The sequence below is a fragment of the Hibiscus syriacus genome, unplaced genomic scaffold (assembly GCF_006381635.1).
Source record: "Hibiscus syriacus cultivar Baekdansim isolate YM2019G1 unplaced genomic scaffold, ASM638163v2 tig00111582_pilon, whole genome shotgun sequence".
NCBI lineage: Eukaryota > Viridiplantae > Streptophyta > Magnoliopsida > Malvales > Malvaceae > Hibiscus > Hibiscus syriacus.
The window spans coordinates 1,155,248-1,227,336 of NW_024063126.1; the positions used below are offsets into that span (position 1 = coordinate 1,155,248).

The 72,089-nt window shown below is 34.2% G+C and overlaps 2 protein-coding genes, 1 long non-coding RNA gene and 1 pseudogene across 4 annotated transcripts; 2 read left to right on the forward strand and 2 right to left on the reverse strand.

Annotated features, from left to right (window-relative positions):
• The first annotated feature begins 7,926 nt into the window (after nucleotides 1–7,926).
• Nucleotides 7,927–9,714, forward strand: LOC120165261. Its single transcript, XR_005519788.1, has 3 exons — nucleotides 7,927–8,125; nucleotides 8,289–8,416; nucleotides 9,568–9,714. It is a non-coding gene; the product is annotated as an uncharacterized LOC120165261 (long non-coding RNA).
• A 1,509-nt stretch (nucleotides 9,715–11,223) lies between these two features.
• On the forward strand, nucleotides 11,224–23,775 carry LOC120165384 (DNA ligase 4-like). 2 transcript variants are annotated; one of them, XM_039174918.1, is made up of 26 exons: nucleotides 11,224–11,728; nucleotides 12,244–12,329; nucleotides 12,410–12,546; nucleotides 13,121–13,195; nucleotides 13,441–13,532; nucleotides 14,170–14,241; nucleotides 14,582–14,661; nucleotides 14,776–14,813; nucleotides 14,917–14,923; nucleotides 16,362–16,517; nucleotides 17,055–17,130; nucleotides 17,729–17,853; nucleotides 17,967–18,001; nucleotides 18,085–18,143; nucleotides 19,035–19,118; nucleotides 19,538–19,633; nucleotides 19,735–19,783; nucleotides 19,951–20,038; nucleotides 20,130–20,333; nucleotides 20,543–20,668; nucleotides 20,857–20,956; nucleotides 21,060–21,165; nucleotides 21,340–21,470; nucleotides 21,607–21,768; nucleotides 22,491–22,643; nucleotides 22,863–23,775. In XM_039174918.1, exons 1-26 carry the CDS (start codon nucleotides 11,304–11,306, stop codon nucleotides 23,683–23,685), a joined length of 3,585 nt encoding a protein of 1,194 aa, XP_039030849.1. In that variant the 5' UTR covers nucleotides 11,224–11,303; the 3' UTR covers nucleotides 23,686–23,775. The 2 variants fall into 2 exon arrangements, with proteins under 2 accessions (XP_039030849.1, XP_039030848.1); XM_039174917.1 differs by having other exon boundaries at nucleotides 11,225–11,728; nucleotides 22,488–22,643.
• Nucleotides 23,776–34,593: 10,818 nt separating this feature from the next.
• LOC120165213 lies at nucleotides 34,594–35,249 on the reverse strand (annotated as a pseudogene).
• A 5,198-nt stretch (nucleotides 35,250–40,447) lies between these two features.
• LOC120165385 (transcription factor bHLH35-like) lies at nucleotides 40,448–46,856 on the reverse strand. Its single transcript, XM_039174919.1, has 4 exons — nucleotides 46,734–46,856; nucleotides 41,211–41,370; nucleotides 40,888–41,115; nucleotides 40,448–40,798 (listed from the first exon to the last, which is right to left on the reverse strand). The coding sequence occupies exons 1-4, from the start codon at nucleotides 46,820–46,822 to the stop codon at nucleotides 40,523–40,525; spliced, it is 753 nt and encodes a 250-aa protein (XP_039030850.1). The 5' UTR covers nucleotides 46,823–46,856; the 3' UTR covers nucleotides 40,448–40,522.
• Nucleotides 46,857–72,089: the final 25,233 nt, after the last annotated feature.

The following is a 72,089-nucleotide window of genomic DNA, read 5'->3' on the forward strand; positions in this document are numbered from 1 at the left end:
GATAAGATATCATTTTCATTTTTTAAAATGTTTTTCTTATTCTTTGAAAGCATGATCTCAAATTCTAAGGCCAATTCATCATAGGCCACTTGTAGTTCATCAAAGGAATATTCATTAAAATTGGGTAAACTAAAAGTTACCTTAGTTTCTCCCTCAATGGCCATAAGACACAAGTTGGCTACTTCTTGTTCTTCTTCATCGGAGCATTCTTCATCTCTATATGTAGCTACATGTACCTTTTGTGCCTTATTGGATGACCTTTTAATCTTTAATTGAGGACACTCAAACTTGATATACCCAGTTTCTTGCATTCATAACAAATTATGGGGTCATTCTTCTTAGATTCACTCTTGAATCCATCTTTTCTTTGAAATCTTTTTCCTTTGTGAGACTTCATGAATATTTTAAATATTTTGGCAAACATTATCATTTCCTTATCCTTTTCCTTGCTAGAATCATTCTCTTCCTTGGTAGACTTGAGAACAATTTCAATTTTCTTCTTCTGCACCTTCTTTTTCTCTTATTCTTCCTTTTTCTTTTAGAGTTTCACCTTGTGAGTAAATAATGATATGATGGGCTCATCAAAGGTGTACAACTCCAAGCCTTTGGCCTTTTCGATAGTCGGTTGCTTTTCCTTCCCAAGAGGTAGGCAAAGAGGCAAGTATTTCCTTACCACTTCTTCATTTGAATAGACCTTCCCAAAATTCTTTAAATAATTGATGATGGAGGTAAAGCGAGGTAACATGGTTTTAATGTATTCATCATCCTTCATTTTGAAATTCTCATAATTAAGAGTGAGAATTCCAATATCCAATTTCTTCACTTGAGATGTATCCTCATGTGCGACTTCTAGCTTGTCACATATTTCTTTTGCATTTGAGCATTAAGACACCCTACTATATTCATCAGGGCCTAATGCACAATATCATATGCATGGCCTTGGCATTGAGTTTCATGAGTCTTCGATCTTCATTGGTCCATTTCGACTTGACCTTCAGTATAACAAGCTCTCATTGCATCTTTAAAGGAATATATGCTCCATCAGTAATGACATGTCATACCGAATAATTGGTAGCTTGAATGAATGGTATCATTCTATTATTTAAATAAGAATATTAGCACCATTAAAATATGGAGGCTTTGAAATGGATTACGACTCACCAAAAATTCTGGAAGTGGATAGAGTGGCCATTGATGATGAAATGATTGACTTTATCCAAGGATCTTCTCAAGAGGATGTTAAGTCTTCCAATGAGATTAGCTCTGATAATAATTGTTGAGTCAATCAAGAGGATAAAATAGCCAAGATGGAGTGAATTGGCGATTAAAAGTTTAGGTGAAAGCTTGAAAGAAAAATAAGAAATTTAACACAAGAATTTTTTAGTGGTTCGACTTTCTAAACCAAAGTCTACATCAATACCTTAGTTATCCACACTAAGGATTTTTACAAATTAACTAATTTGTATCAACCTTTGAGTACAAGGTGTAACCTTATAACTCCCTCAAGAATTATACACTAAATTCTTGAGAATTTCTCTCAAAGAGAAAATTACAAATTTGCAAACTTTGAAAAACCTCACAAGGGCATTGCTTGCACAATTTAAGAACAAATAAGAACATTAAACAAGTTAAACAAATGAGTACAATAGTGTTCTTTGGAAGCAAAAAGAATATTGAAGAATATTGACTTGATTTTGGCTCAATGTTATTACTTTGGCTTTCTTTTTTATTTCTTGTCTTCACATATGACTTGAAATCTTGTTTTTATACCTCTTCATTCAATTCTAACCATTTAGGTTGTTGTGGGAGTTAATAGAGTCGTTGGGAAAAAGTTTCTTGCAATAAATATTGTCCAGATGCCTTGAGTATCGATACTAGGGCTTGGATTATTGATATTGTCTGCATTAGTTACAAAAATTTTGATCGTTGGAAGAGGGGAGTATCGAATACTCTAATAAGAGTATCGATACTTGCACAATATTGGTACTAAAAATGGCTGTTGGAATTCGTATTTGTCAAAACAATTAAGGAAGTATTGGTACTCCCATATCGAGTATTGGTACTATTGCCTATTTTTACACAATATTATCGATACTAGTATTGGTACTGTGTGAACAGTATCGGTAGTGTTCTTCTAGTATCGGTACTGCAGGGTTTAAAATCGATTTTTGACTAGATTAAAATTTAAAACCCTTTGTAAAAAAATTTAAATTTATTCCAGTATATAAATTTAATTTTAAAGAAGAGTAAGGGGTAAAATGGAGTTTTAACGATTTAATCAAATATTAACTTGAAAATCGAATGAAAAACAATCTTAAAATTTCTTTAAAATAATATTCATTTTTGGTATATCAAAATAAAAAGCATGATTTAATAATGTTTGATGGATGAGACATTATGTCATGGCAGAGATTCTCTGAAAGAAGGGGGAAAACTTCCATTGGAACAAGCATTTCCTTTTTGTCAGTCAATTATGTTGAAGTTGATTTTGGCAGTCATGAACTATATATATAAATGGAAGCAAGTGGTCCTTACAGAAGGTTTATTTTTCTATCATTTTCAATATCGTATGTATCATTTTCAATAGCTGCTAAATATTCACTATCTTATCTCCTAAGTGATATATTAGGTGAGATTTTATGTTGCGTTGCTTCTAATTCTGTTGAGGATTTCCTCAACCTTCGTTTAACTTGTTGGGACTCTACTTGGCTTCAAATTATAGATTTATATTTTCAAATATTCGACTTCATCAGTATGCCTTGAAACCTTTGGATTGTTCTGAATGGTTTCTCTTACGAAAGACTTATATTTCCAGAAATCCAGTGTATTATAGGGAAGGCATAATTTAGTGTTTTCCAATTATTGTGCCAATGTTGAAGTTGAATGTCATATCTTGAATCAAGCCTCTACCATGGATGTCATCGAAGCAACTTATGTGTTAGGTATACGATTACTTCTTATAAAAGAGAGGTTTCAAGAAGGATATCGAGTGTTATAAACTCTCACCCAATGCATCTAAAGATGAAGCAAAAAGAGCTTACCTATTGTAGAAGCATCACTATCTCTACTATTACTAAAATTTTATCAGTTTCGTACATCAAAAAGATTCCAGAAACATAGTTTAAAGGTTGCCTCTACTATTTATGGAATTTGATAGTAATATTTTTATGGATTTTTCTTTCAATAGGACTAATTAAATTCAATATGACATTGTAATAGATTTTGATTAAAAAACAACGAAATATAAACATTACATTAAACAACGCACCATTTAACATGACATTAAGGATATCAAAACAAGGAAAATAAACATTACATTAAAGAACAAACTATAAACAGAGACATACAACTTTTCTTATTGATGTTTCAATCTCAATTACGTTGGAACCATGCTTTCAGGTCTTCATCATCTATCTCTATTTTCCAAAACTCATTTTTCTTAGTTCGTTGGATATTTTAACTGGAAGCAACATCCTCAACATCATCAAACTCTACAAAAAACATCTACATGAGATACAAAATGAGAATATTATGTCTCAATCATACCAGAAAGGTCGACATCATCGCTTAAGAAAACCTCATGGATAATAGTGGCAGTCTAAAATATAACGAATATATTTTTCTTTTCATTCTGAGTTGAATCTTTCTTTCTATTTTAAACTTCAACTCCTCTAGTAGATTTTTTTAAAAGGCATACTTAAAAATTTGCAATCATAAAAAATAGTTGCAAGAATAGTAAATGTTTTTCCTTTAAAACACTGAAATATTTATAGATTTTTTTGCTTCAGTGAGACTCAAATAGATTGAGTTCACACAAATTTATAGGCCCTCAGGAAGCCTTCTAGAATTATTGAGTTTGTTTTTTTCTTAACGTAAACATTAAATAGAATAAAAACATAAAAACAAACATTACAATTAAAACAATTATATCACCGCAATAACTACAGAACATTAAATAATAAAAACATTACAGAAACAAAATATATAAAAAACATAATTCATTTCATTTGATAAAAACTAAAAAAATTAAATAAAAACATTAAAATTTAAATAATTCTATTGATGTCTCCTTATTGAATATGTTCCACAAGGCGGTGGTTGTCTATTTCGATGAGGGTTTCTTCTTATGGGTCGTTATTCCTCTTCTTCATCATCAGCAGTATCAGCGACACCAGCTACATTTTGTTGATAAGGGACATATGATGATGTAAGACATGTATAAAATAAAAATTATAGAAGTGTATGACTAACCATCCCACCGCTAATAGGGAACTGTGAAAACACTGACATCAATGCCTGATATCCATACTGAGGTAGAGGTGCATGTGGTGGAGCACCACCCACCAGATAAGCAACATATGAAGCCCATGTTAGATCTATATGCATGGCAGTATAATATCCGCCAGGAGGTGTTATAAAACCCTATGAAGTCTATATGTAACAATACGGTGGTGGCATCTAAATTGGCGGTTATGGCATCTGTGGGTAATGTAGTGACATCTTAACCAGCAGTGTAGCCATGTATACTGGCAGGCTGGGAATGTAAACTGGTTGTGATGGTGGATGATGTGATGATTCCAATGTTGTAGCTGAGGATGAGCTGAAAGCACTTGTTCTTCATTCATGAGTCGGGGAACGATGATAATGTGACAGTGGATGCTTTTCTCAGCACTGATGAATTATCCCGTATCGTGCTTCCTCGAAAAGTATGAACAATTCTCGTTCATGTTGAACCATGAAAATTAGTCATCCATAACCGAATGATGAGTTTCAAGCATATACTCCCAAGAGGGAATCCGTTGATGCCTATCCTCCCACACCATTATCCACTCTCTGTGCTTTATCACCCAGTTGACCTCTTTTTTGCCTCGTCTATCAATGTTATGCATATTGTCAAGATTCATAAGTGCTCCAAGAATATATTGTACACAACCAAATTGACGGAGCACATGAACAATTGTATGTCACTTGACAATAGCAAAACATATAAGAGGCACAACTGCCATCCATACATCTAATAGCCCACTCAAGTGAGGTGGGAGGGAAACCCTTATTTCATCCGTCAAATAAGGAGGCCATTGGAACTATAACTAAAATATATACTTCTTATCAAACTATTATTCTAATTATATGACGATAATTAAAGTTAATTATTAAAATTTAAATATTTATGTCTGTACAAACTTTTTGATCAATGAGTAAGCAAATTTCTTCCAATTCATTAGGTATAACGCGATGATTTTTCCTTTTTGATGACCACATGTTCAATATAAATTTTTTATTATATGCTCAAAAAAATTACTTACATACGAATTTAGCATTGAAATTACCTTAACAGTAACAGGAAGACAAACGGTTCATTTATGATTAGACATAAAAAGGGCATGCGATATCACGCCCGTGATTGGAGAAGAAGGAGATAATCTCCAATAGCAGTTTTTCAATAATCCGTTGCTCGACACATTTCTCTAAACTGAAATACTAAAACTGTGGAGCCCCAACTCAATGTGTCGGCTACTCGAAAATCAATGAGGTGACGTAACCACATACAATGAACTTGGTTGCGAGATTTGTCAGACATTAAGATCCCTCATATAACTCGTAATGTGTATGCTCTAGCAAATGCTTTAGCCTTATCCTATGAAAAATTTTCGATAGGAACAATTTTCACTCAACTATTGAAAATTTGATTGTAGCTATGCTAACGGTATTCGACCATTATTGAACTCAAGCGAGATACCTCTAAGATACTCATCGCACAACGAATGTCAATCACCATATGTCACACCACAAATAACTTCTCCATATACCAGAATCCCCAAATGCATGGAAACATCCTCCAGCTAATAGTGCACTCCCCACACGGAAGATGAAATGTGTGTGTCTCTGGTATCTACCTCTCAATTAGTGCAGCAATAAGAGTGGGTTCAAGTTTAAAATCTCCTTCATTTTTGGCTATGTAACCAAATCTAGCATCGGCTAAATATCTCCTGATAGGACGTGATTTGTCCATCTTAGCGTTGCGAATAAACAATTCTAATATATGATCATTCCCCTAATTAATTAATAGTCTACGAATTAAAATGTAAACTAATACTAAAAAAATTAATAAAATATTCACATAATTAAAATAACACAATTTAATATTTTTACTGTATCGACAAAATGACTTGAGATATAATTTGCATCCACTTACAACATCCCACCTTTCATTTTACAACTGCAAAAAGTAATAAAAATAATTAGTATAATAAAATATTATAAAAAATTAAATATTAAATAAAATAAAATAATAATATTTTTACCTTCTAAATACTATGAAAAAACCTACTTAAAGCTAGATTTAATAGGAAGAATAAGAGAGTAATATGATTTTGGGTGTGATTTGAGTATTGGATGATGGAGTATTTATAGGGGACGGAATTTAGGCGGAATTTTGGGTGGGTTAGTTAAAATTAAATAGAAGGCACACCCCTGCAACGTGCCTTCGACGTGGATTCAGAATCCCATGAAGGTGCATCCCCGAGAACGCATCTTCCCACCGTGGCGCCATATCAGCGAAAATCCTGAAAGGCGCACCCCTACAATGCACCTTCCCTCCACATGTACAAAGCGCATTTTTAAAACGCGCCTTATTATTTTTCTGTCAGAAAAGGTGTTAATTCGATAAAAATTATGGAATAAGTACTTGATCTTTAATATTATGAATTAAGGGTGAATTTTAAATAACAAACTTGTATTTTCATCATTAACATTATCTGAGTGTTATTTAAGTAAAAAGAATTAAATATATATATATATATATATATATATTTATTTATAATAAAATTACTTAAAAAGTACTGTCCACATTTTATACTTTGAAATTTTAATATTTTTAAAATTCAATAATTTTAATACACTATTATTTAAAGAAAAAATATGAAAAACCAAGAAGATTGGCCCATCATTAAAAGGCTTGAATCCAACTGAGCTTAAGCCAAGTTTTACTGTTTTAAAACGACAATCTCAGTCTCTTCTAAAGTCATCCCCATTTTTCTTGAAGTTGTTTAGATCTTCGCACGCGACGCAGTGAACCAAAAAAGGGTAACTAGGGTTTGATTGAAACAGGGAAAATGGCAATGAGAAAATTTTATAACGAGATAAAAGGGATGAAATTGAAGGAAGTTCCGAGCTATGTCAAGCCGATGCTCTGTTGGATTCGTGAAGAAAGCTGTTCAGAGGGGTTTGGACAATTACCATGCCAAATACATCGAGGCGGACTCCATCGAACCTCTTTACCATGTCTGCTTCGGTGGGATGGTCTTTTCTTACCTTGTCGCTCTTTCGAACGAGCGACGTCATCTCGAGCACAAGCAGCATGCCGAGCAATATGGCCATCATGGATTTAAATAGCGTCGCGGTAGTATTTTCGGTTCGCGGATATAACGGATATCATTGCGGTCACTACGGGTGTCGTGATCCTGAATTTTTTTTTAATTTCGCACAACTTATTATAAAACATAATAATTATAATTATAATTATAATTAGTTATTTTTAATGATTTTTAGAATATTTTATAAACAGAATGACATATTTAATTACACTAGTTTAACACTATAAAAAATGAATGTTGAAATTTTGAATGGAATTTGAATAAACTTAAAGAGTAAGACTAAATTAAATAGAATTAAAATAAAAGTATAAACTTAAAGAACACAAAATTAAGATTAAATTAAATAAAAACTAAAGTTTATATCTAAAGTAAAGATTAAATTAAAAATTCTAAAATGTAGAAGGATGACAAATTAATATATCTCTTAAAATTATATTTTAAAATTTATTTAAAAAAATGAGAAATGGTATGAACGGCCTAAATATATTTATTTTTTGAATTAAAACCCAAATATAATAATTAAAGAAAACTCCGAAAGCGTCCAGAAACTTTCTATCTCTCTAATTCTCCCTCATTTTTAACCTTTCCTTTCTCATTTCCATCTAGGGTCCACTCACCATATTCATGGTGGTGGAGAGAATTAGATCTAGGGATGAAAACTTTTTCTCTTCTTGATTTCTTGCATTCTCAAATGGAATCTAAAGCCTGTTATGCTCAATTTCTTCTCTGGTTTGATCTTTGCATGAATGGTGAGTCTTACCGGATGTGATCTCTGTTTTCTTTGTTTTTGATTTTTGGTTTTTAAGATTACAAAGCTTTTTTTATTTCTTCCTTCTCTGTTTTCGCTAGATGAGCATTGCTTTTTTTTTATTGAGATATCGGCGCTATTCACCATTACCTGTTAAATTGCAGGCGCGATTGACAGCTGTCGACGTGATTCTGCTACCCACCGCTAAATTCAGTAATATCGTTTTCGGATGGTGGCGTGACCGCGAAATAGCGGCCGCTATAGCACTAGCGGTCCGCTATTTGAAACCCTGGTCATCACTGATCCCATCTAGATACTCCTCATCTCTTTATTATTTGTTTTTTTTTTTGGAGGTTCATTAGTATGGATAGTCTTTTAGAATGAGAATTCATTTATCGTTGTTGACAAGCGGGCAAATTTGGTTTTAGATTCTTTATTTTCATGAATGCTGCTGTAATCGAGATTTTGGTCTGATCTTTTATCAATATAGATATCTACTTGTCCCATGGGCAGAAAAGCCAAGCAAATGTTGTTTAGTAGAGAATTTATATGTTTCATAAACTGTATAAGACTTAGGTGGCATTCATAGCATCCTTATTTCCTGTGCTGAGTCTGACTATATAAGTTTCTTAACAATGATAAAGGGAAACATCATGGCTGAAATGAGAAGATGGCATTTAATACATTTCTTGGAGTTTAAATTGCAGTGGGAAGCTTCTATGTTCGACACACTTGTAGTGTTTGCAATGTAATCACGTTTATTTGACAAAATGGGTCATAAGGGCTGTGTTCAAGTTCAAGTGATAAATATTTGTGTAATAGGTTCTTTTTTCCCTGCTTTTTCCCTTTCAGAGCAGTGGGGAGTTGAGAACGGTGGTGATAGGAACTTATTTGTGTGAAATTGGTCGTGTAGGAGATGAATTCCATCTCTATAACATAATTATTCCCTCGTGCTTATGTCTATGGGAAGTTGGTTTATTAAATGGTGTCAAGTTGTTCTCATACTTGAACGGTTCAACTATGCTTCCGTCCGTGCTTACCCTAAAATTTAATGTTGTTAAAAAAGTAGCAACACTAGCCAATAACAATACTTCTCACATTTGTTTATCCTTGTCATGTATGACATCATTTGCCACTTGCCAGGTCTCATGTTCTTATTGGTTGGCATTGTCAGCTGTTTTTTTTCCATGTTGTTAACCTTTTGAGGTAAACCGGGATGGAATGATAGTTTAATACCAAAGCTAACAAAGAAAAAAGAAAAAAGAAGTTTGGTACTAAAGTGAGAGAATGGCTATAGTTTGGGGGCTAAATTGAGTATTAAGACTAACAAATACCTACTGTTGCCATTGTGAATCATAACCATGCCTAATATCTGAAAACTCGTATTAGATTTATTCTGGTATATGCTACGGGTATCGATGATTTCACAATCTATTTTTGCAGATAAATGATGGTACGGGTTCTGTCGTGTCCATCTTGTGTTGATACGGTGACAATTGGATTTGCTTGATGCTTTTGGTTGTAATTTATGAGTACTGTGAGCAGGAAGATGGTGTCTTGATCGATGCAAAAATAAAGATACATATTGATTTACAGGGAGAATAACTACTACCTTCTAATAAACCGGCCATAAGGATTCAGTTCAAATCGGTTTTAGAAGAAAAAAATAAAATAAAATTGAACTGAATATTAAATTAATCAAAATAAATACAAGTGGTTCGGATCATTGGTCTTTAATTTTTAAATGTTATATACACACATTATATATATCTAATATTTTGAAGTTATTTTTATTAACTCTAAATATAAAATTTTATTTTGTAAGATAATGAAGCGTAAAGTGAAGAAATTATTATTAAATTATATTAAAATGATCTTTTTGATATTAAAATTTTGAAAATTATAGAATGATTATTAAATTCATCAAACTATTACAAAATAATCACTGCAAGCTATAAATAATAAAAAAATTTGATGAATTTGAGGATTGTTTTATAATAATTTCTTAAATGTTATGATCATTTTATAATTATTTGAAAATTTTAATAATTATTTTATTTTTTGAAAAATAAGGATAAACTACGTTTTTTATATTTAAATTATCAGTTTTGGCCCGTTTTAGTATTTAAACTTTTAACTTTTTTAAAAATCATAACTAACGTTTAGTTTTTGTTTCATTTTAGTATCGGCCGTTAACAGTTTCACGAGTTTAATACATAATCTATTAGTTTTTGTCCGTTTAATACCTAAATTTTCATTTTTTTTTCAAAACTTAAGATTAAAATTTGGACGAGGTATTAAAATGAAATAAAAACTATGCTTTATATATGATTTAAAAAAATAAAAGTTCAGGTATTAAAATGTTCTAAAACTAATAGGTTAGGTACTAAACATGTAATTTACCGAGAAATTAATATACTTTACCTTATAAAAAAACTTAGTTTTAAATTAATAAAAATAATATAAAATTCCATTCGATGTTGATAATCAGGGGTGAGCATTCGATCGAGTCGAGTCAAATTTTTTGAGTTATTCGAGTTGACGAGTCTTATTTTACAACTCGAACTTAACTTGAAATTCTTTCGAGTTGAATCGAGTTTAAGAAATTCGAGTTTAGTTAATCGAGTTTCTATGCTAATTTTATTATAATTATTTATAGTATTATGACAATGATTTATTACAATTTTTTGAGTTTATATATATATATATATATATTATTCTTTCATATTATAATATTATTTAATATATCAATTGTAATCTAAAATTATAAAATATATATATTTTAAAGAAAGTATAGTTTGATTTTTAGTAAACTGTCAAAATAGTCAAATTTTAATTTTTTTAGTAAAATTGAAAATTGAAAATTTCAACTCGACTCAAACTTAAAAACTAAATTTATAATTTGATTTGAATTGAATAAGAAATTAATTTTTTTTTGATTTTTCTGAGTCAAATTAAATTTTGAGACCTTAGCCGTAAATCCTCAATTTGAACCGAGTACCAAACTCGTAATTTGTCCTTTATTTTTGAAACGGTGGCGTGGCTCGATGCTTCTTTGTCCTTCCTCGACAAGCTATTGAAGCAAATGCAAGTGTAGCAGTGGTTTCAATGAAATAGCTAGAAGCGTTCTCTATCCCATCATCTAATCTAACAGCAGAAGAAAATCCCAAAAGGAGAAGATGACGGAGGAAGTTAAGTTGACCGTGTTAGCGAGCCTGTTCACATGGATCCAGAGGATCCGGCCATCAGCGAGGAAGCGTTCCAAGTTTCGAAAATTCCTCGACACCTTTTGCAAGCCTTCCGATTATTTCAGCGCCATGAGGCTCATTCTTCCCTCTCTCGACCGTGAGCGTGGCACTTACGGTCTCAAGGAGTCTGTGCTCGCCCTCTGCCTTATCGACGCTCTCGGCATGGCCAGGGACTCTCCCGACGCTCTGCGTCTTATCAATTGGCGCAAGGGTGGCGCCAACACCGGCGCCAATGCCGGAAACTTCGCTCTTGTTGCTTCTGAGGTTCTGCAGCGTAGGCAAGGCACGGCTTCCGGGGGACTTACCATCAAGGAATTGAATGACTTGCTTGATCGATTAGCTTCTGCTGAAAACAGGTATTTCATTTCTCTTTATTTAACCTAAAAATAAAAAGGAAATATTGCCATTCAATTATTTGCCTCTCATTCGCTTCTTATTTATTTTTACTTTCTTCATATGCTACTTGGAAAAGATGAATACTCGGAGAAGTTCACATGTAAACTCATATTCGAGCATGATTGTTTCATATGAATGTAAGAAGAAAAGGAAAGAAATTAAGAAATTTCAAAAATATTATTGACTTCAATAATGGGGTGTTTACCTCTTTTTTATTGAAAAGATTACTTTGGTAATCAAACACAGACTAAAAATTCGAAAGTTATGTTTGTTATTCGTGACATTGGTTCATGTAATATTCAACTATTTCCAATTCCTGGACGGTATTACGTGGCTTAAACTGGTTTCTCTCTGAAATCAAATGAGATTTCGACTTTTTGCTTCTTGAATAAAAAAGCAAGTAGAAGAAGCTAATAACTAAATCGACCCCAAAATGTTGTTGCATTATATTAAAATTCTACGTCTTTGACATCAGGGCCGAGAAGACTGCGATTCTTTCTACTTTGATTAATAAGACAAATGCACAGGAAATGAAGTGGGTTATCATGATTATACTAAAAGGTATAATGTGTAAGCATCTCAACTCATTAAGTTTTTTGTCCATGGTGAAAGCTTTGATCCCTATCTTGCTTTTCCTGCAGATCTCAAGTTGGGAATTAGTGAGAAGAGCATATTTCAAGAATTTCATCCAGATGCCGAAGACTTGTTCAATGTCACCTGTGACCTAAAATTGGTTTGTGAAAAGTTAAGGGACCGTAGCCAACGTCATAAGCGTCAGGTGCATTATATATGCTGATGCTACTTGTAGAATCTCTTTTAACTGCTTCCGTTGGGTTGAGTCTCTAAATACTTTATGGTCTTTTGTGTTCTAAAAAGATTTCATATCAGTTGAGGGACTTGCTGTTCTAGTCTGCTCTGTAATGAGTTTACAACAAATTGAGGGGAATTATATTAACATCTAGCAGCAGCTAATTTTTTGTTTAGGAAGCTCTTATCTTGTGTGTTTGGACCAAAGACAGTGAATGTCTATAGTGAATTAGTGATGGCTGAGCACCCTTTGCATTTATGCTTTTACTTCTCTTTTTGACGATTCCATCTTATTATTTCTTTTTCATATCTTTGTTAAGATTTTGTGTTTTGAAATCTTAAATCTGTAACTGCAAGGTAATTTATATTGAATAGGTCAGTGATAACATTCAATTTTAAGAAAGCCCAAAATTATTCTGAAAATGACAACTAAGCCCGAAGTGTTAGTTATGTATGTTTTAGTTAAACTTTAACATTCTATTAGCATTCATTTTGGTTAAATAATAACAATATGTTTTTTTTAAGTGACATTACTCATTTTGCAGGACATTGAAGTTGGAAAAGCTGTACGCCCACAACTAGCTATGAGAGTTCGTGATCCAGTTGCTGCATGGAAAAAGGTTTGGTTTAGCATAGTTAGCTCAAGGAACTACAGTTGGTCTTATCCCCAAATAGTCAGGAATGGAGGAGTGGCATTCATTTTGATTTTATTCATAAGGACATCATAATACAATCTTTTCCAGTGATTGTTGTTACTGTTAATAGTTCCTATATTCTCTTCACCAATTCTCTTTTGTTACTTTGCTTTATATTTTTTTTATATATTTTCTTATGAATAATCTGCAATTCTTTTCCCATTTCATAGCTTCATGGTAAGGAAGTTGTTGTTGAGTGTAAATTTGATGGTGATCGCATCCAAATCCACAAAAATGGAATAGAAATACGTTACTACTCCAGGTGAGCATATATATTTTATTTTAGGCTTAAGGGTCACCTTTGCCCCTGTAGTAGACCAAATTTATCATTTTCGCCCCTATCATATTTTCGCATCAATTTAGCCTTCAAAGTTGTTAATTGTATCATTCTATACCCTTTCCCTAACTTAAAACCCTAAATTATAAACCCTAAGTTGGTGTTTTGAGGTAATAGGGTTATGGTTTAGGGATTAGGGATTATAATTTAGGGGTAGGGTTATAGAATAATGCAATCGAGCAATTTCGAGGGTTAAATTGATGTGAAAATACGATAGGGGCGAAAGTAATAAATTGGGTCTACTACAGGGGCAAAAGTTACCCTTTGTCTTTTCTTTTATAAAGTTGTATTTGCCCCCTTCTCCTTTTGGTGCATCAAGGTTAGTGCAACTGAAGTAAAGAATAGCTTTTTTGATGGTTAAACCTCCCCACAACAATGGGGATTTGTTATTCAGATATATTCTTCCTTAAACTATCAAAACTTGAACAAAAAGGAGGAAAAGGAAAATCTATTTTCATATGTCACTTCCCTATATAGAAAAAGGATTGTTTTAATGTTTTGTGTAATGCTAAGCACTTGCATGTGGTAAATGTGATGTGTTTTGTTGGCTCTATCTTAACAGGAATTTTCTTGATCATTATGAATATGGCCACGGGATGTCTAATGTTATTGCACAAAATATTTTGGTTGATAGGTGAGATTTTCTAGTTTTAGTTCATCCACACTTGTATTATTTTTGAAAAATTTTAGTCTTTTCACTTGTATTATTTTTTTCCTTTCCTACACTCTCCTAGTCTCCTTTCTGGCTTCCCTCTTCACACTTCTGGGGCTATAGATTTTAACATACTTGTTTTTATTTTTATTTATTTTTCCGTTGTTTCTCTTCTTGAATGTTGGTCTATATCCATTACTGTAAATAGTGGGAAATGGGTCATCTGGACTATGTATATTTTGTTTTTTAAGTATAGTACTTTTCTAGTCAATACATATGTATATCCATTGCTACTTATTTGTTTCCTTTTAATGTTGTGTAGGTGTATACTTGATGGAGAAATGTTAGTTTGGGATTCGACTTCAAATCGGTTTGCTGAGTTCGGGTCAAATCAGGAAATAGGTTCTTATATTTTTATTTTCTTTTACCTGTATTTTTTTCATTTTCTGATCATTACTACTTGTGTATATTGCGTAATAACTATTAATCAATGGTTTATTTTAATTCTGTTTACAGCCAAGGCAGCAAAAGATGGCCTTGATAGTGACAGACAGGTTTTATACTGCACAGAACTTTTTTTTTATCACTAATCACAATTTTGGGGAATCTTTTCTTGAAGTTTGATGTATTTTCGGTTTTCCTTTCTCTTTGGTGCAGTTATGCTGTATCCTTTTATGCCTAACCTGAAGCAAGTTGCAGATCTTGCTTTCAGACATGTTGATATTGTTTTTTTTTATAAGATTTGAAGGCCTCATTAAAAACCTCCTTCATGATTAATGGGGCTTGTATAGAAGCCCCTTAATCAGCGGAAGGAGGAAAAGAGTGCCTTATATTTCATTATAGAAAATAATAATTACAACCATGGAAAATCTATTCCAAAAACCCTTACAACCATGAACAAACCCCATCCTAACAGGAACCAAACCAATCTGAAAATACCAACAACATAAAAATCATCCCATACAAGCCTTTGCTAAAGCATCAGCATCCATATTAGTGTCCTTGCAACCCATCTAACAACCCCCCCCCCCCAAATTCTAAGGCTATCAACTATGTCTCTAACAATAAAACCATATACAACTGGACATGAATCAACCTCATTGATCCAGTCTACTGCAACCCTGCTATCACTCTCAACAATCAGCCTATCTTTAAACCTCCCTTGAAAAGAAGCAAAGAAAGAAATGCCCCTTTGAATTGCTATAAGTTCCTTCAAAGTCGGAGGTCCCAAACCAATAGGCACCTGAAATGAACCTAGGATTACACCAGAATGATCCCTCAAAAGACCTCCAAGACCTGATTTCTTCCAATCACTGCTAATGGCTGCATCCACATTCAATTTAATGAAACCCATAGGGGGAGGTGACCAAGGGATTATAGAAGACTTTAAGAAATTATAGGTCGAATAAGAATCCCCTAATGAAGGATCAGAAATCAACGAGTCCATAGGAATAGAAATATCCTTATGATTTGTTAAGAACCAAGAAGCAAGCCTAACTCTTGTTAAGAAGAATAACTCTGTCTGATCAAGCTTCCCCCCTTCAAAAACAATAGAATTTCTGGTTTTCCAAATGGTCCAAATAACAGCCCCAGGAATGAAAGTCCATATTACAAAATTAGATTTCAACTCGTCCCACGCTAGAAGAAATTTTTTTGCATCTGCAGGTAAAGCAGAACTGAACCTCCAGAATTTTAGGAATTTGTTCCATACAGACCACGACAGCGAACAAGTAAAGAATAAATGTGAGGAAGTTTCTTCAACCTTTCTACAAAGAGGGCATAAAACATCCTCAATGCCTTGAACACCCCTTTTAACCAATTCGGATTTAACAACTAATTTATGAAGCACAATTTGCCACACTAAAGTTTCAACTCTAGGGGGAACCAATCCTCTCCAAACAATATTATTCCTGAAATGAACAACTTCTGAATCTGATGCACATCTCTTGACACAAGAACTGACTGTAAAAACGCCATCCCCACTGCCTTTCCAAATCAAACCATCACTGGAATCTTTATGTTGATATTGTTAATGGCCTGAAATAAATTTACCCACTTCTTGTAACATGTGAGCGTTTCAATTACCCTTGACTATGGGCTAGATGTTGCATTTGATGTTCTTTATGTTGGAGATACTAGTGTTATTCACCAAAGCTTGAAGGAACGGCATGAACTTCTTAAAAAAGTTGTGAAGCCTTTGAAGGGTCGTTTAGAGATTTTAGTGCCTAATGGTGGTCTCAACTCACATTGTCCTCCTGGTAAAGAATTCTAATATTACAATTGTTTTTCCTGGTTATTTTTAATATTTTGTCTTTTATTATTTGAACACAACATTTTCTTGGGAAAAATAATTGAAGATCAGGTCTAAGTATAGTTTATAACTTTATATAATTAGCAAGGATGTCTCCTTGTCATGTTTTAAGTCCATAACCACTATGGTTGGTATTAATTCATATTTTTTATTTGCAAAGGATGGAGTGCAGTCTAGTCACATAGTTAAAAAATGCAAATGGAATTAGAATTTGATGATTAATGATTCACTTGGTTCTGTCGCAATTTCTTTGGAAGAAGCTTCAAACTTCAGTTCCCATCTATTAGTCTTAATCTGATGGCTTGTTCAGTGTCTTATCCTACTGCAATTATTGGCCTCTGTTCGCTCGTAACATTCTCGACATACTATTATCTTCTTTTCAAAAAAAAATGTTGTATAACTTTAGGGATTTTTCCCATGATTATGTGTTGCATATTTTCTACTTATGAGAAGAACAGAAATGATTTCTACACTCATCTTGCAGGGGAACCTTGTTGGTCATCTCTTGCTCATAGTGTGAATGATGTTGAGAGATTTTTCAAGGAAACAATTGAAAATAGGTCTGTGTATATACATAGTATATATATAAAGTTGGATGCCTTTTCCTCAGTATATGCAGTATGTATCAGTTTGAAAATTTTCTTTTGTTTGGTTTTTTTATGGGTTCAAATAAATTGTTATCTCACTACTTATATTGCATTTCTGGAAATGCCCCTTTTAATACATGTTTGCTCTTGCAAATCTCTTGCAGTTTTTAGGTTCCATTCATGAATCTTTATTTGGTTCCATGTGACAATATAACTGTAAAAACAATTTATGTTGTAGTGTGCTGGCTCTTGGTTTCACTTACCAAGGAATCAAATCCCCTGACAACCTTATCTCCCTCGCCCCCTCTCTATGTGTATGTATATATGAAGAAATCAATTTATGATGATATTATAGCTTCTGTGATTGCTTAATGTCCCTTGCCAAAATCTGAACTTATTTTGAACGGTGTGGGCTTATTATGACTTTAAATAAATAGTAGCTTAGTTTTTTTCCTATAGCTATGGATATGCATTTGGTTTATTCTTTGCTTTTACTGACTCCATCGATATCTCCTCCATCTATATTATTATTTTTTTAAAATCTGACATGTTGTATTACTTATCATCTTAGGGATGAAGGAATTGTAATAAAAGACCTTAGTTCCAAGTGGGAACCAAGTGATAGAAGTGGGAAGTGGTTGAAGTTGAAGCCTGATTACATTCGTGCTGGTTCTGACTTGGATGTTCTAGTTATTGGTCTGAAATATTTATTTATGTTTTATTTCCTTTTTCTCCATGTAATGTTTGTTTCTCAATGTAAAATTTGCATTTTCTTGTACAAGTTTCAAGATTGTTATTTTTGTTTTTAGGAGGCTATTATGGCTCAGGACGTCGAGGTGGAGAGGTTAGTTTTGCATTCCTTTTACTTATTTGTTCTCCCTTTTTTCTTTCCTTGTTAACATTCTTATTTATATTTAATTTTTGCAGGTAGCTCAATTCTTAGTAGGCCTAGCTGATCGTCAGGACCCCAATGCTTATCCTAGACGGTAATATTTAGCAACTCTCTTCTCTCTCTCTAAGCTCGAAGTGTTCACCTATACTGATATTATTGAAATATTTCTTTTACTTTCTTGCTATGTTACTTTGAGTTTGGATGTGGGTGGTATGGGTATGTTCATTTTTTCCAAGTTTTTCAATGTATTTGGGAAATCCTTGGAGGTCATAACTGTGTATACTCATGTCTTGGTACGTCGTACGTGTTGGACATAGATACAAAAGCAGTTGTAGCTACATAGCTGTCTTCCACATGGTCATAGAAGCCTTTAGGATTGTATTTTTCTTATATATAATATCAATATGGATGGTCTGCTGAGCCTTGGTCCATACAAAATTTAGCTCTGTAATCTATATGAGCCCATGCCCATTCTAAAGTTTGAGACCTGGAAATCTTGTGCTCAGAGCAGTATAGTCCCTTGGGAGACTACAGATTGTAGTTTTTGTTATTCTCATTGTTTATTCTATTTATGACCTCTCTCTCTCGACTCCTCTGATCCTTTATAGAAAAAACAGTGGGTCTAAAATGCATAGAGGGCCAATATTTAGCCTTTTATCACTTCAGGTATGTACCTTTATGAGGTGGACAGTGCTGCATGGGCATGAGGCACTGGGCTGGCAACTTCTTGAGTTGAATGGACTCTCACCTAATTGGACCAATTCAAATACCTTGATAGTTTTACTCAGAAAACTGAACTTAATTAAGTTTTTTTGATGTTTGAACTCATTTCACTGAGTGGGCTCAAATAGCTGATATTATGCATCAATAGGCTTAGCGCAGTCATAATGTCCCTAAGAAGACACCCTGACAGTTAAAACTTGTCTCAAGTTCTTTAAATAGGCATGATCTGCCAGCTACCTGATCAGAGATCCTTTTCTTGCAGATTTTTATCTTTCTGCAGAGTTGGTACTGGGCTGACTGATGATGAATTGGAAACTGTTGCAAAGAAATTGAAGCCTTATTTTAGGTACATATCTGGTAATAGATGTTAGGAAGTGGTGGTACCTTCAAGGTTTCTGCGGTCTGCTTTGAATAGCCATTGAAATGAACGAAATAGATTTTGTGCAGTGACCGTAGCTTCCAGTTATTATGTCCTAAGAAAATAAAATCAACCTTCTTAATCATGTTTCACCATTTAATTTTATTTTTTAAAGGCTTGGTGTGACTTTGATCATCATTATTGAGTTGGTTAAACTCAAGATTATCAAAATGCAAGCAAATGCACATCAACTACATTGTTCTTGAACCAAACAACCAAAGATGAATTATTTAGCGTGCTGCAGTTAGGGGAAAACCCTTGATTGCTAATTACTTGGATTAGGTGGTTCCTCTTTTAATAGAAGAGACTTTTCTTATATGATCTACTTTGCTGTTATGTTGTGTCAGGAAATATGAATACCCAAAGAAGATGCAACCAAGTTTTTATCAAGTTACAAACCATTCGAAAGAGAGACCTGATGTTTGGATTGAAAGCCCAGAGAAGTTAGCATTTAACTTTTTGCTCTCTTATGATGGGAAAGTTCTAGTTTTTTTGGAGCACAACTTTTTTAATTTTTGTCTTTATGTCCTATTTCTTTTTACAGATCAATCATTCTTTCCATCACCAGTGATATCAGGACTATACAGTCTGAGGTGTGTATTTATAGCCCTTGTTACATAATATATTTTTTGGTCAGACAAAAGTAATAGTGCTACTATAGTATTGGGGTTATCCATTGCCTTTGTTTCGTTTAATTGTTTACTCCCGTTTTTTTCATTTGTGCTTATTTATGTTTCTCTTTGATTTTCCTTTTCTCCAGGTATTTGCTGCACCATACAGCCTGAGATTTCCACGTATTGATAGAGTGAGATATGACAAGCCTTGGCATGAGTGCCTTGACGTGCAGTGTAAGGGAGATATGAACTATTTTGCACCATGTAATCAATATCTACTTTTGGGGCTACTTACTTTTTCTCTTTCAATTATGTGGTTTTTCAGCATTTGTAGAACTGGTGCATTCAAGTAATGGTACCACTCAGAAAGAGACGGAACGGGAAAACCAGCATGATAGTAAAACAAAGCACAAGGAACGCCCAAGGAAGGCAGAGAAAACGAAGGTCTCCATTGTCCCTTCTCATTTTATTCGGACCGACACATCCCGCGTGAAGGGAGAATCCTTAGTATTTTCGAATCATATGTTTTGTATCCTTCAATGAGATTTGCTTAGCTGTTCTATTTTTCTTCTATTTTTTATGTGCGCATCTGCAGGCGTGCCTTCCCTTCTCTCCTTCACTGTATTTACCAGTGGTAGCTTAACTACAATTTCTTCGCTCCTCACTTCCCCGACTTTTCAAGATTCTGCTGCAGAATCTACTTTTGGTTTTAGTTTCGACTTTCCTTGACATGAGTAGACTTTGTTAATGTGCCTCCAACACATTCTCTTGATTCACTTCACAAAATGATTGTGGAGCTTGGGGGAAAGTTCTCAATGAATTTGAATAATTCAGTTACCCATTGTGTTGCAGCTGAAAGCAAAGGTGCTCTCTCCCTCCCTCTCTGTCTCTCTCTCTCACCATGCATACACACATCATCATCCCTTCCAATGCTCAACCATGTCTGCGTGTGTGTTTGGAAACACACTAGCGGCATGAATGTGGGCATTGATGCTCCCTAGCACCAGCACTTATCATGGCTGAATAATAGGGTTAACAAGAAAACCTGTCAGGGATCAAGTATAAGGCAGCAAAGCGGCATGGGGAAATTATTCATTACTCTTGGGTCTTGGATTGTTGCTCTCAGAAGAAACTCATACCTTTGCAGCCAAAGTAAGGCTTGGATTCATCGGATGAGAGTCCCCCTTCTTCCTTTTCTCTCGTGCGTCCCTCTATTCGCCTGATAATACCTTTTACCACATGTTTTCTTTTAAAGGTACTTCCTTTTTCTTTCCGAATCATCAAGGATGAAATTACAGCAAGAAGTTGATGAATACTCTGATCCTTACTATTGGGACCTTGATCTTGCAGATCTCAAACAGGTAAATTTATATTCAAGTAACTATTTCCCATTTAAATGTATTTGGATTGCTACATAAACTACCAATATGCATGGCAATGATGGACACAGAAGAAGTTAAGAAATTAATTTATAATAATAACCACTGATGTTGATTCCAAATTTGGTAAACTTATGATAGCTTTATGTTTTCCAGCTCTTAAACAATATCCAAAGGTCTGAGAACTCCAAGACAATTGACTATTACAGGGGGAAGTACTGTCCAAATGATAAATGGTCTCTGTTTCATAGCTGCTCTGTTTACTTCTACTGTTCACCTCAGTTTTTGTAAGATATATTGCCAATCATGACTCTACATTTATCTGGCTTATATGTCTTTATTGAGTGAATAACTTCTGGTACATTTCTTAGTTTGCTACATAGTTTTCTATTTTCTTTCTCATAGCTTGTAGCTTTTATCTAGGAAAGATGATTGGCAAGTCTTGTTGAAACTAGCAATGAGGAGATTAAAGCATGAAGTTTTAATGGGCGGTGGCAAAATAAGTGAGAATCTCAACCACGCTACCCATGTTGTAGTCCTCTCTATACCAGGACTGGATGTGGACATTGATTCTATTATTAAGAGGTAATATATGGCTAATACAATTTTTTGTTGACGATTAATGTCATTTGTTGTGCTAAGGTTCTTTCGACTAGTCTGTGGATCTAGGTTACCCTCATATCCTTACTCGTGTCAGAGAAAATAAAATATTGCATCTTGTGAAATTGAAGAACAATTAGTTTATTTGGTTGTTTTTCCTCTTTGGTGACATTAGCAAAAGTCCTTTGTCTTATTATGTGGCATTATATCAATGAAAAATGAATTTACATTAAATGATATTCAGGTAAAAACAATATTCTTTGTTACTTGGGATTGTAATTGGACCCAGTTTAATTCTTTTTTGTTGGCTTCTTTTTAGGTTTACGAAATTCATTAAAGCATGGTTTTTGTAAAACATTTGAGATATTTTCGAATATTAAAACTTGCTATTGGGATTTGGCAATTGAAATTTCATATTAATTCTTGGACGATTGTTTTGTTACTTGAAAAGGTATTGTTATTTGAGAAGTTCTTTCTTGATTGTGATTTAAAAGTTGCTTTGTTTCTTTGATTTTTTTATATATATTGTCTATATGGTTCTCACCACGAGGAATGTGTACTTGGATAGGCAAAAATGGCTAATTGAGATCACCCATTTTGGCATAGAATGGCCAAATCTCTTTCTATTTTTTTCTACTTGAAAGAGCTTATCTACAGTTCTCCATCTAAATCCAACGCTGGGTGTTTTGACTCTGTTCTTTCTGTAGTTCTTTTGAAGAGAAAAATCTTCTCTGGAAAAAGGGGCTCCATGTTTTGGGATCTCGGTGGTTGGAAAATTGCTTAGAGCATCGAAAGAAGTTGCAAGAAGACCAATATAGCTTGAAACCCTTTGATTTTGAAGAAACAAACTTCCTTGAACGGTTTGTGCAAATACACTTCCAGTTCTGTTGCCATTATGTACTTAAATACACTACTTCCTCATTATAAGCTAACTTATACGATTGTTGAATTTTTTTTACCGAACTTAGTTAGCACATATCTGTACCTGTATTAATCTTTGTTCGAGGCCATGCTCCCTTTTTTGTCCTCCTACGTGGATGTCGTAAATGATAATTGCTTTATGTTATCATTTCGTGCAGCAAATCGGACCGAGATCCGAGCAAGACCATGCCAGAGGTTACATCTGCTTCTCATGAATGTAAAAAAGAAGAGAGCGCAGCCAAAGATCACTTGGAAAAATCAATTTCATTGGTTACGCCTGATTATGGGAAAAGGAAGAGAAGACCTGCTAGCAAGAACACAAACAAAGGGAAAGCCGTTGTAAGCCGAGCTCCGAGAGTACCAAGACGTCGTGGAAAGATGTCTGTTAAGATTAATGAAGACGGGTCTGAGGAAAGTGATTCTGATGACAAAACAAACGAGGGGATAGAGAAGGATGAAGAGAACACCGAACACAATGGAACGGCCGGTGGGGAAGATTTCGAGTTTCATCAAAATCAAGTAGCAGAAGAAAACGCAGGCATAAAGTGGCCTGATAAAGTTTCTGATACTGTGATGTCTGAAACAAAGGACGATCGAGCAAGCATAAAATGGCCTGATAAAGCTTCTGATACTGTGATGTATGAAACAAATAATGACCAAGGCAGCAAGAGTGATGACAAGTTCGACTACGTTGAACCGGATGAAGGGAATATGCGCCATGAGACTTCAAAGTCGGAAAAGGTAGTACTTATGTCTGATCCAGTTCAGGCCATGTTACTGGACATGATCCCAAGCCTTGGAATAAAGCAAGTTGAAACTACGAATTCCGTTGTCGAGAACGAGAAACCACGTGCAGATAATGATGCTAAGGTTTCCGTTGTGGAGGATGAGAAGGGAGATGCCGACATTATCGCACCGACACCAAAGAAGAAGAAAGTGAGTTACAAGGATGTTGCCGGAGAATTACTCAAGGATTGGTAAAACATTGTATTTTGCGTGGCTTTTGTACATTACCGTCTTATGCATTACATAAATCCCGAGACCATACCTAGCAGTTGTGTTGTTCCAACCTTTTGTACATTAGTTTCTTGGTTAAAATAAACGTAGTATCTAAATTATTATTATTTTTTTTTGTCTATTTTAGTATTTTAACTTTTAATTTTTTTCTAAAATTATACTTAAAATTTAGTTTTTTTTTGTTTTAGTATTCTATCATTAAAAACTTTAATTTTTTTGTTTTGTTTTAATATTCCATTTAAAATTTAACATTAAGTTTTGAAAAAATTAAAAGTTTATATATTAAAATGGATCAAAATTAATGGTTTAGATACTAAATATATTAAGTTTTTAACCGTGAAGTATTAAAATGAAATGAATTAAAGGTTAGGTATGATTTGGAAAAAATAGAAGTTTAAATATTAAAGCGGATTAAAATTGATAGTTTAGATAGTAAATGTGTAGTTTACCCTAATTTCTTTATACTCTTAATGAGACGTTAATTAACTTCGTTAGGTTTATCTTATTTACAGCTTAAAGCATTCTTTTACGATCAAATCATATCGCAATTATCTGTATCATTATATACGATTTAATAAACAAATTATATATGATTATTATTTTCTTCCAATGATTTACATTTTAATTCATATTTAAGTTTTTAGGAGAATAATCGAATTTGTTATAATATCAATTACTAATTTTATTAAAACGTAAACTTTAATCAAATAAATTTAAACGATTCAAAGACACAAACTTTAATCGAATGTAAAGATAATATCAAATCCAATTTCAGAAAAAAGGGAAGACATATTACAAGAAGAGACAAATATCATGCTTTAAGAGCGGCCATAATCAGCGACTACTTTTATATGGAAAAAAAAGTTAATCGAATAAAACAAACTAACATAATTTAAACATGCAAAAATAAAAACATGATAAAATTATGAAAAAGTATCGAGACTTTCAATAATTTAAAATGTTGCCACATAAAAATTAGTTGAATAATCTATCTATGTATGTATATATATATATACATACATATGAGTTAAGAACCAATTATATAGTGTTAAACTAATTTTTTTTTAAGATTGTATGATGAGAGAAAATCAAAGACCGAGATTAACAATATAAAAATAAGAAGATATTCCAAAAAAAAAAATAAAATAAAATAATCAAAACCTTACCAATTAATTTTCTTTGGTTTCTTACTATCGGAAACGAAAAGCATTTCCCTAATGCCATTTTCCCCTCCGTAATTCGTTTATATCCGCTTATTGTAGCTACCGTCATTAATCATTTGGTAAAAATTTCTTCTATGCATTTTTTATATATAATTCAAGAATAACTAATAATTATTTGGTTTACGAAGAAGAACTCATCTATATCATTACAAATAATGAAAAATTTGTTGTATCAACAAATAAATACACTCAAAGAATTAATAAGCACTGATATATATATGTGTAGACACTAATTTTCATCGACATATTTTTTTCTTTCCTTTAATGTACATTTATATATATATATATATATACATATTTTGAAACTACATATATAATATATAGTTTTTAAAACTATATAATATATAGTTTTTAAAAAAACATTTTAGAAAACATATGTAATATATAATTTTTAAAATCATTTTGAAAACTTATATATATAGTTTTTGAAAACATTTTTGAAAACATATATATTATAGTTTTGAAAACATTCTGAAAACATTTATATATTATATAGTTTTTAAAACGTTTTTGAAAACTTATATAATATTTTTGAAAACATGTTGAAAACATTCGTATATTATATAGTTTAAAAAAACATTTTGAAAATTTATATATTATTTGTTTTTGAAAATATTTATGTATACATATATTATTTATTATTATTATTATTATTATTATTATTATTTGGTCTTTTCCAGGTCCAAGTCCAGAGTCCATTTTTTTTAGTCCAACACAGTCACAGTTCCAGCCCACAGGACAGGCCTGATCCAGCCTCTTGGAGTTTAGGGTTTGGGAACCCTAAAACATGTTCAGTCACCACACCGCACGGGAGTCCAAGGGTTATGGGCGAAACGACCGACCGTTATCCCGCGACTGACCCATCACGGGATGGCCGGTCAACCACGAACAGAGCACTCCACAATATCCGGGATTCACAAAGGCCGATGGGGGTTATAAAAACCCACGACCAACCATCACAGAAAAAGAAACCAACAGTGAAGGTACAACCACGATACCCACGGCCAACCATCACAAGAGGGTGCACAGAAAGCCATCACAAACAAACCAGCGTCGAGAATCACAAAGCCAAACACCATAGGACACCGGACCAAAAAACCAATAGTGAAGATACAACCACGATACCCATACGGCCAACACACAAAACAATTGAAACATACAACATCCACACAGTAAACAGAGGGTCAAAACCAAAAAAAAGAACCAACAGAGAAACTATCGATCCACAAATATCACAAACAAAGTGCAAAGCATTATACAACAAGAGCAAGCCCAAAAGTCAAAGCAAAACGAAAAAGCAAGAGTCATCAGAAGTGATATAGTCGTCGGAAAAGGGTAAAAGAAACCGAACGGATTTTTAGATCTACGCTGATTCGTGGTGTTTTCGGGGATTTTGGCCTCAGATTGTTGTTGAGACTGTAGAGAAAAGCATTTGGGGAAAGTTTAGGTATCTCGGGACGCGGTAGAGAAGCCACCGGGAAGTGGCTGAATATCTCCGGGCGAGGAGACTTGAGAGAGGTTTTGCCTCTCTAAACCGAAGAGGGAGAGGGTTTTAGCGTGAAATGTGAGAATGAAGGGGAGAGAGTGTCTTTGGCCCATTTATATACGAGGGACCATTTTGCAAATAGAGGATTTTTAAATCCTCTCCGTCGTCCCTCATACTTTGATTCGCTTTGCAATTCGGTCACCAGTTGTAATTTGGCCACTGGATTTTCAATTGATTCAAATCGGTCCCCCATTTATATTTCACATTTTTGCAATCTGACCCCAAAGTCTTATTTTACGTATTATTAGCATGTTTTAATTAGTACTAACATTGTTTATTTTCACTTCATATCGTTTTTATTTTATTACTTTTGAAATATTTTTTATTTTTTATTTTTTTATTTTTTTATTTTTATTTTTTTTCTTTTTATTTTTCTTTTATTTCTTTGATTTACTTTGATTTACTTTTTTAATCCTTATTTCTTTTTTCCCTTTGATTCATTTTTATGTTTTTATTACTATTATATATATATATATATATATATATATATATATATATATATATATTCTATCTAATGTTCTTTCTTTTTCAGTAATAATCTCAGTCGATCAAAGGTAAATTGTTCGAATCGAATGTTTTAAATTTCGATTTAAATTTTCAATTTTCGCATTCAAAGATAACCAGAAAATTAATTGGTACCGAAAGGACGGTTCAAGGGTGCTAATCCTTCGTTGACTGTAACCGACTCTCGAGCCCTACACGTTTCTGGTAAAACGCAAATCAGGTAAGATGGTATCCGACCCACCTAAATTTGTTTTAAAGTGGTCGGTGGCGACTCCTAAGCATTTAATCCAAGTCGAAGCCCAATTCTGGGGTCCAACCGAAAGACGGTTCCGACAATATACCTTACAACTCATCAGTGCATGGTAATGTCGAATAATCATCGAGGCAAATTAACGGTAATGATGATGATGAATTTCTAGTACAAAGAAATTCGAGGCATGACGACAACCACGACGACGTAGGACTCGTAAATATATGAATAGGAGTAATTTTTATTAGAGAAATTTTAAGTTGTATTTTTAATGTTTCATTTTAGTAATTTTCCCATTTTTTATTAATTTTAATATAGAATGATATTTCTATTTGAAAAGAATAGACTTGGTATTATTTTTAAAAAAATATAAATACGAGCTTTTGGTTCGACGCGTGGATTCCCGGCCTCGGGCCCTTAGCTGAGCTGGTTCCACCGTCCCAGATTCGAGCACCCCAGGCCACGGTATATGCATTTACAATCCAGAATAGAGGCTGGAACTTTGAGAAGCTTAAACTTACCCTTGATGAGGATCTAATTCAATGGATCCGTGGAATGTCGTGGCCGAGTGATGAGTTCGGGGAGGACCTTCCTCTGTGGCGCCACCAAGCTAATGGCCGTTGTACGACTCATTCGGCGACTGCCATCTTGCGTCAGGAGGATCAATCTTTAAACGACAAAATTTGGGACCTCACGTGGGGATTCAACGGCCCCTAAAGGATCAAACAGTTGCTGTGGCTTATTCTTCACCGGCGGTTAATGACCAATGTTGAGCAAACCAGACTGGGCATAAGCAACAATCCAAGCTGTCCGAGATGCGGGGCCGTCGAAGAGTCCACACTCCATGTGCTCCGAGATTGTTACCAAGCCTGGCATATTTGGAATCAATTGCTTCCTCACCAGCTTAAGTCGTCTTTCTTCTCCTCTCCTACTGTGTTAGATTGGTTGCAACTTAATCTTGTAAATTTTACAGGCACTAGTTCCGAGGATGGTGTTGGAAGCATCTTTTCTGGACCCTCCTCTGGAAGCTTTGGAAAAACCGCAACGATTTCGTCTTTAATCGGAAGATCTGGGCTATATCGGATACTATCCAGGCGGCTAAAGAGTGGTCTTTTATCTTCGGTTATTTCTTCTCCCGAATCTATTTCCCCTATTTCAGATAACATTCTTTTATTTGTTTCACGACTTAACAAGTACCTCCTAAATTCATCCCAAGTTATGTCATATACTAAACCGAGATGAATTGCTTGTAAGGGGTTTATTCGTCCAACCCCAATTGCAATAATATCTCTTTCATTCCTATCTTCCATAGGTATTGTTGTCATGCAAAAAAATGAGTATAACTCTTTCTTTTTTAAAAGATCAGATTTACACGTTTCGATGTAAGTCTCAATCAGCCTTCCATCTTCTTTACCTAGAAAAAAAGTTCTTGAATTTGGAACGCACACTCAATATCAACATCATGAGTGTGATCAAAAAGAAAAACCCTACTACTTTTCCTGTTAAATTACCAGCCAGTGGACATTCCGTGTAACGACAAACAATCACATTTATTTGCATATATGCTTGTTCCCTTAATTGTTCTTTATAACTACTATAAGACAATAATCATGTTTGTATTTTAATCTATTAAAATATAAAGATTAAAATCTTATGAATGAGAATTAACTTACTTGGAACACAAAATAACTTCATGTTCATGGTTTTGTTGATCTTCAGTAATAAATGAACCAATTCCCTATATTTAAAAAATATGTATTAAAAGTAAGTAGTAAACTTAATTAGTATTATATGTTTAAGATATGAAATAAAGGTTACCTTCAATATTTCTCCACTTCCTAACTCAATATTTGTTATAAATATACATCCAGATTTATATGAGCAAACTGTAATTACCCAGGGTGGTATAAAACTTATTACTTCTTTATCACCCCAATTCCCAGTTGAATAGCAACCACAATATTTTTTTTAATGGCACAAAAAGTTCCAAGATTCATCTTTTCTTCAAAGTAAGTTGTATGATGCTTCATTGGTCTTGCCATAGATACATATATTACATCAACCATATCATCAATGGCTTCTAGAATTGCAGCCAGAAGTTTGTCATCATTTATAGCTATGTATGGTTCTCCACGTATGTCCAATGCACTTGCATAGACTTTATATGGACCAATTCGTGCATTTGGATTAGCACCATTGATTTCCTTTGAAATTCCATCGATACCTTTAAAGCACTCTAAACTTAAAAGGGAACCAACATCAATTGATACACAATTAGTTCCATGACTCCGTTAAAGCGGAACCAACCAAATCAAATGATTTGTTAAAATTCTTCAATGCCAACATTTTTCTGCATTGTAAAACAATACAAATATTAATATAGTAGAGTAATTGCAATAAATTATTTTTATAACAAGTAATTTTAGTTAGATGGTTAAAAGAATTTTTTTAAAATTCTTTATAACTAGTAAAAATATATGAATTAATTTTGAATGAAGAAATAAATTTTTACATCCCGTAAAGAACTTTTATATGGCCACATTTCTATTTGTTGTCAACAATATTCTTATCATAAAAATGATTCATGATTAACATTTATGTCGGAATCAATGATCCCGATAACTTTTCTATTTTTATCAATATCTGAAATTTTATATTCGACCTCGAGTTCTTTTTGTCTTTGTTTGTTCATCCCAAATTTTTGTATCCTGGATGTTGTTTGTTAGATAAGTGTATTCTGAATTCATCAATCGAATAATTAATTGTTCAAATTTTACAAGATGATAAAGAGTGGAAGATGATTGAAAAATTAGGGTTTATAGAATTTTAGAGACTTTGAAGAGATTAAGAGAGATATTATATGTATATATATACACACACAAAGTTTCTACCTTTCCTGCTGTGAAAATAGGAAAGAACAACCTAGATCTGAAGTGGAGCTGTAAGCTCCTTCCATATGGTCCATCAAGTTGTTTTAGGGAAGACGTGAAAACAAAAAATATTAGAAGTTTTTCTACATAAAAAAATGTTGTATACTTGACTTTAACGCTAAAGAAAGGCTGGTACTACACTTAATTCCCATTAGGCTTCTTTTAAAAGGATCGAGCTTATTCAAGAAAACTAGAATACCAATCAACCAACCAAAAACCTAGTAAAAGTTATCGCAAAACCCAGCTTATTGTATGGATTTCATATCCGTGCATTAATAAATCTTGTTCATCCAAAATTAAGCAGTTACTTGACCAATGCTACACCACAAAGCAAGAACAATACATAACTAAACCTTATATGATCAGACATTAATTATTTACCTTCCATTAATCGTACGGGGTGCTAATTTTGCTAAAGTTCTTTCCATCTCTTCACTTACCTGCAAAAGCATCGGTTGCAGACATAATAAGAGACATGAGGATAATTATTTAGTATATATAAACACAAAGTAAAAAATAAAAAAGAGTAAAGAACTTACAAACTTCACGCCAAGGATGTGGTTGCCGCAAGAACCACATAAGGCCAGAAAATCGTAGATATTATTGAAAACAACACTATTGTTTCTTGAATCATTAGTATAATAAACATAGAGCTTCCCACTCAGTACACAAGTCTTTGCATGATCTAAAAGAGCTTCTCATATCTTATTTGACATGCCACTTCCCAAAATCAACACAGAGAAGATGGAAAAATCAGAAAGCAGCTATAACATAATAGTCTTTTGATTTTATAACCAAAATCATAACTTACATTTCGTAACTTTTGTTGATCCCTGAGAATAAGTCGCAAAAAGTCTTCAACAGTTACTATTCCTGCAGTGTTAAGCCTCTTGTGAAATGACCCACCTTTCCTAATCTTTTCCAATCTTCATACTTCATTCAATGCAGGTGGGTAGTGCTTCTTATACACTGTTAAGCAACATAATTAAAAAAATTGTAGGAAATACACAAATGAAAATAGATAGAATAGAAGTATAAACAACCATCTTAATTTGAATAGGCATCCACCATTGGTCGACCATAGTGAGTCAAAACAGTTATAGAACCGAACCGCGGATTGACACTATATATCAATGAAGCACGAAGATTAAAGTTTAGTTAATTAATGTCTTTTATTACGTAATGAGATGTAGTAAAAGGTGATCGAGTTGTTCGACGGGAAATATATCTTATGGTGTTTTGGCGTTGCAAAGAATTCCATCTAAGTCCCTACCATTTTGTGTAGTCCATTGCATCTAAAAATTAAAGTCAAAAAAGAAGTCACTCACAGATTGTATATATGTATATGTATCGAGAGAAAGAGAGAGAAAAAGATGATACTCAGAAAAAGAAGTCATTCTTGATGGCATTGAGGATATGGTTGCCGCAAGAACCACATAAGAAGTAACGACTTTCCTCATCATCCGGAAAGGTAATTGCGTTGAAGACTCCGTCATTTGGAATGGGAGGAAGCAGAACGTCGTTTTCTACGAACAATGAATGGGAAAAAAGTTATTTCTCATTTCTCATATACATGTTCAGTTTGAACGAAGAGGCATTGATAGATTCCTTTCTTTCTTTTTTCTTTTTTAAATAAGAATGAAAGATTTCTTGATTACCAGTTATGATCTTTTTTTAAAATGGAATTGAGCAACGAGAGGTCTTTGACTTTCTTTGGTTTTATTTACACAAACAGTTGCAAAGAGATTTCTGTAAAACATATTTTGTGCTGACAAATATGTCATTCGCCAATACTTTAGAAGACAGAGCGTGGTTATCTAACGTTCTTAACCCCACACCCTCACGGGAAGACGGTAGCTGGCATTTGTATCCTATGTTTACCTTCGGATGGACGTGACTTGTTAGACGAAGCAAAGTGTGAGTATTTCCAAATGAGCAGTTAAAATCTGGCCCACACCTGGTTTAAGGTTTGGTCAAAATTGGAAACAAATGGAAAAGGCGGCAAGAGAAGACAATGATTTCATGAAGAAACCAGTATATGTTGATATTATGGTTTTTATGATTGCTTAATGTCCCTTTCCAAAATTTGAACTTATTTTGAAAGGTTTGGGGCATGTGCTTATTATGACTTTAAATAAATAGTAGCTTAGTTTTTTCTTATAGCTATGGATATGCATTTGGTTTATTATTTGTTCCTACTAACTCCATTGATATCTCCTCCATCTATATTATTATTTTTTAAATTCTGACATGTTGTAATACTTATCATCCTAGGAATGAAGAAAATGTAATAAAAAATCTTACTTCCAAGTGGGAACCAAGTGATAGAACTGGAAGTGGTTGAAATTGAAGCCTGATTACAATCGTGCTGGTTCTGACTTGTGTAATCTAGTTATTGGTATGAAATATTTATCTTTATGTTTTTATTTCCTTTTTCTCCATGTAAAATTTGCATTTTCTTGTACAAGTTTAATGATTGTTATTTTTTTAGGAGAATATTATGGCTCAGGTCTTCGAGGTGGAGAGGTCAGTTTTGCATTCCTTATACTTATTTGTTTTCTGTTTTTGTTCTTTCCTTGTTAACATTCTTATTTATATTTAATTTTTGCAGGTAGCTCAATTCTTAGTAGGCCTAGCTGATCGTCAGGACCCCAATGCTTATCCCAGATGGTAATATTTAGCAACCCTCTTATGACTTATCTCTATCTAAGATTGAAATGTTCGTCTATACTGATAGTATTAATGAAATATTTCTTTTTGAGTTTGGATTTGGGTGGTATGGGTATGTTCATTTTTTTTCTTCTAGTTTTTCAATGTATTTGGGAAATCCTTGGAGGTCATAATTGTGTATACTCATGTCTTGGAGACTTTCCTCATCATTCGAAAAGGTAACCAGGCCTGGAGACTCCGCCATTGGGAATGGGAGGAAGAAACGAAGTAAAATCTAATTGTAACATCGGTTTCTGCAAACAGGGTATGGAAAATAAGTTATTTCTCATTTCTCACATACATGCTCAGTTTGAACGAAGAGGCAATGAGAGATTTCTTTCTTTCTTCTTTTTTGAAATAAAAATGAGAGATTTATTGATTACCAATTATGATCTTTTTTCTGAAATGGATTTGAGCAATGAGAGATTTCTGACTTTCTTTCGTTTTATTTATACAAACAGCTGCAAAGAGATTTCTGTAAAGCAGATTTTGTGCTGCCAAATACATTCCTCATCCAATTCTTCATAAGCTCATCTTTCTTCAGCTCAACCATTTCTGTTGGTATCTCATTCCTCCCTCTCTTTCCCTTAACTTTCACCTCAAGTTTAGCCATCCCCGAGGGCTCTGGCGACATAGTAGTTGCTGACAAATCGACCTAATTATTCTCATATTGTACATTTTTCCTTAGTGTGCCCCATCATGTTACAATGGCTACACTGAGGATGAGATTTTCTTGAAGTGACTGTGGTTTTGACAGCAAACATTGGCTCAACGACCGAATTAGCCAACGCAATACTTCGCTGACTTTCTTCTTGGACAACCATCGAGAAAACCTTTGTAATAGATAGCAAGGGATCCAACAACAAAATCTGACCTTGCACATGAGCATAAGATTCATTCAATCCCATTAAAAACTGCATAGTGAGTTCTTTTTGTTGTTCATCTAGTATCTTTCGAACATCTCAACAACCACAATGCAAGAAAGTACAAACCGGTTTAGCAGACACCAGTTCATCCCACAATTTTGAGTTGGGTATAGTAGGTACTTGCTGTCATGGAACCTTGCACCAACTCACCAAGTTTCTTTCTCAAAGAAAAATTCTTGGTCCATTGTCGGCTTAAATTAATCTTCAAGATCCTTCCAAATCGCAGCAGCGGTGGAATGATATAAAAGACTGACAGCGATTTCTTTTGAGACAGAGTTCAAGATCCAAGAGTTAACAAGATTGTTAGCCCTCGTCCATGCATTAAATAAATCGTGTGAAGTAGGATTCGATGAAGGAATGGATCCATCCACAAACCCTAATTTGTTCTTGACCGATAAAGTAATCAACATGGACCTTCTCCAACTGTTTTAGTTGTCATTAATGAGCTGTTGTGTGACTAACACCATGCCAGGACTACCCAACTAGTGTATATGGTAAGGATTGCTACCATGATCAAATTGATCATTGATCTCAACCATGTTGAAGAACGTGAGATCAATAAAGAAGAGAATGAGAGGAAAAAATATGATGATAGAAACGAAAGCTAAAAGAAAATACTTCTGATACCATATTACAACCAAGAAATGCTTAATATTTTTCTCATTATTTTCTCAAAGAATTGTAAAACTGATAAGAGTTATAAACAACCATTATCATACAAGAACCACCAAAGAAAACTAACTCAACAAATAATATAACCAACCCTTAAAAGCTTAACTAAATACTAAATGTAACAGTAGCTATAATCAGAAGCATAGTTTACATAATAGTTTCCAGGATTTTGTTCAATATTCAACTCATCATTTGCATCAGTACTCCTATCATAATTCGAATAACTGGGTGCATTACTATCAACACTTGCCTCGCTTTTTTCTTCAAAAGTGGATGTAGAGACTCGGGTGGTTTCGATAATGGATCTTCTTCCTGAACCCGAAGAGGGGGCAACACCCAAAGTAGCCGATAGGGAACTAACTGGTTTTCGGATTCTCTGAGCTTTCGTCTTTCTTCCTCTTCGTCATCGTCGTCTTCATCAGAGTCGACGTGGCTACTGGAGTTTATGGGAGGCTTGAATTGAACAATTCTCTTGGCGATTGGAGGATTGGGTAGCTGTTGTGGTTGGGGGAGATGAGAGAAAAAACTTGGATGGGTTCTTGGTATCAGGAATTGGGAATTTGGGGATACCAGAAGCTACTCTACCGTCGTCGCCGTCGTCTTCGACATTTAGGGCGGATTTGAGGTTTTTTAAGACTGCGGAAGAGAGGAGAAAAGGGAAGAAGATTTGGGTGGAGGGACGGAGGGGTCCTTTATCGTCGGAGGGTGTGTGATTTGTTAGGGTTCGTCTACGTCGGAAAAAGCATAATTGGCTAGCTAAGACTCCATCGCCGACGTGCCGGAAAGAACCAATAGCAAGAGAATATATCAAATCCGTGGACGATAGATAGTTTAAGGTTTAGCCCTTAGGGCAAACAGCGTACCCAACTAAAGATATCGCATCGTGTAATGATTGAAACGGGCCGACATTTTTCTCCATCCAATTTTAATAAAAAGATATATGTTTTAATAAATATATCAAGTGAGATGGATTTTATTTAAATTTAAATCCACTATGACTTTATAAAGTTTATGAATAACTTGAAAAAAAAAGTAAATGTTTAAAAGGGATGAAAAGGTTAATTAACTTTTGTTGGAAGCGTGATAAATATTACCATAACATACTTACGATAATTTTAAGGCAAAAAGTAATAGGTAATTTAAAAAAAAAGAATAATGTGGCGTCGTATTATTCTTTCTTAATATGATCCTTTAGTTAAGAAAATAAAATTTAATGTAGTTCTTTGATTAATATTTTTTTTATTTTTTATTACGGTTTTGATGTGATAGTTTACGATGTTAACGTGACGATCTACCGTGTTGATGTAACAATCCACATTAGTTGATAACTTGATGGATAATATGACAAATGAGTTAAATTAGTAACTCAAACATAGTAGATGGACTATCACATTAACACCATAAAACATCATATCAATACTGTAAACGGTTAATTATAGAAAACATTAATCAAATTGTCATATTAAATTTATTTTTTGAGCTTAAAAGTCACATTAATAAAAAAATTATATTTTTTAAGTGCAATGATTTCTGATTTTTTTTTGTATAATTTTAATATTAGTTAAGAGATTTTCTTGGGAAGTGAGAAATATTATTCCATCGAAATTTCAAACACAGAGCATTGGAGAGACTTTTTTACAAGGACACATGGACTCGCCAAACTTACCTCTAAAACATATGACTGCCGAAAACTAAATACTCTACGAAAATGGGCACATGTACTCATCGTTACATGCTCATCGGACTCTGTGGATCGTTCAGAGCTGCAATGGCTGTTTCAATCTGTACCTTTAGCTCATCCTTCTCCCTTTCATCCGCCTGCATTTATGTCGACCCACGAGACTATTAAACAATGGAGTACTATATAATTCAGTAATGAAGCTCAAAATTATATTTTATTTTTAAAATGAACCTTTTTAAGAAATATAAATAGAATAAAAAAATATTATCTATTGAAAATGAAATATCTTGTTTATTTTGGGCACGTTGTGTGTTAATTCCCTTCAACAAAAAGGAAATTTAAAAGGAAAAACATGCGAGAAATTTGCAAAGAAAGTACATATTTGACACGCTCTTTAATTCTTATCTGATAGATTCATTGCATATTTCTAAACAACAAATGAAATTATTAATAAAACCAAAGCAAGCCCTCCACATGGACCACATCCCACGGAAAACTATAAAGATACAGAAAATTAAGGAAATTATGAACTGTTTTTATTACGTATTATACAGAAAAAACCAGTGACGAACTATTACGTAGTATGAAAAAAAGCATATTCGAATATATCCATATATATATGAAAAGCAAATGTGAAAAGATGACACAGATTAAACCCTGCACGTTTTAAATGCATGTTTATATATATATATATATATATATTTGACGCGTGAGGTTTCCATGTGGTTTCTAAAGTTATTTTTGGAGTTTTCTTTTGAAAGTTTTTGATGAAAATTACAGATGCAATGAACAGGAAACATAATTAGTTGCGTCGGTCCGATGGAATGAGGGGTTGGTTAAATGTGGTCTCATCTTTTTGAATTTTTTTATTAGTTAAATTTTATACTTATTTAAATTTTATTTTATATATCTAAATGTTTAATGTAAATTTTAAATTTGTATCATTAATACAAAAAATTATGTTCATTTTTATTATTATTCATGATCACCACCCTTTTCGTGTCGAATGTAAGATAATAGATAACATCAATAATTATATTATTTTAAAGGTTTCAACAGTGTCATGAAGTGATTCACAATTAGTCTATATAATTTCTACCCTAACAATGCATTAATTATATGTTATATTAAAATAAATAAGCAGAAGATAGTTGTATACCAACTTTTTTATAAGATGATATTTTTTAAGATATAAACTAGTTTTTCTAATCATTTTCAAATTTAAAACCCACAAAAATTTATTAAATATTCTCTCTCTACTATTGTTTATATATCTCTTGAATTAAAAAATACCAAAAAATAGCACAATCGGTGATGTATTGTTGTGTTGTACCTTTAAGGTGCATTTGGTTCACGAAATGTAAGATTATCAGTGGGAATAAAAGATTACCAGGGAATAGGATTACTGGGAATGTTGTATTTTGTGTTTGGTTGGTTTAGCAGGAATGTAAGATTACCGTGTTTGGCTAAAGAAATAAAAGATTATTAGATGCATATTTGACCAAATTGTTCTTATTATATATTTGTTTTTTTAACAAGTTGGAAAATATTTATATATTTTCTTTAAAAAAATTTAAATTCATAAAATTTATATAATTTTTTTATAAAATTGAAAATATAAAAAGGTTTAATGAAAGGGTAAAATTTTATTTTAACCCTTAAACTTCATATAAAATTTTAATTATAGATTTTTTTGTAAATCTAAAATAGTTTAAGGATAAATTTGTAATTTAACATTCGTAGAATTTTTATTATTCAATGACAGAATAATGATATTTTTGAAAAAAAATTAAGGGCATTTTAGTCCAAAACAGCGTTAATCCAACAATACCTAAGGAAAGGGAGGTAATGACATTTTCGGTAATATACCCAAAAAAAATCCACTATTAGTAATGTAAGATTATCGGGAATAACATTCCCAACCAACTAAACGGGGGAATGTGGATTATATTCCCATGAGAATCTCACATTTCCTCAACCAAATACACCCTTAAAGTGGGAGATATTGGTACTTTCACTTTCTCTTTTCCGTTCCCACTTTAGTTGTGTCGGAACCAGTTTTATTCGGACACTCTGGATTTCACTAACCTTTAAATGATTAAACTACTCAGATCGATTAAATTAAAGTATTTGTTTAGTTAAATTGCATTAACAAAGTTTTATGGTAAGTTTCAAGAAAAAATTAAAAAAAATGATATTTTCTGTATCTGAAATATGATTAGTAGTGTACTTCAATATTTCATTCTTTTATTTTTGTATATATTAGTTATTTATATTGTCATGTTTCTGAGATATATTAAATTAATCAATAAAATATGGTAGTGGATCAACCCTTTATTAAAGTTTATCTCCCGTTTCAATCTTTGTGGCCCCACATATCTGGCCTTTTTTCTTATTTGATACCCTTCTATTATGTGGTGTAGGGGTGTACAAAATTATCCGATCCGGTTGACCTGATTTGTCGACCCGGAACTAAAAAAATCAGATAATTCTCTAAAAAAAATTATCCGGCCGGGTCGGGTACTCGGTCCGACATTTCCCGGGTCAGGCCCGGGTCACAAAATCTAGTTTTTCCGGGTATCCGGTTACCCGAGTACCCGGTTAGTTTTTATTTTTTTATATATAATTATATAAAATATAATGAATTATTTATATTATGAATTATTATATTTTGTATTTCAAACTTTTAAATTTTATGTTCGGATATTAGAGTATGTAATTTAAAGTTTCGAACATTTAAATTTGTATATATTTTTTTAAAATTAATAATTTAAAAATAAAAAATAAAAAAATTAGGTAGCGGGTACCCGACTACCGGGTACTCATAATATCCGGGTCGAGACACGGGCCGAGAAATCGCCGACCTAAAAATTTCGGGTACTCGAAAATCGGATACCCAAAAATCCGGATACCCAGATTTACACACCCCTAGTGTACGCCACCAATTTCCTATAATTTATTTGTCACTACATCATCCAACAATAAATAATGCTCTTTCTTTTTTCAAATATCTAACATCATTTTATCTAGAATCTAGTACTCAAACTTCTAAAATGAGGTAAAACTCTTTAAAGATTGATTTTCCAATTAATTGTTTAAGAATAAATTTAGAATTAAATTTGATTAGTTAAACTAATTACTAATGAATTTAGTGAAATAAGATGTTATAATTTTAATAAATATTCCGTGTTTGAATAAAATAAAATGGACTGAGAAAATTATTCTTACAATAGATTTTTGATATATTTTATTTGAATTAATTGATAAATTATCAAAAATTATACCAAGACCTCCCTATTTACCATAATCTTTCTTTGGATAAAGGATGCATATAGTTTATTTTTTTACAAAAAGTTTAGAGGAGGGGTGGCTCCTCCAGTTCAGGACTAGGGCATACCTAACATAGGAATTTACGGCTATCCACCAAGAGTGACGGTGGTAGGATTCGAACTTTGCCTTACAAGCACAAATTCTTTAATCCCTACTACTTATCAGGGACGTAGCTCCCTTAGGCCCCAAGGAGTCCCGATCCCTATTAAAATTTATATATTCGATATAATTTTTGTTTAATAGTATTTTGGTTCAAGTAAAAATAAATATTTAAATTTTATAAATATAAAAATTTATTAAATATTTAATCAAGTAGGAGTCCCGATCCCTATTAAATATTTATTAAATAATTTAAGTCATTATAAATTTAAATATTAGATAAATTAGAAGTTGTATTTTGAGTTTTTTTTTAAAATTTAGGGTAAATACAAGATAATATTTGTACAAAGACTTTCAACTATTTGACAATGAACGCTCATACCCTTACATACGTGCTTGAACTCGGGATCTCAAGGATAACAACAATCCCTTAATCACTAAGACCGCTTGATCATGCTGAATTTCGAGTTTAAATACTTGATAAGTATTTATATTTTTCTTAAATAGTCTTAATATTTCGGCCCCTGCCAATTTTTAATTCTGACTCCGTCCCTGCTACTTATTCCAACACTCGTTGGCAAGAATGCATATAGTTACTAAACTACGATGAAATGATTTTTTTAATTACTAAAACTTCTTAAGTTTATATATTAAACTTATCAAATTATTATAGAATAGTTATTGTGTTTTATAAATTTTTGTTAAGCTGAAGATTTATTTTGTAATAGTTTGATAAAATTTAATAATTATTTTATAATAATTGAAAATATTAAATAAGTATTTTATAATTTTTAAAATTCTAATAACTAAAAATATCATTTTTAATATAATTTAATGACCTATCTTATTCTTATTTGTATGCACGGATCTAAGTTGCTTGAAGAGTAAATTTCGATTTTTTTCCGTTTTAGGTCATAAATATATGCAGGTATTACTGGTGTTGTCGCGTATCACGACGCAGAAAATAACACAAAATGCGACTTGAAACTTGAAAGGGAACAGAACAAGTTAAAAGAAAAAAGGGGAAATTACTTACCTCAATGAACACGGTTTTCAACAGCCTACCGGAGACCGCAGTGATGTTTGACGTGATGATTTTGAGCTTCAAAGATTCAAAAACCTCACACAATTTGACCATCGTGTCTGTCCTTTTGCTGCATGTTATGCTCACCACCATTGTCTTTTCTCCCATGTGTGTGACTTTCAGCTTCGAAAACCAAAATTAATTGTAAGTCCAACATTTTTGAAAAACGATTGCGAGCATGAGATAGGGGAATTATAGGTTTAATAGAGTACTTCAAGAACTTCAACAGGGGAAGCTGTTGGTCCTCCATAATAAAAAATGTTGTCGAGCTTGGTCTTCTTGAATCTCAACATCGGTTGGTCTTGGTCATGCCCGAACCCTGGATTTTTCTTCAGTTTTCCAGACTCCAACTCCATGATCTCCGCCTGGATTCTGCTCTCCTGATCGTGTAGTGCCTGGATATAATCAATGGCATCCTTGATAATTGAAGCCTTGTCCATCTGCGAGACATTTCATCAAACAGCAAACAAACAAAGGATCGATCCGATTTCTTTGATTGTTTTCTTCTCTAAAAGTTTAAAAACAATGGACATACTTTGCTGATATTTGGAACAACAGCCCTGAGAGCAAAGAGGCTTTCGTTAAGCTTTTTCCTTCTGTTTCTCTCGGAAACGATGTTCTTGGACGCGACGGAGGAGGCTGCTCCATCGGGAGAACTTGAATCGTAGTAGCCGGAGAACTCATCAATCACCCAACTGTTAGAAGTCAAACTCTTAGAATTGTGTAGAAGTTCAACGTGGCAAATGGAGATAGATTCACAAGTAAACAAAACAAAGTGGAAATGCTTGGCAGTACACTAAACCACACATACATATGTCGGCAAAGATTTTTCTTTAATTGTTTGAATTCACACGGCAACATGTCAAGCAAGAATTAAGGAGAGAAGTTGAGAAGCATCCAGAGGTCCTCAAATAATTCGGTTATACAACCTATATATATGTGTGCTTAGCCTTTAGTTGGTGTGAGGTAGTGAGCATGAATAAAAAAGTGAGTGAGCGTAAATACGATTGAGGAGTGAAAAAATAAAGAGATTTGAGAGATATATTGTGAAGCTTAGCAAAGCTTTAAATATATTGGTGAGTTTGTAAACTAGCAACAACTAGTATTGCAGTATTGTAATATTGAGAGTGTCGTTGTAACATATTTTGTTTCGTATAAATAAAAATTTCTGAGTGTTATAAATTATCGTGAGCCCATCTACGCTTCCAACAAGTGGCCTCAGAGCTTGGTTCGAGTTCAACGTGGTGGAGAAGATGGCCAACATGATTCAACCTCAAATCCCGAGATTGACAAAGACAAATTATGGCAATTGGAGCATTCAAATGAAGGCGTTACTAGGGTCCCAAGATTGTTGGGATATCATCGAGGATGGTTACACCGAGCCTGAAAATGCAGCAGCAGAAGCAGCCCTGGCCAATGAAGAAAAGAAGGTATTGAAAGAATCCCGGAGAAAAGATAAAAAAAAGCATTGTTCTTTATTTTTCAAGGAGTAGACGAATCTACCTTTGAAAAAATTTCTGATGCAAAGACTGCAAAACAAGCGTGGGAGATTTTGCAAAAATCTCTACAAGGTGTCGAAAAAGCAAAGAAGGTACGCTTACAAACTCTCCGAGCTGAGTTTGAGATTTTAAAAATGAAAAATACAGAAAACATCGATGATTATATTAGCCGTGTGAAAACGGTCGTAAATAAAATGAAAAGAAATGGTGAATCACTCGATGATGTTAGAGTGATGGAAAAAATTTTGCGGTCATTAACAAGAAAATTCGATTACGTGGTGGTGGCAATCGAAGAATCAAAAGATTTATCTCAGATATCGATTGATGAGCTTGTGGGTTCACTTCAAGCCCATGAGCAGAAAATGAAACAAAATGAAGATTCTGAAAATTTGGAGCAAGCTCTACAAAGCAAGATGAATTTCAACGAAGGAGAAGCTAGCATCAGCTACATACGAGGTCGAGGAAATCGTGGCAGTTATCGTGGAAGATACAGAGGAGGACGAGGAACTCGTGGACGTGGTGGTCGACCATATGGCCCCGAACAAATGAGTGAAAATATTCCAACATCAGGTCGTGGACGAGGATTCAGAGGCCGAGGTAGGGGCAAATATCAACAAGGAAGTAAATTCCAGGTACAATGTTATAATTGCAATAAGTATGGTCATTATAGTTATGACTGTAGATCTGCTCCTAAACAAGAAGAAAGAAATAACGTAGCAACAGCTGAAGAAGAAAAAATTGAAAAATCTCACGTATTCCTCACTTATAAAGGAAATGAGGAATTCAAGAAAAATATTTGGTATCTTGATAATTGTGCTAGCAACCATATGTGTGGTCAAAGGGAACTGTTTGTGAAATTAGATGAAACAGTTCATGGACGAGTAACATTCGGAGATGACTCGCACTCAGAAATAAAAGGAAAAGGCAAAGTCATGATTACTCAGAGAAATGGAGAAAAGAAATATATTTCAGATGTTTATTATGTACCTGCTTTGAAAAGCAATATCATCAGTCTTGGTCAACTCTTGGAAAAAGGATATGAAGTGCAGATGAAAAACCGCTCGCTTGCCATTAAAAATAAAGAAGGAGAATTGATAGCCCAAGTTGATATGACTCGAAATCGTCTCTTTACAATTGATATCGAGTCGGGAGAAGTCACGTGCATGAAGACCGCGATCAAAGATGATTCATGGCTATGGCATCTAAGATATGGACATCTTGGATTTTCTGGTTTGAAGCTGTTATCAAAAACAAGCATGGTGAAAGGACTACCAGAGATCAACCCTCCAAATCAATTATGTGAGGCTTGCATCAAAGGAAAACAACATAGACAAAGCTTTGAAGTTGGTAGATCCTGGCGTGCCCGAAGACCACTGGAGATAGTACACACAGATATAGCCGATCCTTTTGACATACCATCGCTTGGCGGTAACAGGTACTACCTAACTTTCATTGATGATTTTAGTAGAAAATATTGGATTTATATCTTGAAAGAAAAGTCAGAAGCGCTGGAAAAATTGAGAGAATTCAAAGCAATGTCGGAAAAACAAAGCGGTCAATATTTGAAGATACTCAGATCAGATAGAGGAGGCGAATACACATCAAAGTTATTTGAAGAATTCTGCAAAGAGCATGGCATCATCCATCAGCTGATAGCCAGATACACGCCACAACAAAATGGAGTTGCAGAAAGGAAGAATCGCACAATCCTGGACATGGCGAGAAGCATGATAAAAGGCAAGCAACTACCGAGAAATTTCTGGGCTGAAGCAGTTCGATGTGCAGTTTACCTATTGAACCGATGTCCAACAAAAAGCGTGAAGTATATGACGCCAAACGAAGCTTGAAGTGGACAGAAACCAGGAGTTGGACACCTCAAGATTTTTGGATGCATCGCATACGCCCACGTTCCAGAACAGACTAGAAAGAAGCTTGATGACAGAGGAGAAAAATGTATTTTCATTGGCTATGATGAAAGAAGCAAAGCTTACAGATTATATAATCCTCTTACCAAGAAGATAATAATTTCAAGAGATGTTGAGTTCGATGAAGCAGACTATTGGAGATGGAGCAAAGAAGAAAAGAAAGTTGAAGGACTATTTTTTAAAGATGGCGATCTTATCAATCAAGATGAACAAGCTGATGATCAAGGTCCTCAACAAAATCTACCATTGCCGTCAAGTAGCAGCAGCGATGCTAGCAACATAATAGAAGATCCTGAAGCACCTCCCACAGAACTTCGAAGATCCACATGAGAGAGAAGAATGCCAGAAAGGTACAACGATTATGAACTAAATAATGTTTCACTTTTCTGCTTGCTTGTGAACAGTGATCCAATAACATACGAAGAAGCGGTTGAAGATGATAAATGGAGGAATGCAATGGATGAAGAAATTGCATCAATAGAAAGAAATGATACATGGGAGCTAACAAGACAACCAGAAGGCCATAATCCAATTGGAGTAAAATGGGTTTACAAGACAAAGACCAATAAAGAAGGAAAGGTCGAGAAGCACAAAGCGAGACTAGTTGTCAAAGGCTATAAGCAAAGACAAGGAATAGACTATGATGAAGTATTTTCTCCAGTAGCAAGGATCGAGACCATCAGACTTCTCACAGCAGTCGCAACACAAAAAGGATGGAAAATTTACCAGATGGATGTGAAGTCAGCATTTCTAAATGGTTACCTAGAAGAAGAAGTTTATATTGAACAACCACCTGGATACATTAAAAAGGGACATGAAGACAAAGTTTACAGATTGAAGAAAGCTCTATATGGTCTGAAGCAAGCCCCGAGAGCATGGAACACGAGAATTGATGAATATTTCCATAGAAATGGGTTCATGAAGAGTCCATACGAGCATGCCTTATACACCAAGAAAAATGAAGACGGTGATATCATGATCGTGTGCTTATATGTGGACGACATGATTTTCACAGGAAATAATCCAGGTATGTTCAATGATTTTAAGAAAGCTATGACTAAAGAATTTGAAATGACAGATATTGGAGAAATGTCATACTTTCTTGGAGTTGAAGTGAAGCAAATGCAAGAAGGAATATTTATATCACAAAAGAAGTATGCAGAAGAAATTTTAAAAAAATTCAGAATGGAAGATTGCAAGCTGGTAGCCACTCCAGCAGAACCAGGAATCAAATTAAGTGTGAATTCAACAAGAGAGCAAGTGAATCCGACGTTGTTTAAAAGCATCGTTGGAAGTCTAAGGTATCTAACTATCATACGACCAGACATAACATATGCTGTGGGATTGGTAAGCAGATTCATGGAGAATCCAAAACAAGATCATTGGATTGCAGCAAAAAGAATCCTCAGATATGTCAAAGGTACAACAGGTCATGGTTTATTCTACACGCATTCAGAAAATTCGAAGCTGGTTGGTTATTCTGATAGTGATTATGGGGGAGACTTAGACGATCGAAAAAGCACAACTGGATATCTCTTTCATATCGGCTCTGCAGCATTTTTATGGTCATCAAAGAAGCAACAAACGGTAGCTCTTTCAACATGTGAAACAGAATACATAGCCGCAGCATCGTGCACTTGCCAAGCAATGTGGTTAAAGAATATTTTGAACGAGCTAAATTTGGCACAAGAAGAACCGATTAAAATTTATGTCGACAACAAGTCTACAATTTCTCTTGCCAAGAATCCAGTCTCTCATAGCCGAAGCAAGCATATTGATAAAAAAATCACTTTATACGAGAGCAGGTGAAGAAAAAAATGTGGAGCTAATTTACTGTAGAACTGAAGATCAAATAGTAGACATTTTCATAAAGCCATTGAGAGCAGATATATTCAATCGACTCAAAGAAAAGCTTGGAATGGAAAGTCGAGTTTGAGGGGGAGTGTTAGAAGTTAAACTCTTGGAATTGTGTAGAAGTTCAACGTGGCAAATGGAGATAGATTCACAAGTAAACAAAACAAAGTGGAAATGCTTGGCAGTACACTAAACCACACATGCATATGTCGGCAAAGATTTTTCTTTAATTGTTTGAATTCACACGGCAACATGTCAAGCAAGAATTAAGGAGAGAAGTTGAGAAGCATCCAGAGGTCCTCAAATAAGTCGGTTATACAACCTATATATATGTGTGCTTAGCCTTTAGTTGGTGTGAGGTAGTGAGCGTGAATAAAAAAGTGAGTGAGCATAAATACGATTGAGGAGTGAAAAAATAAAGAGATTTGAGAGATATATTGTGAAGCTTAGCAAAGCTTTAAATATATTGGTGAGTTTGTAAACTAGCAGCAGCTAGTATTGCAGTATTGTAATATTGAGAGTGTCGTTGTAACATATTTTGTTTCGTATAAATAAAAATTTTTGAGTATTATAAATTATCGTGAGCCCATCTACGCTTTCAACACCAACTGCTTCAATTCAAAACAGAATTAAAACCTCTTTACTCTTTAGTAATTCGTAATAATTCAAATTCAATCCTCTACTGTTTTCTCGTGTACTATATGTCTTAGCCAAAGGCGTTTCACTTTCTAAAAGGATTTTACTCGTACTGCGAATTGACATGGAAAAAGAAGAAGGTACCTGTATTCTTCGTTTTCAAGGAAATATTTTGTCTCCCAATAATTTTTGTACTCATAGCCAATATTCTCAATATTCTCAATGTCAAGCATATGTTTGATTGATGAGAAAATTAATTTGAATTTTCTTTTCTAAGAAAAGAAAGGAAAGATTCGATTTTAATATAGCTTGGACATACACTGGAGTGGGAAAGGGAAGAAAACACAGAGCAAATCAACAACAGGGTTAAAACATAAGGGAGGAGAGTACGAATTACTCTGAGAATAAATTAGGAGGGTGGAGATTTGGTTATTTGACATAATTGACACCAATTTTCTCTAATATGTTTTTTCTGGCACCGTTTGACTAATATTTCCCGAAGTAACACCCTTTCTGTTGAGTGTTTTCGCTGAGTTGGATGCCACGTGTGGAAGGCGCATCCCCGGGGACGCGCCTTTCCCCAGCTCGACTGCCACGTATTTTATTTAATAATAAATATTTTATTTTTATTATTATTATAAATTAATAATATATTATGTAAAGTGTTTCGATTATAATGTAAGAATTATCAAATGTATTTTGTTAATGTGTGTTAAAGGTGGAGTGAATTATCTACATTAATATGATATAACAATATATGAAAACCAGTTTTGACTTTATTGTAGTTATAGGAAAAATGTATGAAATTATAATATTACACATATGGTTATATTATTATTTTTGATTTTGATTATCAATCTATTAATTTTATCAATTAATTATTTAAATGTTATCAATCTAGTCATCTCATATCAATATTTAACGAAAATATTGATGCATAAGTTAATAAATTAGTATAATTACATATTTAATCTTCAAGACTTACATATTTTATGAAATTGGTCTTATTGAAAATTTAATTTAATAAATTTAATCCTCCAATCAGAACATGAAATGTGTCATCGTATACATAAATTTTTTAATAACTTTTAATTTGTTTAATTTAATATTTTTCTCTACTTAGAAGGTGGAATTATTATTATATTTTAAAAAAATTATTGAGGTTTAATATTATTTATTATATTAAATAAATATATTAAAAATATTTATGTATTTAAAAGTTAAAAAAAATTATTTAGGTGTACATACATTGACAAATTATATAAATGCAATAACATTAAATTATTAGAAACAAAAACATTCATTTAAATACAATATTAATTACATAAGAGTTAACGGTTATATGATGATAACAGAGCTGGACATTTTTTTCTATTGTGCCCGATGTTTCTACAATGCCCACATCGTTTTTGTTCTGTTGACTTTTCCCGAATATCCATATCACAATGTATTCTAGTAGATTTTGGACGACCTGAGTCCCTCAATAGCAATGGATCTGGTACAATTGTAAGCCAAGTTTGAATCTCATTTGGGTCTCTTTCGTTTCCTATGGGCGGAAACTCAAATTCATATACCTTGAATACTTGTGAAAGTTGGTATACGGGATCAACATAATTTTTGTAGTCCAAATGCGAATGTGAGCAAGCAGCAATGACATGAGAGCATGGATATTTGAGTGCTTGAAAGAAACCACAATCGCACCACCTCTCTTGCAGATTAACTCTGAAAGAGTTAGCTCCAATCCCTTGCAGCGGACGTGGCATTTCGGTTACACGAAATAATTCACGGGTGCGAGAAAAATTTGTAACTAACATCCCATTTGATGCAACCGCTTTTTTCTGTAAATCAACTACTAGTCTTGGGTGGTAAATATGTCCGTTTTGCATCCAAGTAAGAGCTTGTCCACCGAGCTTTGCAAAGAGTTGACCCAAACGAAAATAAGTCATTTTAACCAACGCCGTGACTGGTAAATGACGCACCCCCTTTAAGGTTAAATTTATTTCTTCAGCCAAGTTTGTTGTCATATGACCATAGCGATACCCCCCGTCATATGCATTTGTCCACATTTCTTTGCTGATGTCCATAATGTACTCGTACCCCTTCTTATTTTTTCCAAACAGCTCTTGTAGCATCGACTCAAACCTTTGAGGTAAGAGTTCGTAACCTAAGCCATTAGGAATATGTAATAGTTAATATGAAGTATAAATAAGTAATAAGAAATTGATAGAAAAATTGGGAAAAAATAACATACCCATACGCACGACTAACTGACGTTCATCGTTCTTCTTGTATTTTCTGTAATAGTTTGCAGTAATATGACGGACACAATAACGATGTTGAACATGTGGAGGTCTATATATTGTACCCAAAGAGTCCATTGCTGCTTTTATCCCGGCTCCTCGGTCTGAAATAATGCATACTCGTGAGAGGAATATCATTAATGATGTGAAATCATTACAGATCAGTTGTGTCGGGCTATCAACTTGATCAGTTTGATATGCAATGCCAAAGTGAGATGAATATGAGAGACCACGAGTTGCACGAACCTCAATAAAAGTGGCATACATTTCAATAAGAGATTGTGAACTCCCATATGAGCATCAACCATCATAGAAACATCATCATCGTTTGAAAGCTGAAATGATGTATACGTGAGCGAAAAAAGTTCAGTAGGAAATCTGTACTGAAGTGAAGATAGTCTTCTCTGGCCTGCTACACGAATCTTTAACGAAATTTTTGTGATTAACTCCTCAATTGTGATGTTTCTCTTCAAGGTTAAGGGGATATAATGATCTGACTAAAAAACAACCCCCTCTTCAGCTTCCTTAATTTCTCCATCATACAAAACAACAACAGAAAGACGACTCATTTTCAGAGAATTTGAGAATTTAGAGTTTGGGAATTTGAGAATTTGAAAGCTTGTGAACTGAAGTTTGTTTTGAAAGTTTATAATATGTTGCATATAATAGTGTCTATAATCAGAGTACTATTCACATGAAGGCGCGTTCCCGGGGGCGCGCCTTCCATTATTTTGTCAAGAATATATTATCATTGCCCTATTATGTCACTCATGTCCCTCGGGGACACTAGATATATCAATAGCTATTATTTCACTATTCACACGAAGGCGCGTTTTCGGGGGCGCGCCTTCCATTATTTTGTCAGAGAATATGTTATCATTGCCCTATTATGTCACTCATGTCCCTCAGGGACACTAGATATATCAGTACCTATTATTTCACTATTCACATGAAGGTGCGTTCCTAGGGGCGCGCCTTCCATTATTTTGTCAGAGAATATGTTATCATTGCCCTATTATGTCACTCATGTCCCTCGGGAACACTAGATATATCAGTACTTATTATTTCACTATTCACATGAAGGCGCGTTCCCGGGGGGGCGCCTTCCATTATTTTGTCAGAGAATATGTTATCATTGCCCTATTATGTCACTCATGTCCCTCGGGGACACTAGATATATCAGTACCTATTATTTCACTATTCACATGAAGGCGCGTTCCCGGGGGCGCGCCTTCCATTATTTTGTCAGAGAATATGTTATCATTGCCCTATTTTGTCACTCATGTCCCTCGGGGACACTAGATATATCAGTAAATCAGGTAAATTATAACCAAAATTTAACTTCTTTTGAAATTTCAGCAAGTTAAGAATAACTTAAATTAAAACGCTATGTGAAGTTTGAATAAATTAGATAAAATGTTATGGATAAATTGAATAAATGTGAAGTGATAAGTTGATTGTGACATTGAAATTGTATGGAATGAGCATCGAGATGTTTTTATGAATAAATGTGAAGTCATAAGTTGTTGAAAACATTTTGATATTTCGATATAACAAATTAAGTTAAATGAATTTTAAGATTTTCCAAATGATTTTCTAAGTATATTCGATATAATTATTCGAATATCAAAACATTACTCCAAATATTTCAAAAATCATTTTTAATCCTTACTTAAGTGTAAAATTAAGTTTTAATCTTAAAACAATTTCAAAATAATCTTTCAAACCCCTGAATTTGGGGTATAATTCTTGAGGGTTTGTAAGGTTACTCTTTGTCCTCAAAAGAAAGGCAAATTATTGAATTTGTGGAAAATCCTTAGTGTGGATAGCTAAGGTAGTGGACGTAGACTTTGATTGAGAAAGTCGAACCACTCTAAATCGCTGTGCAAATCTTTTCAATTTTCTGCAAAAGCTTCCACCGAAATTTTAATAGCCAATTCACCCCCCTCTTGGCCGATTCCGTCGATCGATTAACTCAACATAAGTTGATTTTAATGTATACGTTTTAATATATATGTTAATGATAAAATCATATGTATGGATAAATTTAATTTCAATTTAAGTATTGTGAACTATAATTGGAATATAACTTTTAATTTCGAATACAATTGGAATATTAAGTTGAAAATTAATGTTAAATTTCGAATACTATAATTTATATTTTAAATTTAAATTTCGAATAATATTATTTTTATTTTTATTTTAAATTTTGAATAATATAATTTGTATTTTAAAAACATTTATCAAACATTTAATGTTAAATGTGAATAAAAAATAACATTAAAAATATGTATGTAACAACCATGAAACATTTAAATAACATAACCAAATTACATAAAATTCTGAAATATAACTATTTAAATAACATTAAATACAACTGGATCACTGATGTCGTCTTCTCGAATGAGTTCCACATGGCGGTGGTTGTCTATTTCGTGGAGGATTTCTTCGTGGAACTTGTTCTTCAGTCTCCTCATCTTCACTATCATCATCAGCAACATTTTCTTCATTTGGTGTAGATGACGCTGAAGGGGCTGAAGGGCCTGTATAAAATAACGACCCTGGAAGAGTGCTAGTAACAATCCCACCGCTCCCCGGGAACTGTGAAAACATTGGCATCGATGTCTGTGATCCAGATGGAGATTGAGGTGTCTGTGGAGAAGCACCACCAGCCAAATAAGATGCATATGAACCATATGCTGGATCATTAAACATAGTCGTATATGCACCTCCATATGGTATAAAACCCTGCGGGCTAGGCATGTAACCTGGCGGGCTAGGAATGTAACCCTGCGGGCTCGGAATGTAACCCTGCGGGCTCGGAATATAACCCTGCGGAGATGACATATAAACTGGTGGGCTTGGCATATGAAGTGGAGGGCTGGGCATGTACCCCTACGGCATCGACGGATAAGGATGTTGTGGTGGGACTGATGCAGAACCGGTAGCGCCTTCTCTCCGTCCACGTGTCGAGGGTCGATGATATTGAGACGGTTGACGTCTTTCTCGGCGCCTAGGAATGTTAACTCCTCGTGCTTCCGCCGAAAGTAGAAACGGCTTCCCATTTTCATTAAACCAGTCCATATAGTTATCCGTAACCATATGACCAGTTTCAGCGTAATATTGTCAAGGGACCAACAGTGTATATCGGTTCTCCCAAAGCGCAATCCAATCTCTGTGTCTTACCACCCAGTTAACATCTTTCTTTCCTCGTCTATCTATGTTATGCACGTCGTCTAAATTCCTAGGTGCTCTAGGAATATATTGCGTACAACCATACTGACGGAGCACGCGATCAACTGGATGCCACTCAATAATAGCATAACATATAAGAGGTATAACCGATATCCATACCTCTAATGACCCACTAAGGTAGGGTGGGATGTAAGCTTTCACTTCATCGCTCGCATAAGGTATCCACTGAAACTGAAATATAAATATACAATTCAAATAAATAAAATATTCTAATTATATATAGCATTTTAAATTAAAATATTAATAATTAAACAAATTTAAAAACATACCTCAGACCCAGCTTTCGTATCAATAAGTAAACAAATTTCCTCTAACCCAGTAGGTATACTTTTATGGTCCTTTCTTTTCATCGACCACCTATGAATTATAATATAAACTAAATATAACCCTATTTAATTGAAAATATTTAAATCAAAATTTAGTTCGAAAATTACCTCAACAATAAGGGGAATACGTATGGTTCATTCACGATCGGGCATAAGAAAGGCATGCGGAACCACGCCCATGATTGTAGAAGCAGAAGACATCTACCGATAACAGTTTTCTTATAATTCGTCGCCCGACACATTTCTCTAAAGAGAAATGCCAAAACTGCAGCGCCCCAACTATATCTTCCAGCTTCATCAAAATCGATCAGATGCCGCAACCACATACAATGCACCTGGTTGCGAGATTTGTCGGGCATCAATATTCCTCCAATATTCGTAGAATATATGCCGAGCACATGCCTTTGCTTGATCCTCTGAACCATTTTCATTTAAAACCTCAAAATTAGCTTTCAACCAAGATAAAGCTATTCTACCTCCATTAAAATCTGGCGGAGCAGCTCCAAGATAATCAATGCACATTGATTGCCAATCACCATCCGCCATACCACACATCATATTTCCGTCGACGGGAAGCCCCAGATGCATAGAGACATCCTCCAATGTAATTGTGGCCTCTCCACATAGAAGGTGAAAAGTGTGTGTCTCGGGCCTCCACCTCTCAATCAGTGCAGAAATTAGGACAGGGTCGAGTTTGCAACCGCCTATAATTGTTGCAATATACCTGAACCCGGCAGAAGCCAAATATGGCAAAATACGTTCCGGTGTCGGTATACGTGGATTTTTAATAAAAGTCTCTAAAATACGATCAGTATCCTAAATAATATACATTATAAAAAATAAAAATTAATATAAATTCATAATAACTTTAAAATAAAAATAAATTTAAATATTAACATTAATTATAAAAAATATCACCATATCGCTAAAATGTCTGGAGATATGATCAATATCCAATCGCAACAGTATTTCGTTTTCCATTATAACTGTAGACAAAATAATATAATTAGCAAAAAAAATTAATAATTCTAAATAAATAATAATTATATAAATATTATTTTAATAAAAAAATAATATTTACATAAATATATTAATATAAAATATAATAACTATTTAAAAAAATACTAACATAAAAATAAATTTCTTACCACTAATAACAAATTTAAAACTCAAATAGTTGGAGAATTTGAGTTATATAAGAGAGGAGAATATGATTTTGGTGTGAAGAATAAGGGAGGGTTGAGGGGGTTTATATAGGGAGGAGGGGGGTAGTTAGGGAAAACGGATGGGGGCATTTATGACATTTAATGGAAGTCGCGTCCCCGGGGATGCGCTTTCCACACGTGGCAGTCGAGTCAGTGAAGGCGCGTCCCCGGGGATGCGCATTCCACACGTGGCATCCAACTCAGCGAAAACACGAGTAAAACGCGTCCCCGGAGACGCGCCTTTCGTCAGCTCAGCCGAAAGGGTGCTACTTTGGGAAATATTGGTCAAACGGTGTCAGAAAGGAGATATTAGAGAAAATTGATGTCAGTTATGTCAAATAGCCTAGAGATTTATACTGCGTTGCTTGACGTTTGATTTGACTCCTTAAAATGATCGGGGCCGTTGAATTTAATCCAATCATATGTGGTCTTCAAGGACGCGTATGTAAGCACCACGTATGGTATGCTTTGCACTGCCACCACACTCTCTTGATATTGCTTGTGCTTCACGCCCCCAAAATAATAATAATAATAATAATAATAATAATAATAATAATAATAATAATAATAATAACAATAATAATAATGTGTATTTTATTGTAAGATTAAATCTGTCCTACAGCGATAGTTTTTCTGCCATGTTCGAATTAATAAATTAAAGCATTAAGTTTTAATCAATCAACTAATCACTAATGATTAGTAACAACACTGAAGTAAATGAACAACTAAGCAATCTATAAATATGAATATGTGTTTAACTGATTCGCTGATGAATCGTTAAGGTTGTAATACATTAGTAAGATCACGGTGCAAATTAAACAACATTTGTAAACACAAAATTTTAATCATTTGAATACAAATTAAGTTAGATTTTAATTAAAAATACTTCCACACATCAAGGTGTTATTTCTGTTGTCGATATTTCAGCCCATAACCAGATGAATGAATAATTCTCCCTTTCTGAAAGCAAGGGTTTGAACGTCAAAATTGTTTGAATAAGACATGGTATTTCGAGTATATGTATAGGCTTTTATACACGTTAATTTGACGCACTCCATGACATCTAAAAATAATAATATTTTTTCAAATAATAATATCTTAATTTTCAAAAGAAAATAAATAATTAAAACCAATAAGGTATGAGAGGTCTTGTACTTTTGGGGAAAAATAACATGGCTCTCGTATTATTTTTCTCTTAATGTGACCCTCCAACTCAGAAAATAAACATAATGTGGCACTTTGACCAACGTATTTTTTCGTTGTTGACCGTTACAATGCTGATGTGGCAGTTCATGTGATGACATGGCTGTCTAGGGTGGTAGTTAACGTGGCAGATGACATGACAAATTGGCTAAATTGCTAACTCAAATATGGTAGATTGATGTGATCACCAATAACAAGGACCCAGAGAAGTACCCAAGTGGCCCCATTCCATTATTCGATCGTGCAAGGGCCAAGAAATTTCAAGCAACAATGGAAAGCTTGTTTTCATCAAGCTTTAAACGTGAAGAAGAAGGACTAAGGGAGGAACATTTTACTTTGCTTATGCATGAATTTGCATGAGAATTTAAAGTGTGCATATCATTCATTACATTCAATAAGCATGTTGTTTATTAAAGCATGCATTGCATTTAAGCTTCTAGTTCATTTATGAATTTAGTTCATTTAGTAAGCTACTTCATTCATACATCTAGTCCATTGAACAAAGTAGTTCATTGATTATACTAGTTCATTTATTTAACTAGTTCATTGAACAAGCTATCTTTTAATTATTTTCATGCATGTTTTCAATTAAAGTTTGAATAATATTCATCTTTGTGTCTACGTGCATGGGAGGTGTAGAGTGAATCAAGCCAAATGAGAAACCTTTCAACTTCAGCATGGAGATAAGCCATTGAAGGCCATCTTTATGCATGAAATCAAGGTAGTTCAAGGCTAATTTCTTTTCATCTTTTGGAGGCCGATCGAATTCCACATGAAGACAAGCATTAAAGACCTTAATTCACCTATTCAAGGCAGTCAAGGCCATATTTATCATGTTTTTGAAGCCTTTCCACGTTCTAGCAAGGGGACATGCAATAACCAACATTCAAACTTTGCATTCAAGGCCTTATTTATCATCTTTTGAAGATTGATCATATGTTACAAGGGAACAAGCAATGAAGGCTGATTTTATTTCATTTAATCACCAAATTAAGTGATAAAATCAGCATGAAATTTGAAGAGACAAACTGATACATGCATCACAAGGCTCACATCAAAGGAAGAAGTAATAACTCTTCCAAATGATCTACTCGTCCAAGCATTGGAAAAGAAGACCAGAACAATAGCAGACTTGAGACGACTTTTTGAATGGGATCCTGATCTTATTTGGTCAACATGTCTTCTTGACATACAACCGTCTGTCTCTTATCTTTTCAACGGTTCTTGAATCGCATCAATCCGATATCGGGAACTCAAGATATGACCATTTTACTGAAGATGGTGCATGCAGGAAATCCTATACGGGATTAATACGTTATTTTGTAAATATTACGAATTTTCAATATTTATATTGATTATTTGTAATATAATTTAATATAGGATGATTAATTATCTTTTAGGATCAGATTTATTATTTTATTAGGAATTAAGGTTGGGTTAAAACAATATTTTTAGTTATTATTATTTTATTAGGAATTAGAGTTAAAACATGTTTAGTTTATTATTATTTTATTCTTTAGTTATTTAGGACCTTTAGAATTCAGCCCCTATATAAAGGAGGTTTCATTCAACTTTGTAAATCAGATTTCTTTGATCAATAATACAACAAGAGTTTGTTTTTGCAAGTGCTGATTGCCTTGTGCCTTCGAAGCTTCTTCTCCTGGAGTTCTTTCAAGTTCTTGTGAGGGAGATTAATCTTCACACTCCAATTTGCCTTTTCATCGCGACTAGGAGGGTTGGTTAGAGCCATATTATCGTGTTTACCTTTTCATTGCGACTAGGAGGGCTCGATAGGACATTATCCATCGATTTTCCACATCCATCCACGCCATCAATCATCTTTACCGTTCACTTTCATAAGGGAGATCTTTGATTTCTTGGTTATTTTCTCTATTCTTAATTCTTTATCTTTTGTTTATCTTATTTTAATCTTGTTTCTTTTCTTGTTTCTAGCACTAAAAGAAACCCTAAAGAATCCTAGCTATTTCCGCCACCTTCCTCATTCATTCCTTATTGTTCTTCATCGAGTCTAGAGCTTTTCTAGGTTTGATTCTTCAACAAGAGCAACGTTCATCAATCCGCCACCGCTTCCCTATCAATTGGTATCAGATTTGGGCCGATTCTTGGAGAGAAACAAGCAATCTTGCTTGTTCTTGCACACAAAACCGTCAAGGTACCCCAACGAAGCTAGTTCACAAACGATTCAGCGTTTTAGGTTCTTTTTATTTAATTTTAATTTAGATTTAAATCCTTCTTGTTAGTTTGCTATTTTTTTCAAAAAAAAAAAAAAGGCAAAAAAAAAACAAAAAAAGCTAAAAAAGCCAAAATTTCAAAAAAATTGCAAACGAAGGTATTTAGGGCTTATTTTATTCATATATTATATTCATTCTAAGAGTAATCCCCAGTCCAAATTTCACCCCAATCGGAGTTCATTGGAGCCTTCAAATACATCATTCAATTTTTATCGGCAGATTCGGTTTAGAATCTTGTCGAATTTCTTGAAAATTTTACAGGAGGAATTTCGTGGTGAAAATTTCCATATTGAAACTTCATATATTGGAGATCATTCACACAAAATATCAGAATTTTTGGAGATCAAGAACAACTTCGAAAAAAGTGATCAAGAAAAATAGATTATTTGAGGACTCACCGTTCAACATAGTCTACTGGATACTACTGAAGGTATTTGGTTCTAAAATTTTACAGGTGGTTTCTTGACACATTGAAAGACATTCAAGAAATTTTTCAGAATTTTTGGACACCGGTAACCCCCTCAAAAACGTTGCTCAAGTTGATCCAGCGTTTTCTGGTTTGGTCCCTTTTTCTTTGACTCTTAGTGCTTTAGGTTCTTTTTTTTTCCTTGTTATTGTTCTTTGCATTATCTAACACATTATCTTCTTTGTGTTAGTAGGACTAAAGAGTTTGCATACTTCTTCCTTCTTTGCATTCTGTTCTCTTGGAGTCTAACCTTTGTTTGGCCTCTTAGAACTTTAGGTTTTTCTTATCACCTTGCTAGTAATCAAACTCCGATACGAACTGTGGAAGACTACTTGGTAAAGTGAGTTTTAAAGAGTACAAGATCGGCTTACTTGCCTCTCATTGTGTTACTTTTTTTGGAGTGACTTGTGAGGTTTCTTGCTTTGTTGAATTTTCTTTCTTTATTTTTATTTTACTTTAAAATTTTCTTTTGAGTGTTTGATTTCAGGATGGGCGACAATAACAACAAGACACTTACGGCTATCTTAGCCACACTTTCCCGACTCACGACTCAAGTTGAAAGATTTGATGAAACCGTGAGAAAACGACAAGAACCACAACTGGATCTACCAAACCAAATCCAAGACCAAACATGTTGAACTTTTAGTACCCAGGCGAGAAACAACCATGTTTACAAGCACCCGAACTCTTTGCAAACCAAAGTTCGCGATCCCGTCTTTCAAAGGAGACAACGATCCAGACAGTTACATCGATTGGGAAGGAAGTTGATCTCATGTTCGCACCATGATTGCCCCCAAGCTAAACAATTCACCTCATCACCATGAAATTCGAGGATATGCTCGAACTTGGTGGATGCAAACAAGGAAAAAGATCCAGAACTTCCAAATTCCACAATCACTTCTGGACCGACCTCAAACAAACCATGAGGAAGCGATTCCTACCGACACATTATACACGAGAAGTTAAACTACGACTACACCAACTTTGACAAGGTAGAAGTTCAGTTGAAGACTATTACAAGAGATGCAGTCCTTACTCAATAGGGCTAACATACCGAAAAAGAAGAGGTAACCGTGTCAAGATTCATCGTCGCTTAAACTCAAACATCACTGATCTTCGTGATCTCCATGAGTATGAAACCTCGAAGATATACTAAAAAAAGCAATGACAATCGAAACACAAATACAAAGGAGATTCCGATTCAGAGAATATTACCAAGGTATTTCATCCTCTTACCAAGGTAATCCTTCAATCTTTCCTCATCTTCTACTCCATCTTCTCTGAAAAAGAGAGATGACAAACCTGACAAGGAGAAAGAACAACCAGCAAAGAATGACACACTTCCAACCCCTAAAGATCAAATGATAATTTGTGAAGGTAGAGAAAGTAAAAAAGAAAAGCTGAGAAAGAGGCAAAAGAAAAAGAGGTCACTAGTTTCAAAACCAAAAGAATAATGACCCATGGGAGGTGATGAACCTAATTGTGAGAAGAAAGAGTGACTCAAAATCTATGTGTGACAAAGAATTGAGGGAGAACCTTCTTTACAAACAACCTTCCATCCTTGTTCACTTTAGGGAATCAATTGTTTCGATTTCTAACATTAACAAGGATTTGCCTAGTGTGTTTTCATCTTTGTTACAGGATTTTTCGAGAAGTGTTAGGTGATCCACCTAACGAATTACCACCGAAAAGAGGAAAACAACACCAACCAATCTAATTCAAGGTTACATCATACCTCGTCAAACATACAATCTCGAAGAAACCAAAGAGTTAGATTTGTTACAAAAAGGCTACATCCAGGAAAGCCTTAGTCGTGACGCCATCTTAATGACGAAACATGACTTGAAAAACTCCACATGTTTTATAGTTCATGCACAGAGAATCCATGTAATGATGAGAAAGTAAAAGTACACGAGACTGGACCACACCATCTTCCACGCCAAGATTGTCGAATAGCTAGGTGACCCTCCTGACGGGTTACCACCTGAAAGCCCTAATCACTATGCCATATCAATTAAGAGTCACGATTTACGAGAGTCCAAAGACCGAGGTAAGCAAAACACAATAGACGATGCACTACCACGAAGGTATACTCTTACCTATCAAACGCATACTACTATTCCGAGAATTGAACATATCAAATATGTATATCACAATAACTCGGATATTTCTGATAATTATACCCATACTTTTAAAAGTGCTTCTAATGAGCTTTATCTTGTATATGAGTTTTCCTTGCCAACTAACAGTTTTACAGTCCACAAATCTCCTCCCGAGAATTCTTAATTCATTAACCACACTTAGGAGACTTAAGGGATTACTTTAACAAACCAGTTGACATGGTTTTCAAACACTCATTCTCGCCACACAAGAATAAAACCATGGAAAATTATCTGAAGCATCATACATAAAGCCAACAGAGGTCGACGCCATGTTGAATTTCAACCAAAACATCATATGACAAGACTTGTATGCAAAAGAGGATTTCAAGACAAGAAATCAGTTCCTATAAAGAATAAACCTCGACTAAACGCATAAAGACATATCACATTGATCCTGGTAAATGTTTCACAAGTTTTCCGTTCAACACATCTAATTCTCTTTCTTTTGGATTTTCAGATTCAAGGAAGAATCCTTTTGAGGAGTGGGGGAATGATACATGCACCAGAGTCCAGAATACATGCTTCTTTGGACTAATGTTTCTACTCGAACCTATTAGAAGAACAAAGTCTCGAAGATTCAAAGCATATCTATTCGGTAAATAATGTGAATGAATCATAAACGATTCTAATTTGCTCCCCTTTAATGTTTCAGATTCGAGGTCGAATATTTTTTGAAGAAAGGGAGGATGATACATGCATCACAAGGCTCACATCAAAGGAAGAAGTAATAACTCTTCCAAATGATCTACTCGTCCAAGCATTGGAAAGAACCAGAACAATAGCAGACTTGAGACGACTTTTTGAATGGGATCCTGATCTTATTTGGTCAACATGTCTTCTTGACATACAACCTTCTGTCTCTTATATTTTCAACGGTTCTTGAATCGCATCAATCCGATATCGGGAACTCAAGATCTGACCATTTTACTGAAGATGTGCATGCAGGAAATCCTATACGAGATTAATACGTTTTTTGTAAATATTAATTTTCAATATTTATATTATTATTTGTAATAATTTAATATAGGATGATTAATTATCTTTAGGATCAGATTTATTATTTTATTAGGAATTAAGGTTGGGTTAAAACAATTTTTTAGTTATTATTATTTTATTAGGAATTAGAGTTAAAACATGTTTAGTTTATTATTATTTTATTCTTTAGTTATTTAGGACCTTTAGAATTCAGCCCCTATATAAGGAGGCTTCATTCAACTTTGTAAATCAGATTTCTTTGATCAATAATACAAAGAGTTTGTTTTTGCAAGTACTGATTGCCTTGTGCCTTCGAAGCTTCTTCTCCTGGAGTTCTTTCAAGTTCTTGTGAGGGGAGATTATCTTTACACTCCAATTTGCCTTTTCATCGCGACTAGGAGGGTTGGTTAGAGCCATATTATCGTGTTTGCCTTTTCATTGCGACTAGGAGGGCTCGATAGGACATTATCCATCGATTTTCCACATCCATCCACGCCATCAATCATCTTTACCGTTCACTTTCATAAGGGAGATCTTTGATTTCTTGGTTATTTTCTCTATTCTTAATTCCTTTATCTTTTATTTATCTTATTTTAAATCTTGTTTCTTTTCTGTTTCTAGCACTAAAAGAAACCCTAAAGAATCCTAGCTATTGCCGCCACCTTCCTCATTCATTCCTTATTGTTCTTCATCGAGTCTAGAGCTTTTCTAGGTTTGATTCTTCAACAAGAGCAACGTTCATCAATCCGCCACCGCTTCCCTATCACAAACTGATTTGGACATGTAGGATGTCCACATTCATCCTCATTTCATTCATTTGCAAGCAATATAAGGCAACCCAAGAGTCACCCCTCCTTTTGAACTAAAATAAGGCTAGATATATTCAAAATTTATTCCAAATTCATTCAATTTTAAGCTACATGGCCGGCCACACAAAGAGATATGAAAGGACAAGGCATTCAAGTGTATAAAGGTGCATTAAGATGAACATTCATCTTTCTTTTGTAAACCCTTCATACGCTCCTAAGAACTACTATAAATAGGCACCTTTAGGTTCATTGTAAATACAACTTTTTGCATATAAAAGCCTTTGAGAGTTTTACTTTCATTCTTGTTCTCTTGAAGAACTTTATCGGTTTCAAGAATTGTCTTGTAGTCTTCTTCCATTCCACTTGATTATAACGTTGGTTCCTAGCTCATCTATAACTACTAGGTCATGTTCCACCCTCTTCCACTTCAAATCCATTTGTTTATATTGTTGGTTTCTAGCTCCAATAGCTAATGGGTCACAATCCATAGTCCTTCAAACCTACAAGTTCATGCCTACACCAGTTATCCTACCATACTTATCTTACTCCTTCATACTTCCACAATTACCATCACCCTTCCATCATTTTTTTAAACCACCTCAACATAATCTTCATCATATCATTTATATTCTTATATTTATATCTATCTCCTATTTACAACGTTGTTGTGCAATTCAGACTTCAAGTAACACATTGTGGAGTTTATTACTAGAATCACGGTTGGCAAACACGTATAGGACTCAAAACACACAATTGGGTTAATATCACAAATGGACTGCCACATTAACATCGTAGATTGCCACATTAACACCATGAACTGGCATGCTAGCACTGTAACGATCAACAATGCAAAACATTGGTCAAAGGGACATAGTGGATTTGTTTTCAGAGTTGAAGGGTCACATTGAGAGAAAAAATAATACGAAAGTCGCATTAGTTTTGTTTTTTAAAAATACATAGACCATAATTTTTGCCATATTTAAAACAACTTATTTTTGATGAATTATTGATAGAGTTGGCCGGGGTTAAAGATTAATAGATTATGATTCTTTTAGTATTTAGGTCTGACTTATCCTACCCAGTTATTATTTGTAACAATTAATTTTGATTCCATATATTTTACATTTACATTATTTGTGATTATCTCTTGTATTTGTATCTAACAAAAAGAGTAGGTTTCTTATAAGTAGAAAACTAAATTATATTTATGAAAGACACAAATGTATGTGATTTTATGATAAAACATTTATGTAGGTAATCCTTATTCTCCTTCAATTTTTTCTTGTTTTCATCATCAAAATTTTAAATATATTGATAATTTATTTTATCAATTTATAATAATTTGATCACTGAATCGTTCAATTTTGTTATGTTAATGAATAGTAATAATAATTATTTCTAATTTAATTATAAACTTTAAATAATATATCATTTTAATTTTTAAATTCTTGATTTCTCTTTTAATCCACTTTATCGCTGGTTGATGTTAATGTCACCCTATCCACTTTCTCTGACGGGTGATGATATTGACGCAGAGTTGTGGGGAATCTTTGAAGGGTTAAAGCTGGGTTGGAACCTTGTGTGGTTGAAAGTGATTGCAAAGAAGTTTTGTCGTGGATTCATCGACCTCTTGGGATGGGTGGCGGCTCTTCTTTATTGTCTCATATCCGTGAGATTGTTAGCCGGAACTGGAGTGTGAATTTCACTTTTGCTCCACATGAATGATGGGGGGAAAATACTTCTAACAGTGAATGGAATATAATTCCAGATGGTTTGGTAAGATTAACATAAACGAGTGATTCGGATCTTTAGATATTTCAAACGTCGTCTGATAGTTTACCAACTGTCTTTTATGAAGATATTCAACGTGCTACCAATACAAGAAAATTGAGCTAATCTGTTAGCTCTCACGTTATTTCTCTTCCATTAAAAAAATAGTTATATTAAATTGTGTTTTATTCTATTTTTTTCTTAAATCAATATCAATTCTATAATAATTTGGACATATATCTAAGAATAATTTTATATTTTACGAATGAAGTTACAAAATCAAACCCTAAGCGGTTCCCTATTTTTACTTAAGGTAATTCTATTATGCGGTAGTTTAATTTAAGATTAAAAAAAGATGGAAAAATAAGTTCATTCGAAAATATGAAATGTTAAGAAAAAATTAATATTTTAGGTTACACTCAATTAAAAATGTCATGTTTTGATAACATTTTCGATTGCGTATACTTTTTGTTATTCTTTAAATTTAAATTAGAATATAGATATGTATATATGTGTATAATGAAGGCTTAATATAAAAATAAGTGTCTAAACTATACTCAAAATTAACTTGTGGTGAGTAAAGAATTTTTCGCTCAAAAAAGTGGTTTAAAGTTTTCTATGTTATACTTTTAGGTGATTATTGTTAAAAAACCGTTAAGTGAATACTTAACGATTTTTTTAATGATAGACATTTAAAAGTGTAACGGAAAAAACTTTAATCATATTTTTTTAACGAAATTTTTTTTAGACACTAAAACATTTTTTATACACTTAATTTTTATTGAACCTATAATGAATAAATACAACCCAAAGCGCCACGTGCTGCACTGATGACATCACCATTCATGACTTATTGAAGCGACGTAAGACTTGCCACATGTGATTATTATTTGTTTCCTTCTCGTTCACCTTTTCAACAATATCCGTCCTTCCATTTCAGACGTGTAAAATGTGATTTAAATAAACATATACTCCATACAATTAAAAAATAAGATATTTTATCATATTACAGTTAGTAGATTAATATTTAGTTCAGATTATCGTTATTTTTAAAGAAAAAAAATATGAATTTGAAACATAATATATAATCAGATGATCACTTTATAACTTTAATAATCGAGAGACTTAATAAAACAACACTCTATAATCAAAAGACTATATAAATTTTAATAATTAAATGACTTAATAAAATATTATTTTATAATCAATTTCCATTTGTATACTCTATGTTAACTTTTATTATTATTTGGTATTAAAATAGAAACTTAACAAAAACAAAACTTTTACAAACAACTGCGTTTTTTCACGTGCGGCGCTACTTAGAATGTACACGTTTACACGTTGTCGAGATTAGTGCCACGCGGATGCAGGTCGAAGATCAGTCGATGTTCACCGAGTTGAGTTGAACATGAATGTGATGCGTCAACTATCGTGCTCTTCAATTTCATAGAAAGATGTATTAACGTCGTAAGAATTTTAGGATTGATAAGCCAAAGTAATCAGTGGTTTAATTTTATTGATTTAAATTTTAGATCTGAATTTTATGATTTGAGAAAATAATATTAAATAGGATTAAAGATTTAAAGTCTATTGACATTTTATTTTAGAGAAAATAACCTCAGTGATCAAAAATCCCATATAATATACGATTTTAACCAACTTTTTCCGGATTTGCCAAAATGACCAACAAAATCGTAATGCGATCGCTAATTCGCAACGCGATCTCCATTATCGCAAATTCGCGTTGCATTTTCGCAATGCGATAGTTGAAAATCGCGTTGCGATGGTCTACAGTGTCGTTGCGATTTTCCCAATTCGCAATGCGAATAAGTAAATCGCAACGCGAATTGGGAAAATCGCAATGCGAATAAGTAAATCGCAATGCGAATAAGTAAATCGCAACGCGAATTGGGAAAATCGCAATGCGATACTGACTATCGCAATGCGATTTTCAAAGCGCCGTTAGTATTCTGGCCAAGTATTTTATTTTTAAATTCCAAACACGAATATTAATATATTGGAACACTGAACCGTCCACAGTATATCCCGTAATCGCAACTCATAACCTAAAACTAAAATCACAACTCAGTCCCATCTCATCTCTCACTCTCTCACCCATCTCCGACGAAATCCGTCCCCATCTCTGACGAAAATCCGTCTATCTCCATCTCAGAGCCACCCACAATCAGAAATGGAAAATCAACAATCAACCAACGAAGGTTAGTTTTTTAATTATTTTCTTTTTGAAATTTTTGCATTATTATTAGGTTTTTCATATTGAAATTGATGATAGTTTACTGGTAATTTCAATAATAGATTAACCATTTCACTTAGATTGCTTATTAAATCAACCGAGAATCGCAACGCGAAATGCAAATCGCAACGCGATTTTAGTTTCGCGTTGCGATTCTCTCGTTGTGATAGTCAAATTCGCGTTGCGATAGTAATTTTCGTGTTGCGATTTCATTTCAGAAACTATTCTTCTTCTGCAAATTGAAACTTGAAGGAATTGCATTACTTCAACCAAAAAACAAAGACAAATACGAAATTCACAGTGTTGCAAATTAAGTTTGAAGAATAAACTACTACTCTTTATGTTTATTATGTTTTGGTATATCTCACAGTGTAGTTTTTGGTTATCTAATTTAGTATGTTATTGTTTTTGTAGAACTTTTATTCGCTCAATTGACCTTGAGAAATAAAGTCAGCCTGGCCAAAATAATTGCGTCGAAGCTTTCACCTGCACAAAGAAAATATTTGAGGATACATGCTTGGGCCATGGCTGAAAGTACAACATCCGGTGGAGATGCGGTGTTGACACACTGTTTCTTCAAACCATGACTAGCGATCTACCAGAGACTATACAACGTCGTGATGAAGAGATATGGTTTGATTTTCCACCGGGTATACGTGTTTGGGTGGGAGGAGTTTTGCTTAATCACCGGTCTACGCTTCGGACACGATGATGTAGGTCGGTACACTAGACACATTACCCGCCCATCAGGCTATCGGGTTTTTCCTGAGTGGAGAGGCCGAGTCTACACGTAGAAGACCTGACAAGATTGTGAATAATAAAGACGGTTTTACTCGGATGGATGACGTCGACGTTGTCCGAGTATGCCTTTAATTCTTTTGCATGTGGCTTTTTAGCAGAGAGGCCAGACAACCTATTCCAAATGATCTAATCAAATTGGTAGAAGACCTAAATGCGTGGAACCTGTTTCCGTTGGCTCGTATTTATGGAAAGCTACATGGAATAAGTATCGTGCCTGGATGATCGAAAAGTTTGCATGTCGATGGTTCCAAGACAGGCTTATTTGGGCCTTTAAGGTAAGAATTTTATATGATGTTTCCAAAATATAAGTAATTATTTAACAATTACTAATGTTTGTTATTATTGTTTGTAGATTTGGATATTTGAGGCCTTTCCGCCATGAAGACATATGCAATAAAAACTTCAAATGATATTCCCAGGGCTATTTCCTGGAAGAGGAAACGGACCTTGCACATGGGAAGATTTACTACGGTATACGACAATAAATAATGTAAGTTAACATAAATACTACCATATGTTTATAACAAGTTTACTAGTACACGTTTAACTTTGTTTGAGCTTTATATTGTTAGGAGGCCAACACTCCTCTACGAGGCTGACACCCACGGAAGCTGAGCTTGCCACTGATTGGTGGCAAGTAGTAAGCATTTTTTTGATGGAACGGTGATGAGCAGCCTCCACTTCGGGAGCCATCACCTCGCCCAGAGCTATCACCTCACCCCAGAGCCATATCTGATCGACTCGATACACCTCCACAACGAAACCATCACCTATTGTATCACTCATCGAGCCTCTTCTCCACCATCACCGCAAGATAGGCGACGGCAAAGATGCCACGACGTTTATCTCCCTGTTCTCTACCTCCACCTCAACGGGATGAGTTAGGGGAGTTACGTGATGAGGTCAATGCCTTGCGTGAGGAGGTCGGTACTTTACGCAAAGACGATGGTGCATGGCGTGTTGAGGTGTCTACATTACGCGGTGAGGTAGCCGCTCTACGTGAGATGGTAGCATCGTTGCAGAATGAGGTTCATACTTACGCAACGAGGTAAGTTTAGATTTTTCATACTCGTAATTCATTCGGTTGCTGCAATACTGCTAAACTGTTTTTGTTAGTATTTGTTTTGGTTTTGTTTTTGTCTTTTGGTTGAAGTAATGCAATCCATTCAAGTTTCAATTTGCAGAAGAAGAATAGTTTACTTTCGCAACACGAAAATGATTATCGCAATGCGGAAATGGCTATCGCAATGCGAAATGAAAATCGCAACGACAAAATCGCAATGCGAAATGAAATCGCAACGACAAAATCGCAACGCGAAATGAAAATCGCAATGCGATTTGTGTTTCGCGTTGCGATTTTGTCGTTGCGATTTCATTTCGCGTTGCGATTTTCATTTCGCATTGCGATAGCCATTTCCGCGTTGCGATAGTCATTTTCGCGTTGCGATTTTAAGTTTCGTGTTGCGAAAGTAAACTATTCTTCTTCTGGAATGTTTATATATGTTGTCCTTTTAAATGTTTATATAAGTGCTTACTTCTGGAATGTTATCTGAGCATTTTGTGAACTATGATAGAATAATGACTTGGGTGAATACAATGCTAGTTTGAAACATATTTGTCTTTGTTTAATATCATGTCTGTTTATTTACTGATTTATGTATTAATTTTTTTTAGTGGCCCGATAAGGTGGATGCTTTACGTCGGGTTTTTCCTTGCACGACGGAGTTCACGCATCAGACGGCGTGGACGTGCTATTACATCTCCGTTCACCCCAATGGTGCGAAGACTCCGCAAGAAGGCCCGACTCACCGGTCATCCCTCAAGAGTCCCCTCCAATCGTTCAAGAGGCCCCTATTCTCCTCAAGATTCCCCCCACCATTCAAGAGGCCACTGTCATCGTTGAAGAGGTCCCTCCCACCATTCCAGAGCCCGATTCACATGGGGTAATATATCGAAGTATTGAGAAACCCCCACCGGTTCGGACATGATGGATGAGAGTTGGCTCTCGTATGAGTTACCGGCTAGTACCCTTCCGGTATCTGAAGTGGAGAGGAGACAACTACCGGAACAATTGTGGATAATACCCTTTGGGCTAAGACCGCAGTTGATTTTTATCTACATGAGCGGAGCCAAGGGTGTTACACTGACATCAGCAAACTCAACGATGAAATGTTTTTGTTGCTTGATCGGTCTTGGTGGGGTGTGCTATTAGGGGTTGAAGACAGTGGCTATTTGGATGGGGAGGTAAGTCTTATATTTGTCTTATATATGATTTTGATTAATTTGTTTAAAAATTAATGTAATTCACTAATATATGTATTTTTTTGTAAAACAGCATATCGATGCGTGGGTGTCACGTCTACTAATAATAAGGAAGCTTAGGAAAAATAAAAAAAATTCGCTATATACAATACTGCTGACGACTTTTCACGCAGTTCACTTGAAGAATCAACGAGATGAATTATTTTTGTTGGGCAATGGACAAGCTAAACTTTATCCTGCATGGTGGGAGGTCGATAAGGTTAGTGTTTATTTTTTAAATTTTTTAAAGGTGTTCATAAATAAGTGCGCAAATAAATGAATTATTACTTATGATCGCAGGTGTTTATCCCTGTTTTGGAACGTCGTCACTGGCTTCTCGTCCAACTTCAGCTCCCATCCCTGAAGATAATAGTGTATGACAACATGATCAATTACATATCACTGTCTGATTTGAGAGATATTTTCAAGGGATGGAGCTCTCATTTGGCTAAATTCTTGGATGGGATTAAGTATTGGAGTCATTCTGGACACAAGAAGCCAAAGAAGTTCAATGTCACAGTTGTTAGAGACGAGACCGCGCCACAGCAATCGGCGGGAGCCAGAGGGGATTGTGGTCCTCTCGTATGCCTTTGCTTGGCGCGTTTGACGACGGGAAGCACAGAGTTTTTACCTCCCACCGATAGAGATAGAGCTGCAGTAGGCTTGTGGTTTCGGCATTATATGGCTAGAGCAATATATTCGAGACGCTGCCTACCTGCATCCGCGTTATGAAAGTGTCCATTGTTAATTGGTAAGTCAAATGCAAGTTTTGTTAACATATACTCCTTTTGGTTTGAAAATGTTTGGTTAAGTACCTAGAATTCAATAATTTGTTGTTTGTAGGTTTTAGATGTGTAGGAAGTCTTGTTTGAGCAAATGTTTGGTTTCTGCAGGTTAATCCTTAAGTGAGCTACGTGAAATGGATGTACGGGGTCACAAAGTTGTTGATTCATTGATTCAATAATTGATGAAGAAATAAGAATTATTATTATTTTTTGATTGTTTAATTGATTTGTAAAAGATGATTTGTAAATGTTGATTTGTTTAATTGATGTGTACATAATTTGTGTTGAAATGTAATAGTTGATTTGTTGATTTTCAATCTGCTTTATGTTGAAGGCAAAACAGACTATCGCAACGCGAAATGGCTATCGCAACGAGAAAATCGCAATGCGAAATGAAAATCGCAATGCGAAATGGCAATTTTTATTTCGCATTGCGATTTTCTCGTTGCGATAGCCATTTTCGCGTTGCGATAGCCATTTTCGCGTTGCGATAGTCAAATGAATGTCTAATAAGTGATAACAACTGAACAGATCATAGCAATGTTCAAACTCAAGTTACTAATACATGCCTAACTGAAAATGTTAAAAGTGCACACATAAAATACACATAATGCAAGTTTTGTTAACATATATACTCCTTTTGGTTTGAAAATGTTTGGTTAAGTACCTAGAATTCAATAATTGTTAAAAGTTTATGCATGTTAATCCTCGTTGCCTTTTTCATTTCACATTGCGATTCTATCGTTGCGATTTGCATTTCGCATTGCGATGGTCAAATGATTGCCTTTCGCAACGCGATTCTGATTTTCGCAACGAGATAATACAGAATCGCAATGCGAGTTTCAAAGTTCGTAACAGGTTTTAGTTTCGCAAGCCAAATTTTTTGTGTATATATCTATGCAGCAGCAACAACTCATAACCTAAATCCCTAAATTGCAACTCATTCCATATCCATCTATCACTCTCTCCGGCGACATCCGTTCCTATATCCAACGACATCCTTCCCCATCCGGCAACATGTCTTAGTTTCGCATCTCGTTTGTTTAGTTACAACCATGAAATCATCTAATGTTGATCATGTTGGATAGATTGTGTTTTGGAGGGTCATGGGAGAATGTTCATGGTGTTTTACAATATATGCCTTTACCATGAATCTTCAACTAAAACTGTCATTAAAGAAGTTAACTTATGAAACCCTAATGTTACGTATTTCAAAGAAATTGAATTTAGATCCCCTAAGTGGATTTAGGCTATCTTATCAGAGAAATGGTAAAGTTTATTTGTTAACCGACAATGAAGATGTTGAACGATTCATTGCTTACATTAATGTTTCAAGTGATGATGTTACATTGTATGTTGTTGAAACTAGATGTAGTATTGTTGGGTCAGTAGCGGGTAGTAATCCACTAAGTGGGTCTCAAAACCACAGCTTTCTAATCCAAATCCAAATCAACTTCAGCACCAAATTCCGGTTTTCTTATTGACCAATTAGACGATGATGAGCCAAGAGAAAAAATTGTGAGTACTAGTCAGTATTCGAAATTTGATCTTGGTAAATACCCGGACTTTGATATTGGTCAATACACGGATTTTGATGATGTTTCAGAAGAAGAAACAGACCCTGCGTGTAATGATTTTGATATTGGTCAATACCCGAATTTTGATGATGAAACACCCGTTACTGAGGAAGATGTTGTTGATGATAATGAGGAGGAAGTTACGACTGTGAATGAACATGTTGAACATCCATTCTGTAATTCATATAATCCTGAAGAAGAAAAAGAAGAAAAAGTCCCCGAGAAAAGAAATGCCACGGGAGTATAACTGGAATATGCCAGAATACTTCAGCTACCGGAAGAAGAGTTGGCAAAGAAAGCAGTTGATGTTACACAAAGTTATTAGTATCAAGAAAGATGATTGTTTTGATACAAAGGAAGACTTGAAGATACTTTGTATACGAAATGTGTGGAAGATGGCTATCAACTAAAAGTTAACAAATAAGCAAAGATCGTTTCGAAACAAGGTGTACGATTGACAAAAACTGTACGGGCGTATGATTGCAAGAGGATAAAAGATTGCGCAATGTTTCAAGTTAGGACTTTTATTGATAAACATACATGTTCAAGAACCAAGTTTTTCCTCACCATAGACAGGCAAACAAAAGGTGTTGGGTGGTTTTTGGCTGAGTAATGTTTTTGAATGGCAGGGTATATCGGGGACATGAAATTATGACTAACATGAATGCTCGGTTCAAGATTAGTATATCATATTCTCAAGCTTGGAGAGCCAAATGTTATGCCTTGGAATTGTTGAGGGGGTCGCCAGAAGCATCGTTTGCCCAACTGTCGGCTTATTGTCACAATTTAAAGCTGAAAAATCCTGGGTCGGTAACTCATATCAAAACAGATAGAGATGGACGCTTTGAGTTGCTTTATCGCCATTGGTGCCGCGGTTAGTAAATCAATATAATTCTGTTGACTCATTCTGTTAGTACATGCATTTCACATTTAAATGATTATATTTCTTGTGTATATTATTTTGTAGATTCGTTCGTTTATTACTTGCATGTTCCCAGTTATTATAGTTGACGGAGCACATTTGAAAGGTCGATGCCTTGGAGTAAACTTATTAGTAGT

What these genes read in the sequence shown, in the direction of transcription:
- LOC120165384 (XM_039174917.1), top strand. Translation starts at nt 11,304, where the DNA reads ATGACGGAGGAAGTTAAGTTGACCGTGTTAGCGAGCCTGTTCACATGG. An exon ending in TTAGCTTCTGCTGAAAACAG is followed by an intron (nt 11,729 to 12,243) that starts GTATTTCATTTC and finishes CTTTGACATCAG; the next exon opens with GGCCGAGAAGACTGCGATTC. An exon ending in CAGTTGCTGCATGGAAAAAG is followed by an intron (nt 13,196 to 13,440) that starts GTTTGGTTTAGC and finishes CCCATTTCATAG; the next exon opens with CTTCATGGTAAGGAAGTTGT.
- LOC120165385 (XM_039174919.1), bottom strand. Translation starts at nt 46,822, where the DNA reads ATGCTTGACATTGAGAATATTGAGAATATTGGCTATGAGTACAAAAAT. An exon ending in TTGTTCCAAATATCAGCAAA is followed by an intron (nt 41,116 to 41,210) that starts GTATGTCCATTG and finishes AATGTCTCGCAG; the next exon opens with ATGGACAAGGCTTCAATTAT. An exon ending in CCCCTGTTGAAGTTCTTGAA is followed by an intron (nt 40,799 to 40,887) that starts GTACTCTATTAA and finishes TGGTTTTCGAAG; the next exon opens with CTGAAAGTCACACACATGGG.